This window comes from Telopea speciosissima, chromosome 4 (genome assembly GCF_018873765.1).
Source record: "Telopea speciosissima isolate NSW1024214 ecotype Mountain lineage chromosome 4, Tspe_v1, whole genome shotgun sequence".
In the NCBI taxonomy this organism is placed as follows: Eukaryota; Viridiplantae; Streptophyta; class Magnoliopsida; order Proteales; family Proteaceae; genus Telopea; species Telopea speciosissima.
The window spans coordinates 195627-267715 of NC_057919.1; the positions used below are offsets into that span (position 1 = coordinate 195627).

Here is a 72089-nt window from a genome sequence, read left to right on the forward strand (position 1 = left end):
CCTCTCTAAGGGGAAAGGTGTGAGTTCCTCTGGTGGTACTGCCACTGATCTTCCCGCGCTGGATGAGTCCCTGGTGATCACCTTGGGCATGCCGGAGGGCTCGACCTTGGCTGGAGCCGGCATGTCGCTGGAGTGGGTGGACAGGGTTAGGCTCCCTACCACGAGGGTGGCCTTGTAGAGGCTTAGCGATGCTTGTCTGGCCCAAACTCTCTACCATGATATGGCTTCGGTGAGTTATCCCTTTTTTGTCTCGTCCTGTTCGTTGCTTCATTTATTCTTAGAGTGTTTTATCGCTTGCCATGTTGATTGTAGGTCCATCACTGTGTTGCTGAGGCGATGCTTCGATTGGAGAGTCACGCTTCTCGTGAGGTACAGATATAGGGCACCCTGCGTGACATGGAGAGGGAGCTCCAGGGACAGATCGATGTCCGTGAGAGGGCCGAGGCCGACGTACAGAGGGCGTCAAGGGAGCTCGCGGTGGCGTCCAGGAAGCTCCTGGAGGTGTCTGAGGAGCTGCGTGTGACCTCTGCTGGTGCGGCCGAGAGCTCAGCTAGGGTTCTTGCCTTGGAGGAGGAGCTTCATTCGTTGAGGGGGAGACATGAGGCGGAGCTGGCATCTACAGGCGAGCGAGCTGTGGCTGAGTTCCAGGCATCCTCGGCGTTCTCGACGTTGTATCAAGCGCAGCTTCAGCCTGCCTATGAGGGAGGGGTCCGGGACTTAGCCGCTTGTGTCCTAGAGGTGACCCCCGATTATGACTTCTCTGTCTTGGGGTTCTCTGAGTTTGCTGCGGCGCTTCTGGGTGTAGCGGTGGTGGAGAGCGTTCCAGTGTCAGAGGTGGAGGCTGCCCTGCCTAAGGGGGGTGCTGCTGCACGTCTTCCTGAGGTGGACATGATGTCTCCTACTGGGTCGGAGGTGACCCACCCCTCTGTGGTCCCTTGACCCTACGGCCATACCGATCTTGTAGACGTCTCAACTTTTTTCCTTTTTGAACTTGAGTTGTAACTATTATGACTTTTCTATGTGATCGCTTTTGCTTTTCTTTGATTGCATTGTCTCTTGGTGATTGTTTGCACGTTGATGCTCTCTGACCCTTGATAGTCATAGGATTTTGGTAGTGGCGTTGCGCCTTGGTGATCATCGGACCTTGGTGGGTTAACGCCTTAGGCGTAGAGCCTCAATGGTGGCATGACGCCTTAGGCATAAAGCCTCGGTGGTGGCATGACGCCTTAGGCATAGAGCCTCAGTGGTGGCATGTTGCCTTAGGCATTAAGCCTCAGTGGTGGCATGACGCCTTAGGCATGAAGCCTCAGTGGTGGCATGACGCCTTAGGCATGAAGCCTCGGTGGTGGCATGACGCCTTAGGCATAGAGCCTCAGTGGTGACATGTTGCCTTAGGCATGAAGCCTCAGTGGTGGCATGACGCCTTAAGCATGAAGCCTCAGTGGTGGCATGTTGCCTTAGGCATGAAGCCTCAGTGGTGGCATGACGCCTTAGGCATAAAGCCTCAATGGTGGCATGTTGCCTTAGGCATAAAGCCTCAGTGGTGGCATGACGCCTTAGGCATAGAGCCTCAGTGGTGGCATGTTGCCTTAGGCATAAAGCCTCAGTGGTGGCATGACGCCTTAGGCATGAAGCCTCAGTGGTGGCATGTTGCCTTAGGCATAAAGCCTCAGTGGTGGCATGTTGCCTTAGGCATGAAGCCTCAGTGGTGGCATGTTGTCTTAGGCATAAAGCCTCCATGGTGGCGTGTTGCCTTAGGCCTAAAGCCTCCGGGGTGGCGTGACGCCTTGGTGTAGTGGCAGTGATTCGATTGAGTGGTAGAACAAGACAAGTATTCCTGAAACATCTCTTTATTTTGAATGAAAGATTTCAAATTGCCCTTGAAACAGTGATGTCGTCTACTGCTACTGCTACTGCTACTGCTACTGCTGCTGTTACCACTACCACTACTGCTACTACTTGACTGCTACTATTGATGGAGTTGTTTGCTTCTACTGGTAATACTTCTTCAGGTGTTCTGAGTTCCAGGTACAGTCTACCTTCTTGCCCCCCGGAGTCTTCAAGCGGTAGGTCCCTGGATGTATCTGCTTGCAGACTATGTAGGGTCCTTCCCAGTTGGCTGACAGCTTCCTTGCCTTCTGTGGCTGTGATACACTTGCCCTCCGTAGGACTAGATCTCCCTGGTGGAATAGCCTTTCCTTGACCCTAGCACTATAGTACCTGGCAGTACGTTGCTGGTAGGCGACGTTCCTTAATAGTGCTCTCTCACGGACCTCATCTATAAAGTCTAGGTTTGCCCGTAGTCTGCCGATATAGGTACGTTCGTTCAAGTGCAGAACCTTATGGGACATGGCGCAGACCTCTACTGGCGCCAATGCTTCAGTGTCATATGCTAGGTGGAATGGGCTCTCTCCTGTGGGTATCCGTACTGTAGTTCGGTATGCCCACAGGACGCTTGGTAGCTCTTCGACCCATTTTCCTTTGGCTCCCTCTAGCCTTTTCTTGACTCCTTCCAGTAGTGTTCTATTGGTGACCTCCACCTGACCATTGGCCTGTGGGTATGCTACCGATACAGACCGATAGTCGATGTTGTAGCTGTGACAGATTGCTTGGAATTTGGGGTTATTGAATTATTTGCCGTTGTCTGAGATGAGGATCTGTGGTACACCAAACCTATAGATGACGTCGTCGCGGATGAACTTCTCCATCTCTGTCTTTGTTATCTTGGCCAAGGGTTTAGCTTCGACCCACTTGGTGAAGTAGTCAATCGCGATGACCAGGTACTTTCTGTTTCCCGGTGCTGCGGTGAAGTTGCCTAAAATGTCCAGTCCCCACATGATAAAAGGTATGGGGTTGAGGATTGATGTCAGCTTGGTGGCGGGTAGATGGGGTACTGGGGCGAACAACTGACATTGCTCGCACTTCTTGGCATATTGGATGGCCTCCTCTTGCATTCGTGGCCAGTATAGTCCCTGGCGGAGGATTTTGTAGGCTTGGGCTCGTCCCCCCATGTGGCTTCCACATATCCCCTCATGGACTTCGGCTAGGGTGTACTCTGCCCCCTTAGGTCCTAGGCACCGGAGTAGTGGTGCTGTTGCCCCTCGCTTGTACAGTACTCCATCTAGGACGGTGTACTTTGCAGCTCTCATCCTGATCTTCCTTGCCTCGGCCTTGTCTTCTGGTAAAACGTCATTCTGGAGGTAGTTGAGTAGAGGGTCCATCCAGCTAGGTCCCTCCTCGATTTCTTTAACCTGCTTTTCCTTATACGTTGGCTCATGCAGGATCTCAACATAGATTGCGCTAGCCAAATTTCAGAGTTCCTCATTGGCTAGCCTGGATAGGGCGTCAACAGCGGCATTCTCATCCCTGGGAACTCAAACTTCATGAAACCCTCGATCAATGCTTGAGCACGTGCTAGGTATGATGCCATCCTATCATCTTTCGCCTCATACTCTCCATTCACCTGATTCACCACGAGCTGGGACTCACTCCGGGTGGATAGGTGTGTGACTTGGATGGCTCTGGCCACCCAGAGTCGAGCTAGTAGTGCCTCGTATTCTGCTTCATCATTGGATGCTTGGAAGGTGAATCGGAGAGCATATTGGATACGGAATCCTTTGAGGCTGGTTATTATGAGACCGGCGCCGCTTCCCGCAGCGTTACTCGACCCGTCCACGAACATGTCCCATGATCCGCGATCCTTCTCCTCGGGCTCCCCTATCACTGGTTCGATCTCAGACAGGGTACACTCTGCAATGAAATTTGCAAGGGTCTGGCCTTTGATGGCTATCCTTGGTTGGAACCTGATGTCGTGCTCACTTAACTCCACCGCCCATGCTATCAATCGTCCGGAGACGTCTGGCTTGTGGAGTATCTTCTTCAGAGGTAGGTCTATGAGGACCATGATGGTATGGGCTTGGAAGTAGGGTCGCAGCTTTCTAGCTGCGATTACCAATGCGTAGGTTACCTTCTCGATACTAGTGTACCTGGTCTCTACATCGATCAGAATATGGCTGACGTAGTACATAGGCCTCTGGACTTTGTCTTCTTCCTTCAGCAGTACCGCGCTAACCGCGACAGGGGTAGCGGCCAGGTAGAGCTGCAACTCTTCGTTAGGTTCTGGTCGCCCAAGCAGTGGTGGGCTCTCTAGGTACTCCTTCAATTCTTCGAACGCCTTCTGGCACTCTTCCGTCCATGTAAAATCTTTAGGGCTTCGGAGGTTCTTCAATGTTTTGAAGAATGGTAAGCACTTATCACCTGATCGTGACACGAACCTGGAAAGGGCGGCGACCCTTCCTTTCAACCTCTGCACTTCCCTGACTATCCGAGGAGGTGCCATCTCTTGGATGGCCTTGATCTTGGATGGGTTGGCTTCTATTCCACGTACTGAGACCATGAACCCCAGGAATTTTCCTGACGTTACACCGAAGGCGCACTTTGCAGGATTTAGCTTCATCTGGTTCCTCCTCAGTACTGTGAATGCTTCCTTTAATTCGATCAGGTGTTGGTTGGCATGGATGCTTTTCATGAGCATATCATCCACATATACCTCCATGTTGCGCCCGATCTGCTCCTCGAACATCTTGTTGACCATCCTCTGATAGGTGGCCCTTGCATTCTTCAACCCAAACGGCATGACGTTGTAGCAGTAGTTCTCTTTGTCCGTCTGGAATGCGGTGTAGGACTCATCTCCCTCATGCATGAGGATCTGGTTGTATCTGGAGTAGGCATCCATGAAACTTAGCATCTCATGGTCGACGGTGGCGTTGATCAGTAGGTCGATCCTGGGCAATGGGCACTCATCTTTTGGGCATGCCTTGTTCAGGTCGGTGTAGTTGACGCACATCCTCCACTTCCCACTTGGCTTTGGTACCATGACCACATTTGCGAGTCAGGTTGGGAACTTCTCCTTTCTGATGAACCCTGATTGGCTTAACTTCTCGACCTCTTCCTTGATTGCTGCTTGTCGATCGAGGGTGAAGTTACGCCACTTCTGTTGAATGGGCTTCCTGGTTGGGTCGACATGTAGTTGATGTTCCACTATGGAACGTGGTATTCCCGGCATGTCGGAGGTCGACCATGCGAAGACATCCATGTTCGCTTGGAGGAGGTGTCCAAGCCCTTCTTTCTGTTCCTTGCTTAGCAGCGAGCCGACCTGAACGACCTTGGAGGGGTCGTCCCGGCTGAGGGGCCATGGGATGAGGTCTTCCACTGGCCTTCCCCTTCTCTTTGTCAGTTCATCTCTTTGGTCACTGACCATGCTCTCTAGGCAGAGTGCCATTCCACGGGTGTTACCATTGTTCTTTTTCATGAAGGTAGCGTAGCACTCCCTTGCTTTCTTTTGATCTCCTCGGGCTTCGCCTACCCCATTCTCGGTGGGGAACTTCATCTTCAGGTGAAGTGGCGATATGACTCCTCTAAGGGCTATCAGTGAGGGTCGCCCTAAGAGGCCGTTGAAGGACACCACGGACTTGACTACCATGAAATTCACTATGATGGTTACTTGTTGAGGGTGTACCCCGAAGGTGACGGGTAGTTCTATGGTACCTCTGATGGAGGCGGTGGCACCTGAGAATCTATGGAGGTAAGTGGGCTCTGGTTTGAGCTGGTCGTCCCCAAACCCGAACTGTCGATAGGCGTCCAAGGAGAGTACGTCAACAGACGCCCCTATGTCTATCAGTACCCTGTGTACAGGCCGGTTAGCTACCTCCACTAGTACTACCAGGGCATCTTCGTGTGGGAAGTTTAGTCCTTCCAGGTCTTCATCCTAGAAGGAGATCACCGCCTCAGTCTTGGCTATCTTGCTTGGCTTCTCTGCCACTCCCATGAACCTGGCATGAGCTTTAGCTTTTCTGGTGGACTCTTGCCCCGGTCCTCCAAGTATGGTGAGGATAGGAGGTCCCTTGGTGCCACTAGGTTCTGTTGCATCTCTTCGCTCTTCTGGGCAGTCTTTCTCTTGATCTGTTCTTCTTTCTTCTCATCTCGGTTCCACTTTGTCTCCGTCGCGACCTCTATCTCCTTAGCCTGAGCAGTTGTCACGTCTCCCCTTCACATATTTGTTCAAGCTTCCTGCTCTTACCAGTTGTTCTATCTCTCTCTTTAATTGATAGCACTCCTCTGTGTCGTGCCCATTCTCTTTATGGAAGAGACAATATTTGTTAGGGTTTCGCTTCTCTGGTCCTGCTAGCATGGGTCGTGGCCAATGGAGTAGGTCACGGTCTTGGATCTGCATGAGTATCTGGGACCTGGTGGTGTTCAGTGGTGTGAACTCAGGGGTGCTTGCCCTCTCACTTCTCTCTGGGCGACGGTCTATCCTCCTAGATGGGCGGTCGCTCTTCTCTTGTCGACGCTTTGTCCTCGACCTCTTACCCTCTTTGCGGTCATCAGGTGCTGACCTCTTGTTGTCCTGTGGCTTGGCCTCGATTATTTTCGTTCTAGCTTATAGTACCTCGGCCATATTTACAAACTTGTTGCACCACTCCAAGAGCTCTTTCATAGTCCTGGTCTCATGATGTGCCAGGTCCTTGATCAGGTCCAGGTCCCTGAAGCCTCCTGCTAGGGCTGCATGTTGTGTCTGGTCATCCAAGTCTCAAACCTCCAGGGACTCCTTGGTGAACCTGGTAACGTATTCCCTAAGAGATTCCCCAAGGTTCTGTACCATGTTCAGTAGATTGACGGTGGTCTTCTTCTGCTTGACGCTGCTTTGGAAGCGGGTGACGAACTGTTCGTATAGCTCTACGAACGAGCATATAGATCTTGGTCATAGTCTGGAGAACCATGATGTGGCTGCTCCCTTGAGGGATGCAGGGAATGCCCGACAGGAGACCACATCCAACCCACCATATAGCGTCATCATGCCGTTAAAGTAGTTGATGTGGTCATTAGGGTCAGTGGTACCACTATAGAGTTCAAAGGTGGGTAGTCGAAACCTGGAAGGTAGCGTGGCTGACATGATCTCCGACCCTTCCAGCTTCTCATCTAGGTCACGGAGTCTTCGATCGAGCTCCTCGTCCCGTGTCTGTCCCTCACGCCTGGCCGGACGTTCGCTACCACCCCGTTCACGCTCTCTCCTGGATGTCCCCTCCAGCCTTGAGTGTTGGCGGGATGGTGAATGGTCACGCCGTGATGATCCCTGTCGTGAAGGTGAGGGGCTTTCCTCTCTGTAGGTCCGGCTTCGTCGTGGTATGTGACCTTCTTCGAGTCGTCCATCGAACACAGACCTCCGGACCGATCTCTGGGGGCTAGACACCCTCGCCCTGGGTGTTGGGGTCCTCCGACGTTCTGACCATGGCGAGAGGTCTCTTATTCTCCTGGGATGCTGGGAAGGCTCCCCCAGCTGCGGAGTGGGGGTTGCCCGTTGCGCTATTCTCTCTGATCTCACGCCCCTGGGAGATGATCTCCTAGGGTTCGGCTCTTGTCGAGGTACGGACTCCACCCTTGCTGATGGCGACATCCTTCGGTGGTGAGACGTCACACGCTGTGTCAAGTATTCTCGAAAGAGTCATTGTTCATCGAGGATTTGTCATTGCAGGTCATTGATCTGACCCACAGTGGGTGGAGCATTGGGGTCAGGTATCACCTCCACCACCACATCGTCTGCCTCATCATTTTTAGGCTCGTCGACCACAAACTGGTCATTAAGGGGGATCTCTTCCTCCAGAGGGACATGGTCCTAGTCATTGGCTCTATGGCGAGAGCACTCTGGGGGTGGTGATCCATTCCTTGCTCCGTTGTTGGTAGTGGTAGTCTTCCTTCGTGCCATTGAATGAATATGGAAGCGAGCTAGTAGCTATAATGGCTAGCGTCGTTCCCATAGACGGCGCCAATCTATTGCGTCAAGAAATCATCGAGTGGTCCTACGAGTGTCGTCACCTACAAGTGGACCAAGGGGTCAACAGAGAGAACCGGTGTGGTTCTGACCTAGGGCTCTCCGATGCCAAAGTTAGATCTCCTGAGCAAACAGATGGATAGTGATTATTCAATATGAGTTTAGATGTCCCTTGATGGGGTTGTGTACCTTGCCTTTTATAGTAGTGTATGGCGGTGTGGAGAGTCCCAGTTTGATGGCGATTGTGCCATTGAGTGGATAGAGGCCCTGGGTAACGGGGCTCTATCCCGATTGGCCATCTCCCCGCAGGAGGGAGTGTCCTGGTGGTATCAAGATCCTTGGTGGATAGATACCCGTGTGTGGTGATAACGTCATTGGTGCTTGAATCCGTTTGGGTGACGTGACTTCCAAGCGGTGGCCTAGAGTCCTGGCGGTGACATGAGTCTGTAGTGATACGATTGGGTCATAAATGAGTAGCCCCGATGTTAGTGCACATCACGTCTGCGTCCACGATGCCGTGCCTGGGTGCAGGCCGCGCCTGGGTGAGAGGTCGTGCCTGGGTGAGAGGCCGCCCCTGGGTGTGGCCGCGCCTAGGTGAGGCCTTGCCTGAGTGGTGGCCGCGCCTGGGTGAGGCCGCACTTGGGTGAGGCTGCGCCTGGGTGGGGCCGTGCCTGGGTGAGAGGCCGCTCCTGGGTGTGGCCGCGCCTAGGTGAGGCCGCGCCTGAGTGGTGGCCGCGCCTGGGTGAGGCCGCGCCTGGGTGGGACCCCCGGTTCGTTCCCCTTGGTTCTGGAGCGGGTTGCCCTGTGACATATGGCTGCCGCTGATTGGTCCGGTGAATCTTGGATGTATAAAAAACAGAGTCCTTTTTCTCTCCTCTGCTGTTTCTCAGCCTCAGACAATCTTCTTATTGGTTTTTTGAGAGGTTGGTTAGAAGGCTAAAGTGTAGGTTTGGGACCCAAAATTGAAGGTAAAGTATTGCTTGGTATTGATCTCTATTGCCAGGGTTTAGTATGAGTCGTGAAATCAAGAAATTTGTCTTCTTGTAATCTAGCAAGATCCAAGGCTTTCTGTAGAGAGTCAGGTTGTAAGGCTAGGACTTCTCTTCTGATCATTGGTTTTAAACCATAAATGAAACAACTCTTTAACATATCATCACTCAGGCCATAGATACGACTAGAAAGGGACTCAAACTTGACCTGATAATCCAAAACAGTGGTTTCTTGAACCAGCTTGGACAGGGCACCCTTAAGATCTTAATATCTTGAAGGGCCAAAACGGATTGGAATCCCATTCTCAAAATCAGTCCAAGTACGACACTATTATTGTGAAATTTCCATTGGAACCAACTACAAGCAGGACCATCTAAGTGAATGGATGCAAGCTTAACTCTCTGATTCTTAGGAATACTATTATAATCAAAATACTGATGGACTTTAAACAACCAGTGAACAAGATCACCATCAAGAAATCGAGGAAAATCAACTTTAATACCTTTGTGGGTACGCTGGAATTGCTGAAATTGGGGATGATGGTCATCTAGAATGAAGGCACTGGATGTACTATCCAACTTAGAAGCGAGCATCTCCATCAATTGTTCTTGAAAGGTTGAATTAATGGCTTCCATATCCTAACGAATCCAAGAACGAACCCGCTCTTCATCGATCATCTTTCTTTGATTCCAGAATTAGCTCTGAGCATTTAGTTACGATCATATCCATTGAGAGGTTTGAAGATCTATCTTTTGAACGAAGGCCCTCTGCCATGGTTATTGGAGAAGATGCAGGGTACAATGAAAGCACCAATGATACTGAGTTCTCAAGAACTGCAGAATCAGCAAATTGTTTCAGAGAAGAAGGATAGAGAAAGAGATGGGAGGAAGGGTGTTTCTCCTGTTTTGAGCACAGAAGGGAAGCTCCAGAATTAGAGTTAGGGAAAGAAATTGGAAAGTAATTTTCTATCTCCTTGTCTACACAAGCTGGGTCTTTATAAACCCTTACAACTGAATTCTGTTACAGATTCTCATTCTACTAAATAAATCCTTCCAGCCACTTAGGCTTACGTAATTCATTTCTGGGCTTGAGATATGTTGTGGTACTCCTTTGAATTTCCCCTTCATGCTGATTGGGTGCATGGTCTGTGGTCAAGATTGTATCACATTGCCCTCGCATTGCTCAGTCACTTTTATTTTAGTAGATACCTTAGAGAGAGAAAAAAAAGAGTTCTTTCCCCTTTGCTATATCGAGGTTTTAAATAGAGTGGGAATAGGCTGGTGCCCAGCATGTGTTATGCTCTCTCCTCTCCCTTTTGGATAGGCCCCCCTTGTCCTCTTGTGTCCAGCCCTATACTTAAAACTGGCGGGATACCCAACTTTGTCCCTAAAATAAGTGTCTTAGTAGTACTTTCTTATTCACTTGTTGCCTTTTGGCTCTTCTCCATGTTGCCTTTTGGCTCTTCTCCATGTTACCTTAATTTTATTTAATTAAGGGTAAATTACAGATCACCCTTTAGTTTTCAATCGAAACTCAGATCACCCCTCGATTTTTGAAAAAACTCAAATCACCCCTTGTATTAGACCCCAATATGACAAATTAGTCCCTACTGTTAGTTTTTTGCTGTTAAGTGATGATGTTAGGGATAAAAATTCTCTCCAATTCTTTAATCTGGCAATTCCCGGCAATGCCACCGTCACTGTGCGACATGTGGCGCAAACAGATCTAATGGCCAAGAATGATTTACATCATCTCATGAACCACAACGCGTTTTACTTACCTGATCCGAGAAACCGGATTAGCACTGCCGTCCCTCTCGAACTCAACCTCCCTATGCACCTCCGCCAAAGCAGGCGTCGCAGCCGCTAAACTCATAGCAGAAATCGGAATATCGATCTTAGTCGGTCTCTTCCCCTTCAAAATCCTGGACTCTGAACTCTGCTTCTTCGAAGCCCTGAAACAACTCCGTGGTTTCTGAAACTGCAGCCTGAAAGGAGGTGCTGACGGTGAAGAAGAAGCAGGAGACCCATAAGATGAAGCTAGAGATATGGCGTCAGAGGAAGAAGTTTTGTTGCAGAAGAGAGAAGATGGTGGTAATACTACAGGATAGCTTGCAATGGAATAAGATATCGTCCTTTTTCTTTTCTTCTTGTTGTTCTGGTTTGCTTCTCTCAATTCGGATATGATCGTCTATCTCAGTCAGGTTCGTTGCTTGGGTTTCTGGGTTCCACTGAAAAGAGAGTAAAAGGGTTCCTTTTTTAAAAGGGACTTGAAGGCTCAAAGAGGTTTCGTATCCGTGTTAATGGCGTGGGAGTAGTTTTGAGAAACGAGTATCCGTGTTAATGGCATAGAAGTAGTTTTCAGAATCCTCTGCTAAATCAAGAGAAACCCACCAAAGCAAACCCAACAGAGAAACCTCTCAACTCAAATAAAGTCTCTATCTCAGCCTTTCGCTTCTTCATCTTGATCTGTTTTTCTGTGGTCCATTTTGATTTCTCTCCTGAAGAACTCTTCCACAATACCAAATTTTGGTTCTTCCTTTCAACGCCCTCATCCTTATCACCGATTCCGGTACCTTCTCTTCTTCCAAACAAAAATATGATATCTATGAGGACTATTTGAAGAACAGCAGAGCAAGGAATGCTTCATCATTCGTCCCTGCTAAGACCCGACCCTTCTCTTCCATTAAAACAAAGCAAGTCATTTATGAGGAACCCATCAAAAATAGAAAGCCAGAAGATGTCATCAAAGGCATTCAGAAAGTTTGGAAGAAAACACAACAGTTGCAAGCAGAGAGGAGGAAGACCTTGAAGCTCTCCAATGGTGGGATTGGGAAGGAGGGAACGACATGAACACAGAGAGGGAGGGAGAGGGAAAGTCGCGGTTTGAAACTAATCTCCCTTGCGTTTTTTTTTTCCTTCTAATTTCCTCTGTTTTGGGTTTGGGTGCTACTCGGGTTACCGGTTGCCAAATCGGGTTGTGGTTCATGAAATGGCGTAATACATTCTTGGCCATTAGATCTGTTTGTGCCACGAGTCACGCAGTGAATGTGGTATTGCCGGGAATGGCCAGTTTAAAGATTTGGAGAGGATTTTTATCCTGATGTCAGTCAGCTATATAAATTTAAATGCCTAAATTACCCTTGATCAGTGATATTTTATGATTTTACCCTTTAACTAAAAACCCCAAAATCAGTCATCTTCCTCATATGACCTGCAATCCAAGTACTTTTAAAAAAAAAAATTAAAACAAGGAATCAAAGAGGGAATATTCCCTCTCCTTCCCCAAATTGCTAAACCGAATGGAGATAGGGTTTTAACAACCACCACCGTGATTTGTTCCTCACGCTGTATTTGTGTTTCTCTCTGCGATCATGCAAGCTCGTTGATCGATTCTCAACTTCACTGAGACTGTGACTTTCTCTGGCTACAGAGTCCAGAATCAGATCTCATTACAAATCAGCCTGAGTTGTCTCCGTTTTGAGGTTTTGAAATTTAGGATTTTTCGATTGGTTTGCTCTCTGTGGAGTTAGCGCTTTTCGTGTGTGCTTGTGCCTGATCGAATGGCACATGCATGGAAGCAGATCCACCGAAGTTGTGAAGTGGTAGATGCAACTATGTGAGTCCAACTTTTGAGTTGATCATTTATGTCGATTTCGTTACCGGAAGCAGGAAATTTCCAATTCATTAAGGGGTTCTCTTCAGTTCTTCGATTTTGAAGATCCCAAGCTTCAGAAAGATAAGGTCTTGGAATTGCAGATTCGTCAATGGCTGTCTCTTTTTCATCAGTTTTTTTCCCCAATCTCTGCAACCCAAGAATGATGGAAACCAAACTTGAATCTTTATCTTCTTTAGAGAAAACAAAACCAAGATCCATGAACCCTTTTACCTCTTCAAACCCAAGGGCTGATAAGCTTTTGCTGCTACCTCTCCTTCTCAAGTCCGTCTTTTTCTTAACAGGTCTCTCGATCTTTTCTGTTCTTATCTGATGTATTTTTTTTTAAGAGCAAATTACTTAGACCTCCCCTAGTCTTTTTGACAATTCAGGGAACCTCCCCTGCCCTTCTGACAACTACTCAAACCTCCTCTGCTTTTCAATCTTGGTTTCACTTGGCCCCAGTCCGTTAACGGTGTTAGTAAAACACCTGTTGTGACCAAAATGCCCTTACTTATAAAGACCAATGCACCCTTTCATTTTTTTCCCCTCTTCTTCTTCTTCCTCTTGCAAACCCTCCTCTCCCACCCCTCTGCAATCAAAAGTATTATCATGGAATGGCTGACGAACTACTTAATCGGAAACCACCAACGGAGGAGACTTTTTCTTGGAAATTCCGATGGCATCATGAACACTGATCTCCTTCAGAGAGAATACATCTTGTCCGGTTGGGGTTTCGATGCATAAAGCTTTAGAGGTAGCCTTCACCGATCAAATCTGCACCGAAGGCTTGCGAACAAAGAGGTTCCATACCTAAGGCGAGGCCAAAGACGACAGAGTAGCCAGTGATGTTAGCGAAGGCAATGGCTAGAGAGCCCGTGGCCAGCTCCATGTCGCCCAGGTGGATGTCGACAAAAAAATAGGATTTCCCTTCTTTTTTAAATCCGGTCTGCCTCTGTTGATCACATCCTAATTCTGATATCAATGATTTCTTTATTTCAGACCCTTGTAGGGATTGTTCCACACCTCCTTCTACACTGCCTGTTAGCTTAAGAGCTTTGCTTAATTCAAAAAAATTGCCAGGTTTGTTCGAGGTTTTGTAGTGCCAAAGAATTAGGATTAAGTTAATAGAGCAGAAAATTATGGGTTTGCTTTCCTGCAACCATTACATGGAGCCTGTGGCTCATGAGGATATTAAAACAATAGTTATGTGGAAACAACATGTAGATTGATTAAAAAAAATTAAGGGATTCGCAGCCTAGGCTTCTACTTGTAAAGAATTTATGTACAGTGCAGATATTTGTGCTAACTGGAGATGTGTTTTTGTTTACCCTTTAAATAGACAGTTTTGATGTATGGGAAGGCCAATAATTTGTAAAGAATTATATTAAGGGATTTGTTTTTTTGTATCTTCTTATTTTGTTTTTCTCAAGGAAAGAAAGAGTCTCTCGCGCAATCATGGAGCCTACGACCGGAACATCAAGCCCCTTGAAAAACATACTGGTTAGAATGCTTTTGTTTGCCGTTGCTATTCTCCTTCTTCGATTCGCTTATGTTGTCATGGCTACCAGTGGTTCTTGCAACTCCGGTGATTTTTGTTTCTTCTCCGTTCCTGAAAATCTCAATATCGCCAGTGGGATGTACTAATCTACACCTCCACAGCTGTTGTCAATGCCATCAGATCTTCTTCCAGCTCTACTCTTCGCGATCTCTAGACCAGTATAGAGTGGCGCAGGGGTGTCGATTACTATTCTTTTGTGGATGGGGTTGCACAGGGGTGGGAGCAGCGAGCAGGTGAGTTTGCTGGAGGAAGAAGAAGAAGGGGAAAGGGAAAGGGTACTAGGGTAATTTCCTAAATGGAAAATAGGTATAATTATCAGATTTCTTAGGTTTTTCAAATTTATCCGTTAGCTGACGTTAAAATACTAACGGACAGGGACTAAGTGAAACCAAGATTGAAAAGCAGGGGAGGTTTGAGTAGTTGTCAGAAGGGCAGGGGAGGTTCCCTGAATTGTCAGAAAGACTAGGGGAGGTCTAAGTAATTTGCTCTTTTTTTAATCAAGTTAGTAGTTTTTAGGGGGAGTGGAGATGGACATTGGGTAGAGAAGATGAATTTATAGAAACTTAGAGAGAAATAATAATCCCTTTAAATAAATCCGGAAAATCTTCTAAAGTAAACTGTAAATCCGGAAACGTTCAGAAAGAGAAGAACACAGATCGAGATGAAGAATAAGAGAAATTAAAAAAAAGGTTGTAAAGAACAGAGTGATATTCTCTGTGTTCCTCAAGGACTATTGGTCTTTCCTGAAAGTCTTGCCTTTTTGAGTCTTGCTCAACCAAATCAGTTGAAATCTTTCCTGAGAAACAAGGAAGTGCAGGTTCTATGTCATGATGTAGTAGAGCAGCAAGGGAAGAAGAAGGGGGTGACAGTAACAGAGCAGCAAGAGGAGAAGAAGGGGTTAGAAGGGAAGAAGAATGGGGTTACAGAAGCAGAGAAGCAAGAGAAGAAGAAGGGGGTTTCAGTAGGGGTTACCAAAAGAAGGGGTTTCAGTACCAGAGCAGCAACGGGAAAAAGAAGGGGGTAGAAGGGGTTACCAGAAGAAGGGGCTTACTTGAGAGTATCGCAGCAATAGTAGAGCAGCAAGAGGAGAAGAAAATGGAAGAGAAATGCCGTAGCAGAGGAGCAAACGGAGCACAAGACGGAGAAGAAAAAGATGGAAGAGACACTTACCGTAGCAGGAGAATGCCCTAGCAGAGGAATGGGTGCTCAAATGGTAAAATGAAAATTTTGTTTTATTTGTTTAAAGGGTGAATGGGTTAAGGGTAAATGTGACATTTCATTTTTAGGTTTGACTTAAGATAACACCGTTACTATAGAGGGGGACGAATGAGTTTTTTCAAAAATCAAGGGGCGGTCTGAGTTTCGATTGAAAACCAGGGGTGATCGGTAATTTACCTTTTAATTAAAGATTGAAAATTTGCAAATGGGATATATGTAGGTGTGCCGCAGGGCCACGCTCCTCCACAGAGAGCGCCGACCCTAATTCTAGTTAGTTTCAGTTGCTTAATCTTATTTCATTTCAGTTAATCTTATCCATTCTCGTGCAGATTATTACACTGATACCCCTAGATACATTTTCTCCACCGGGTGACTGTAATCACTCTCTGTCTACAATCTAAAAAATTCTAATCCATAAATAGCCAGCCAACACCTCACCGGCGTACTACCACACAGGTATTGAACAGTTGCAGTGGAACTGTGGAAGGAACAGGGTATACGGTTGAGTATTTAATTTTACTAGCTGTGAAGAGTGCAGAGGGAAGAGGGAAGAGGGAAGAGGGAAGAGTCTTTTGGGCTCAACTGCTCAAGCAACCATGGAGGCTTTGACTGGGGCCCCTACGCGAATTCCCACCTCATCGTTTGAACCAGACACAGAGAAGATCAAGCGGAAGCTCCTTCGGATGGGCGTTTTCCCTACTCCCAAGATCGTCCACACCTTGCGCAAGAAAGAAATCCAGAAATCTACCCGACAGTCCAAGAGCATCGCCGACAAGAATAAAGCCCTTGGAATCGAGAATCCCCTCTCTGAATCTCAGAGGCAGTTCATTGCCGAAGAAGCTCATTTCCAAGACATAGCTCGCGAATACAAAACCATCAACCACTACTTCAAAGTCAAGCCAAGAGCCGGAGATAAAACCGCAGTTCCGATGGTTGGGTTGCCTTGGGAGAGCTCGGCGAGGGCTGCTCTCAGAGAGCTTGTGAGTTCGAGCAAGGAGTACAGCGGAGAGAAGATTAAGGCGGAGCATTTGGAGGAACTCCGCCAAATTCTTTCCCACCGGAACCGTTCGAGTCTTCGCTGGCTTTTGGATGACGATATCGAGGAAGCATGTCGTTCCGAATTCGAGCAGGATAGGCGCTTACCCGCAAAACGTCGAGGGGGAGAAGCGGATGCGATTCGGTTCCTCGTGGACAGGTTGTTATTGTTTATCACTGGTTTCGATAACCTCTTCTTTATTTTATTTAAGCATGAATAGTTTTATTTTCTGCTACGCGATCAATGGTTGAGACTTGAGAGTATGTTCATTTTCCTTGTCGTTTGAGTCTCTGCTGAAAAGACGAATATTTCCCGCTTCACTTTTAACCAAACGAAAGAAAGGCAAATGTCTAGCCCCCCCCTCCCCCCCCTCTCTGTCTCTCTCTCTCCCTCTCTCTCCCTCTCTCCCAATCATGCATTATTGTTAGGTCTTCCTAGAAATTGCTTTTCTTTTTGTTGGTGATATTCCATGCTTTCCCTACCTTCATATTTTCTCTCTTAATAATTTTAAATAGTTTTTTTTTGGTTGATAGAGCGCGGCACAAGTAATACTTGTAGTCTACGTCGAATGTTTGATCTTGTCTGATAATGGGTTTATCATATAGGTTAAGTTCCACAGATCTTAGTATGCGGGACTGGAAATTTTCTAAGTTGATGAGCCAGTCGGGGTTGCAGTTTACTGAACGCCATCTGCTTCACATTGTTGAAGGACTTGGGGCTGTTGGCAGTTGGAAACATGCTTTATCTGTTGTGGAATGGGTGTATAACCGTAAGGATAACAAATATCGTAAGAGCAGGTAGTTTCTTTGCAAAGTTTCACTTACAAACTTTTCTCTGTTTCTTCTGAGATCTTTTTATACTCTTGCTCTGTATTATTTCTGAAATTTCAGCCAATAAGGAGGAAGAATTCTTCCTTTATTTTCTAACTATGAGGTTAAAATTTCTTTTAATAGAATACTTTGTTGCCATGTATACTTATCGCTTCTCATCCCTCTTTGTGCTGTTTAGCCTTGGATTATAAACATGATTAACGTTGTCCTTCTCTCACTGTATCCTTTTACTTTAGATATCTCTAAATATTATAGACCCTGTGCAGTTATTGAGATTCTTCTTGTTCTTGATGGATGGTAAGCTTTTCTTCCAGTGAGGCCATTGAGGTATATCATTGCACATTGAATTGTGTCCCATTCTTCTTTATGTAATATCTCCTAATTTGCAGTTTACACCATTGGTTTCAGCTACTACTGGTTCAGCTTTGGGTCATTTAGCCATTGGTTCACTTTCTATGTCAACTCTGTGCCAAGTGTTATAGTTTTTTGGCTCTAATGAGTTACTAACAGGATTATTGTGTGTGAGTACTCTGGTTTTGATTAGTGTTTCCTAACTGGTGTATCTTATCGAGGTACACCTAATATAATTTCCCTTCATTCATCTAACAAGCTTCATTTGTATTTTTCACGATTTGCTTTAGAGAATTTTAATAGTGTTGGAAGATGCTGTTAATGACCCTAATGCTCGTGTAGGTTTGTATTCACAAAACTCTTGGCAGTTCTTGGGAAGGCAAGGAGAACTAGTGAAGCTCTTCGTATTTTTAATCTGATGCGTGTAATAACTGAGAGCTTTTCTTATTTTATATTGATAGAGTTAAATTTCTCCTTTAGCTTATTTATTTATTTATTATATCTGTAATTTAAATTTTGTTGGTTCCAACTGGAACAATCATTCAGGAAGACAGCCAGATCTATCCTGATATGCCTGCATACCACAGCATTGCAGTTTCACTTGGTCAAGCTGGTCTTGTAAAAGAACTGCTGAGTGTTATCGAGTGCATGAGGCAGAAGCCTTCCAGGAAAACTAAAAATATGCGCCGTAAGAACTGGGATCCAAGCTTGAAGCCTGATTTGGTTGTATACAATGCTGTAAGCAAGCCTTGTTTCGCCAGTAGCCCTTCTCTATTCCAGTTTATTAGTTCTGCACAAGTAACTCCTTGAAATCTTCTAAATGGTTGTAGGTATTAAATGCTTGTGTCCCATCACATCAGTGGAAAGGAGTATTTTGGGTACTGGAGCAAATGAGGGGAAGTGGTTTAAAACCTAATGGAGCAACTTATGGGCTTGCAATGGAGGTAATCCTTGGATAGGTTCTCTAAGGTTTTCTGTTCTGTTGTAACAAGACGACTAGAATAAGCTTTGTTATTATGTATTTGACCCTTGATATAGTGAGTTCCATTGGTCTTGATTATTAGCATGCTTAATTATTTCTGTGGTACAATCAACAATTGTAACAAGATCAATGTTGCTGAAAAGAGGAATTAGGTACAAATGTTTCAGGTAACAATCATGCAGTGTATAGTTCAAGATTCAAAATTGAAGCTGTGCTTCTTTTTGTTTTTTTTTTTTTTTTTGTGTGTGTGTGTGTAGGGGTGGGGGGGGGGTTCTGTGGGACGCAATTGGGCCTACCTACTGCCCTTTGCAAGGTCTGGATACATGTTGATTGGAGGGATTATCCAAATTCTCACCCACATGGGATACAAAGCACAAATTAATCCAGTCCTTCAGATTTGTAATAACTGGGGAAGTGGTGTTACTCTAAAAATCTATTTCATCTCCTCAATAAGGAATTCTTCTCCCCCTCCGTTGCCAACCTGTGCCATTACCCTTGTGGTAAAATTCATGAATCGGAGAATATAGATGTATGGATAATCACCTTTGACATGCCAGCAAATGTTTCTGGTTGTCAGTTTGTCTTTGCTAACTCTGAAACCAAGTTAATAATTTTTGGGTGAATAATAATAAAAAAAATTTTTGCTTCTTGGAACATCTTCAGTTAGTCCTAGTGATGCTGATGTATGATTTGTTACTGATTTACTTTCATAGTTTGCCACCCAAATGAAGGTGGCATAAAGTGTGTCCCATATCATACATACCAAGTTCTGAACCCTTGATTTCTGCTCATAGTTATTGGTTCTGCCCTGGATATTACTTTATGAAAAACATGTATTATAGTGTATATAATGTTATATTATGTACCCATGTAAGTTGCTGTTGATCATCTTGTGGTGGATTTATCATTCCTTGAGTACATCATAAGCCACTGTCTCATCTTCACCTAGTTGTTCTAAATGACATAGCATATTCCTATAAGATGTGATCTATCCTCAAATTATATTGGTATTGAAGTCTTACAGGAGGTGCTTGTTGGAAGGTAATGCTGCAATCGGGGAAGTATGAGCATGTCCACAACTTCTTTGAGAAAATGAAAAGAAGTGGGGAAGCTCCAAAAGCCCTCACATATAGAGGTAGTAAATAGTATTCTCTTCCCCCGTCCCCCCTTCATGGCTGCCGATCTTTCATGGTAAGTTGGCAACTTAGTTGATCTTTGGTTGTCTACTTTTGTTTTGATTCATACCTTGCAGTTCTTGTGAGAACCTTTTGGGAAGAAGGTAAAGTTGGTGAAGCAATAGAAGCAGTAAAGGACATGGAGCAAAGAGGAGTCGTTGGAACAGCTAGTGTCTATTATGAACTGGCGTGCTGTCTTTGCAATTCTGGGAGGTGGCAGGATGCTATGGTGACAGTAGGTTTCTTATCTATAATCTTTGGATGGACCTTAAATGCACGGAGACCGGTGCATTTGATCTTACATTTGTGGATGGTTGCATTTTCTTTTAATATTTTTGGCTAATTAAATTTGAGCATGAGTTTCTCCTATATTGTCTAATAATGTATGTGAATAGGGCTATTCCTCTCTGTACCTGATCATCGGTGCATTTGACTCTTACATTTGTGGATAGTTGCATTTTCTTCTACTTTTTCTAGCTAACTAATATTTTAGCATGAATTTCTCTTATATTGTCTAATAATGTAGGTGGATAGGGGTATTCCTCTTTGTACCTGGTCCTTGGAATTTAAGTTAACTATTTTAAAAATTATATTTGTTTTAGGTAACGGGGTTCCTATAGGTACCCTTAATCGTCTAAATAGCACCTAGGCATGTGTTAAATTACAAAGTATTTAATTTCTTCATGTCAGCTTATAAGACTTTGAAAATAGTCTAGAAAGATGGATTATTTGAATGATTGCGATCATTAAAAGACAAGAGGAAAAACCTCATATAAATGGTTGAGATGGGCTAGCAAATTTGACATGTGCCGTATCCAAGGGATTCCATATCTATCAAACGGTCATTATGCCAAATCATCCTGTACACATGTCAAGAAATAGGAAGCATGTGAGAAAGTTTGGAATTAGAGTTGAGAGAATGATTTGACTTGTCATTAATGATAGGTTCTCTTTATTTATAATGAGATTACAACCCAAGAGGGTAAAAGGGGAAAAACGAAAAATAATATAAAACCCTAATGTAAAGTGATAATATGCTAATCCCATGGATCTCAACACTCCCCCTCAAGTTGGTGCAAATATATTATATATGCCCAACTTGGAGATCTGTGGATGAAACACTTTACAATTTGACCCTTTGTGAACATATCAGCCAGCTGATTAAAACTGACAAAAAGGAATACAGATAAGGCTTTGCTCAAGCTTTACTTTGATGAAGTGTCGATCGATCTCAATATGCTTTATCCTGTCATGCTGAACTGAGTTATGGGCAATGCTGATGGCAGCTTTGTTGGCTCAGTAGAGACGCATGGGAGCTTCAGAAGTAACACCTAAATCACTCAACAACCCTTTAAGCCACATCAGTTCACAAATGCCCTGGGTCATAGCATGATACTCCGCCTTTGCACTAGATCGTTATACAATGGACTGTTTCTTATTGCGCCATGTGACCAGATTGCCTCCAAGGAATGAACAATAGTCAGAGGTAGACCTCCTATCATCAATGGATCCAGCCCAATCGACATCAGTAAAAGCCTCCAGCCTCAGGTTCCGATTGTTGGAGAAGAGAATCCCTTTCCCAAGGGTAGACTTTAGGTACCTCAAAATTCGGTGCACTGCATCAAGGTGGGATTTCCTGGGGTCATGAAGAAACCGGCTAACAATGCCCACAACATAGGCGATGTCAGGTCTGGTATGGGACAGGTAGATCAACCGACCAACAAGTCTCTGGTACTGCTCTCCGTTAACTGGATCACCCTCGAAACTTCATAGGTGATGGTTAACCTCAATAGGGGAATCCGCAGGCTTACAACCAAGCATGCCTATTTCACTAAGGAGGTCTAGGACATATTTTCATTAGGAAATAAAAATCCCTTTGTCGGATCTTGCAACTTCAATCCCAAGAAAATACCGAAGAGGTCCTAGATCTTTGGTTTTAAACTCAGTGGCCAAAAGGTTTTTTAGGTGAGAGATCTCAGTATCATTGTTCGCAATGATCACGGTGTCATCTATATACACAATAAGATCTGTGCTTTGAGAACCACTCCGTTTCACAAACAGTGTAAGATCAGCTTGGCTTTGCTGATACCCAACTTTTTCATGGCTTTTAGAAACCGGCCTAACCAAGCCCTAGGGGTTTGTTTGAGTCCATAAAGGGACTTCTGTAACCTGCATACTCGGCCAACCCTGGAGGTGGAATCAAATCCAGGAGGCAAATCCTTATAGACTTCTTTAAACTCTCCATTTAAGAAGGCATTCTTTACATCTGGTTGTTGCAGGTTCCACCCCAGATTGGCAGCACAAGACAGTAAAGCTCTTACTTGAGTTCATTTTTGCCATAGGTGCAAAGGTTTCTTGGTAGTCTATCCTGTAGGTTTGGGTAAATCCCTTAGCAACCAGACGAGCCTTGTACCGCTCAATGGTACCATCTGCCTTTTGCTCTACTGTAAACACCCATTTGCATGCAACTAATTTTCCCCCCTTTTGGACGAGGGACAAGTTCCCATGTGCCATTCTTGTCTAATGCTTGCATTTCTTCTATCATGGTTTAATGGCTTCCTTCCAATCATGTGGAATAGACACAGAAGACAAGGAGGAAACAAAGGCAAGATGGGAAGGTGATAAAGACTCATAAGATACAAAATGAGAGATAGGGTGTTGTGTGTAAGAGTGAACACTTTTTCTAATGGCAATGGGACGATCATTAAGTAAGGAATTATCTGAATCAAGTATATTATCAGAAATAGGAGAGACATTACACCGATGGAGAGGGCGAATCGGAAGGAGGCACCATAGTGGGTAATGATTGGTCTTTCATGGTCTCCTTGTTCTTAGATTGATTCTGAATGTAAGTTAGTACTTCCAAGGGGGCAGGATCAGTCACTTTCTCATTGTCACTGTTAATTGTGGGCTCCCATGAACTGTAATATCACTAACATCAGTCATCGGAAAATTGTCAATAACCATAGAAGGAACAAGACACATAGGCTCTTCCTCAAGACTCTCCCCCTGAAGAGGTGTCGTGAAATAGGGTTCCGACTTATGGAAGGTGACATCCATGATTATGTAGAGACGGTGAGGAGGGTGATAACACTTATAACCATTTTGAGAAGCCGAGTAACCAAGGAAAATACACCGAATAACACGGGGATCCAACATAGACCGAGAAGGGGACGAGTTATGGGCAAAACAAACATACCCCAAATTTTTGGAGGAAGAGAAGTGGCAATAGTAGGGTTAGGAAGAAAGGATAGAGGTGTCTTAAAGTGAAGGACACTGGAGGGAAGTCGATTGATGAGGTAGGCGGCAGTAAGGACAGTATCTCCCCAGTATGTCTTTGGGACACCAGTGGTAAAACATCAACGCACGGGTTACATCCAGGAGATGCTGATTATTCCTTTTGGGATGCCGTTTTGTTCGGGTGTTTTAACACAGGAAGTTTGGGAGAGAATGTCATGGGAAGAAAGGTATTGTTGAAAGGCATGGTCAAGATATTCAGTGCCATTATCACTGCGTAGGACCCTGACAGTAGCATTAAATTGAGTACGAAGCATAGCATGAAAAGATTGAAAACAAGAAAATGCATCAGATTTATGGTGGAGAATATAAACCCATGTGAGGCGTGTGCAATGGTCAATAAAAGTAATGAACCACCGGAAACCATTACGATCAATGGTCCTAGAGGGCCTCAAATATCAGAATGAATAATGGAAAAGGAACATTACTATAACTATCACTAATAAAATAAGAGTTTCGAGTGTGCTTAGAAATTCGCATATCTCTCAATTAAGTTGTTTCAAACCACAATGTTTAACTATGGAAACATAGAACGTAAATTATGAAAAGAGGGATGTCCCAAGCAACGGTGCCAGTGAAGAAGTTGGGTCAGTGCACTATCAGAACGGAGGGTATGCGCAGATGAGGGAGTTGGAGCAGTTGGCGTAGAATCCAAGTAATAAAGACCATCACGCACCTGACCATACCCAATCGTTGCACCCTTCACCAGATCCTGAAACAAACAATGAGTGGAAAAAAAGTGAACAGAACAATTTAACTTACTAGTTAAATGATAAATAGATAGTAGATAAGCATGTAACTTGGGGACATGCAAAGCAGAGGAAAGAGAAAGATGAGAATTGCAAGCCACTGAACCTTTACCCGAGATGGAGGACATAGACCCATTGGCAACAGATACCTTATCCCATCCAAAGCACAGAGAGTAGGTACGCAATACCTTTGAGTTACTAGTCATGTGATCAGTAGCCCAAGACTCCCAAGAGTCAATTAACCACAAAGGACTCGGAGAGGAAACATGAAATGTACCTGACTGGGCAAGTAATGTAGTCCTAGGTAGGACAAGTCCCACTAGGAACCAGGGGAATAGGGTTATGTATAGGGTTGGCCGAATGGGACAGATTTGGCTAATTAGGGCAAAATTTAGGGTTAGGGTTGAGTAATGATAATGGGGTTTATAGGGTTTTAATATGCAGGTTTAGGAGGTCTTAATGATATAAAGATGTTAGGGTTTGGAGGGGTTTTAAAATTCTGCAGTTGGACAGAATCGGGTTGCAGGGTTTAGGGTTTAATGGAGTGAGGGGATGGAGGGGTTAGAGTGGATACTATAGGCTAGGGTTAAGGTCGAGTGTGGGGAGTGATGTGGGGAATGTGGGCTGGAAGTAGGGTTTGAGGGTGAGGGCTAAATCTGGAATTATAAGGGAGTCCTAGTTGAGGTAGGAGTTGCAGGTTTAATGAAGTTTAGGGTTTGATGGATGGAAGGGGATGTGGGTTAGGTCTAAGGGAAGGGTAATGGCTAGGTGGAAGAAGACTTTAAAATAACTTGCAGGTTTGAACTTACTGTAATGCAGGAATAATGGCAGCAGCTTGAAGACTTGATAAAACCTCCCGATCTTCACAATGCAAGGAGTCGCAGGAGTCCACCTACCCTTCACCACCTTGAGATCCACAAGGATGCAAAACTCACAGAGGAGCAGAGGCAGCAGCTCGATGGCAGCAAGCACAGCTTGAAACAGGAGATTTTTTAATGCAGAAAATAGTGGGAGAGCCTGCCCACGATAGGTGTATTTATAGTAATAAAAGGGGCCAAAGGGCCTCACAGATATTCAGATCTGGATTAGGAATCCCAGATCTGAGTCCTAGTTATAGTCCTAGTCACAATATAACTCAACCCTCTTAAAATCATGGAGGGGAGACTAAAAACAAAGTTTTAAAAAGAAATACAAAAGATGCTCTAAGAGCCAATAGAAATAAAACAAAAACAACCAATAAGAAAGAGTCACTTAAATTGGACCAGTGGTTGGACCGGTTCAATTTAAGAGCTAAAAAAAAACACTAAGTATAGAAAAAAAAGAAAGGCTCCAACGAAACAGCCAAGTCAAGGCTTCTTCTTCTTTCTCATGCTTGGACTTGCATCAGCTCTCCCCGGCTTAGAAACATTCATCTCCGATGAATGGGTGAATGCCATGTAGCGATCATATAACTCCGGATCAAGCTTCTTGAAGTCATCTACATGGATCCAAGTGCTGTCCTGGCGTGGGCGACCTTTCCATTTGACAAGGAAAGAGTGGTAACCGGCGCCTTGACGAGTTGTCTTGTGCATATCGTCCAGAACCTCTTCAATCACATCTTCCATAGGCGGCCTCAGTTGGGGCAGCCGCAACATGTGCTCTGAATCACCATCATCTGAATGATGCCCTGTGTACAAGTATAGATCAGCCACGTTAAAAACATTGTTGATGCCCATATCAGCAGGCAACTCTAGAACATAGGCATTGAGCCCAATACGTTTCAGCACCTTGTATGGACCCATCTTCTTTGGATGGAGTTTACTGTTGATACCCGGTTGGTCTCTCTAGATTCACCCGTACCATGACCATGTCTCCAGGCTTGAACTCTACGAACCGGCGATGCTTCAACAGTGGACTTGTAGTGATCAGTACTGAGTGCTATCTTGCGTCGAACATCCGCGTGCACTTCGGTGATATGGCGGAGGAATTCATCTGCTTCAACACTTACCCGAGCTTGAGGGGGTAAGGGGATGAGATCAATCGGACGGTGGGGTTGTATCCTAAGGAGAATCTCGAAAGGAGTACGACTGGTGGTCTTGTTCATGGAACTGTTGTATGCGAACTCAGCAATGTCAAGGATAGAGGGCCATGTCTTCTCATAATCTCGGACCAAACACCGCAGCAAGTTACCAAGGCTCCTGTTGACTACTTCTGTCTGCCCGTCAGTCTGGGGGTGGAATACGGTAGAGAACAAAAGCTTGGTGTTTGTCTGCAGCCATAGAGTCTTCCAGAAGTAACTCATAAATTTCACATCACGATCGGATACGATGGTACTGGGTAACCCATGGATGCGAACAATCTCCTTGAAGAACAGTTTGGCAATGTGGGAAGCATCAAGTGTTCTGCGACAAGAAATGAAGTGACATCTTGGTGAATCTGTCAACTACCACCATGATGGAGTCAAATCTTTCTTTGGTAGGGGGTAGCCCAAGTACGAAATCCATACTGAGATCAACCCAGGGCTGGTGAGGGATCAGCAGTGGTGAATAGAGGCCTGTGTTTTGCTTGGTGCCTTTAGCTAGCTGGCAAACTCGACACCTCCGGATTACATGCTCTACATCTTTGGCCAAGTGAGGCCAATAGTACCGATTAGTCACCTGCAAGATGGTTTTATCTTTCCCGAAGTGTCCTCCTAAGCCTCCTCCATGTAACTCCCTGATAATATGGTGCTGTAAGGACGAGTCGGGAATGCAAAGCCGGGTTCCTAACAACAGGTAACCATCATGTAATGAATACTTAGGGTGCTGTCCACCCTGCTTCAAATCAGCATATAGGACTTGAAAGTCCTTGTCACTAGCATACTCTTCTCTGATCTGCTCGATGCTAAGTGCATGGGCTGAAAAAGTGTTCAAAGTCCGGACTTTTCTACTCAGTGCATCAGCCACTGTATTCTCCTTTCTTGACTGATATTTGAGGGCAAAATTGAAATCCTGTGGATATGCAACCCATTTAGCATGTTTGTTGCTAATGGACTTCTGTGAGTGAAGGCGCTTGAGTGCCTCATGATCAGTGTACAGGACGAATTCTTTGCCAATAAGATAATGTCTCCAATGTCGCAAGACCTAAACAACAACATAAAGTTCTATGTCATAGGTAGAGTACCGAGTCTTGGCATCATTAAGTTTTTCACTGTAGAAGGCAATGGGATGCCCATTCTACATAAGAAATCTGCCTCGACCAACATGGGAAGCATCAGTAGCAACTTCGAAAATATGGTCAAAATTGGGCAGGCGCAGCACTGGAGCTTCAGTCATCTTCTTCTTAATCACCTGGAAGGCTTTGTGAGCTGCTGTTGTCCATTCGAACTGACCCTTGTTCTGCTTGGTGCATTCAGTTATGGGTGCCATGATGGCACTGAAATTGCAAATGAATTGCCTGTAAAAGGAAGCCAAACCGTGGAAGCTTCATACTTCAGTGAATGTTTTTGGAGTAGGCCATTCAACAATGCTTCGGACCTTTTCCGGATCAGCTTTAACACCCTTTGAAGAGATTATAAAACCAAGGAAAACAACCTTGGGCAGCATGAAGGAACACTTCTTTAAGTTGATAAACAGCTTCTCTTGCCGGAGTACTCTTAGAACTTGTTTGAGGTGGTCTATATGTTCATTTGGATGCTTGCTGTACACTAAAATATCATCAAAATAAACAACGAGAAATTTACCGATGAAAGGACGAAGTACCTGTGTCATGACTCTCATGAATGTGCTAGGTGCATTCTTCAGGCCAAAGGGCATGACCTTCCACTCGAACAATCCATCTTTGGTCTTGAAGGCTGTCTTCCATTCGTCTCCAGGCCGGATGCGAATCTGATGGTATCCACTTCGAAGATCGATCTTGGAAAAGATCTTAGAACCGGACAGCATATCTAGCATGTCATCAAGCCTAGGAATTGGGAACCTATACTTGATGGTAATCTTGTTGACAGCTCTGCTGTCCACACACATGCGCCACGAACCATCCTTCTTTGGTGTCAACAAGGCTGGAACAGCACAAGGGCTTATGCTTTCTTCAATAAACCCCTTCTTGAGAAGCTCTCCAACTTGTTTATTAAGTTCTCCATGCTCAGAGGGACTCATCCTGTAGGGGGGCAGATTTGGTAACATAGCACCAGGTACCAAATCGATGGCATGTTGAATGTCCCTCAGTGGGGGTACCTTGTTGGGCAGTTCTTTTGGCACTACATCCGAAAAATCCTGCAATAACTCCTTGATGGGCTGTGTAAACTTCACTTCGGATTGGGCAGCAACCTCTTGAGTCACCATGGCAAGAACCAAGCCTGTATCATGGCTGGTTTGTTCAAACTCTCTTTGTGGGACAGCTAACAAATAACTTCCAGATTCTGTCCCCTTCTGATTGGTGCGCATGACACGGCGGTTACGTTTTCAAGCAAATTAAGGGGGTACCGCTTGAGCTGCTCTCCCTTATGTTGAAACACACACAGGTTTTTTCTTCCTAGGAGGGCAACATCGTTGTCGTATAGCCATGGTCTCCTTAATAGCACATCAGTCATTCTCATCGGGATGATATCACACCAAATTTCCTCTGAATATTTGTGGGCTTGTAAGGGAACATAGCACCTCTTGTTCACATCAAGCTTATTCCCATTCAATAAGGAGACTTTGTATGGTATTGGATGCTTTTCAAATTTCAGATTTGCCTTCTTCACAAGGTCTTCAGAAACAACATTAACACAACTGCCACTATCAACAATTATCTTGGCAGTGCGCTCGCCTGCTCGCAATCGAGTATAGAAGATGCAACTACGTCGCCAATTTTCACCCTTAGTTTCAGCACTCAATATACGTGCTACTACATGTACACCTCGAGTATCTTCAAAGTCATCACCCAGGTCATCAAAGTAAGCAGCCCCATCATCATCATCATCAGGGGGTAATGCATAAATACCCTGTTCATCAAAATCATCAGGGTTCTCTTCTTTTTCAGCTACATGAATCGGTCTCTGTTTTTGTGGGCAGTCCTTAGCATAATGTCCCCTTTCATTGCAGCGATAACATGTGTTTGGTTCACTGGTGGTCATTGGGGCTTTGCCCTTGTCCACACGAGAAGAGCTGCCAGTATAGGGGGCTGTCCGTGTAGAACCAGCAGTGATGTTGTTACCTCTATTGTAGCCATTAGTTGGTTTGGATGCTGGAAAAGGTTTCCTGGTGTCGACAGCAGTGGAACCAAACCTTCTAGTGGTGTTCAATAGGTCTTCAGCCTTCAGGGCTTTCTCAAAACAATCCTTGATGTCCAGAACATCCGCAACTCCAATAGCTCTAATAATATCAGATCTCAATCCCAGCCCTAGTTGTTTAATTCGGTGAATAATTCGCGAATAATTCGGCTGAACCGAATTTTACGAATTATTCGTCTGAATCCGAACTGGGTCCAAAGAAGCGGTAAAATTCACGCCTTATTGGAATTTTTTGAAAAGTCGCGTTAAATTCGGCTGAATGCGAATTAAACCCGAATAATTCGAATTTTTATTATTGAGGGTAAAAAGGGTTTGGGAGATAGGGTTTCACTGTTTCACTCAAACCCTGTCACTCATATGATTTTCACCCTTCTTCTCCATTCTCCCAAAATCCCAAAGACCCAAACTCATTGTCGCCTCTGCCTCTCTCAAGAGTCAAGTCTCAATGCTCTATGTGGATTGTAGCGTAGCACTTGCAGACAAGAATCACAAGATTAGGAACTGCATCGTCTATGGTGACTTGGTGAGTGAAGAGTGAAGACTGAAGAGTGAAGAATGAAGAGCCAGAGCCACGGATTCACTGATTTTCAGACTTTTCTTCTGTGTTCTCCCAACTTCAAATATGATAGAGGTAAGGGGATTGAAGATTTAGAGGTGGCCTACAGTTGTAGACAGCAAGAGCATTGTGGAAATTGGAACTTGGAAGTGGTGCGACTTGGAACTTGAAACCCCAAATTTGGACTTTGGAGATCTGCGATCAGGTATTCAGGTTAGCGATTACTCTGTTTTTTTTATTTTATTTCTGTTACCACTTGCCTGTAGTCCAAGACTCCAAGCTTGCGTCAAGCTTTTTGTTCTTTTTGGAACACAATCGTCAAGTTTCTCCTTCAATTTTAACGTTCAGACTTCAAACTTCAAGAGTACTTCTACGGGGTTTTCTTGTAAATAAACCTCATAGAAGCACCACTTGCTCTGATCGTCTTGCACTTTCTCTTAAGACATGCTACAACATTCTCTCCTGCATTCGTGCATTCCTGTAAATGTGCAAAAACCATCAGTCCTTGTTTGTAACTTTCAAACACCTTGTTTGTTTTAACCTAAGACTAAAGCCACCAGAAAGTATTTTAAAAAAAAAAAATTATGATTGATTAAAGCAATGAAGCCATAATGAATGCAGGTGCCATTGGGGCAATGCAATTGAGAGCATGAGAGGGTGGCCCCCTCCCCACTATCCTTGCGGTGGATTAGACTTCTTAGCTTTGTTTGGGACATTCTATGAAGAGGGTCTACTCTCTAGTCACTTCTCATGAATTATAAAACAGAATAGTATAGTCTGAGAAATAATAGAATGTCAATGGCGTATTGTATGTTCTTTCTTACACTCTTTCTATTCACAATCTGTTTGTTAATTTGTCTCAATGTGGATGTTTCTAGCCTATTCAAAACAATATATGTGATTGACTCTTGATGTTTCAACTTTGGACCGGGCTAAGGTTGAACTTGGCTATGAATCAATTAGTGGGGATCTATGGAACTTATAGACTTTTGTCAAATTCATTTAAATGGTTAATATTCTGTCCAAATTGTATTCTAATTTTTATATTACTTACATTTTATGCACACATGATAATTGATTTAAAACAGTTAATACTTAATACAAATTATTAAAAATAATGTCCGAATTTTTTGTCCGAATTTTATTTTTGTAAACGAATAATTCCCAAATCCGAATCCGAACCTGAATTTTATTTAGTCTGTTTTTTTTACCGCTCTTTTGACCGAATCTTTAAAATTACGAACCGCATTATTCCGAATAATTCTTCTCCCGAATAATTCCCGAATCCGAATTTGCTAACTAGGATCCCAGCCAAAATTGAGATAACATCTGAGTAGCGCTCTCTCTGGTATCAGTACGAGAACAAAGAGCATCGAACTTCTGCATATACTCGGATATAGTCATAGTCCCTTGCCGAAGGGAGTTGAGTTGATCTTGCATCTGAGCTTTGTAATGTCTAGGCAAGTATTTCTCTTTCAAGTCATACTTCGTGTCCTCCCAGTTAGTAGGTGCATCACCTACGCGCTCCAAGTCTCTCTCTGTCTTTCGCCACCATTCTCGAGCAGGGTCAATCAGTTTGGTACATGCCAATCTCATCTTTCGATCTTCAAGCAAGTCATACTAGTCAAAATAATCATCTAGGGCAGCAAGCCAGTCATAGAACACCTGTGGATCACCATGCCCATTATACTCTTTTAGCTCTAGCTTGACCTTCTGTGTATCGTACCTCCTGTTAGTAGCTTCATCTCTAGTGAAGTAGGCTTTCATGTATTCCTCAAAGTTAGGTCTTCGAGGTGCTTCAGTAGTTCTGTCCCTATCTTCTCTGTAGTCATCTCTGTCAGATCTACGTCGGTCCCTGTAATCCCTGTCGTGTCTGGACTGATCTCTGTGGTCCTTGTGACGTCTGGGATGATCTCTACGATATTCATCCCTTCCCAGAGTTCCGTGTACTTCAGAATGCACTTGGAATCTATCTTCCTCTACATATAGAGGGTTGTTGACAAGAGGCACAACTTGCCTTTGTTCTACAATCTGTAACCGATCACTGATCTTATGGAGCATATCCATGATTGCAGCCATGGGATCAGGTGGGGGTGGTAGTGTTGGATCAACAACAGGGTTGCCATGTTCTTCCATGGCTTTGATACCAATTTAATGTAGTCCTAGGTAGGACAAGTCCCACTAGGAACCAGGGGAATAGGGTTGGCCGAATGGGACAGATTTGGCTAATTAGGGCAAAATTTAGGGTTAGGGTTGAGTAATGATAATGGGGTTTATAGGGTTTTAATATGCAGGTTTAGGAGGTCTTAATGATATAAAAATGTTAGGGTTTGGAGGGGTTTTAAAATTCTGCAGTTGGGCAGAATTGGGTTGCAGATTTTAGGGTTTAATGGAGTGAGGGGATGGAGGGGTTAGAGTGGATACTATAGGATAGGGTTAAGGTCGAGTGTGGGGAGTGATGTGGGGAATGTGGGCTGGAAGTAGGGTTTGAGGGTGAGGGCTAAATCTGGAATTATAAGGGAGTCCTAGTTGAGGTAGGAGTTGCAGGTTTAATGAAGTTTAGGGTTTGATGAATGGAAGGGGATGTGGGTTAGGTCTAAGGGAAGGGTAATGGCTAGGTGGAAGAAGACTTTAAAATAACTTGCAGGTTTGAACTTACTGTAATGCAGGAATAATGGCAGCAGCTTGAAGACTTGATAAAACCTCCCGATCTTCATAATGCAAGGAGTCGCAGGAGTCCACCTACCCTTCACCACCTTGAGATCCACAAGGATGCAAAACTCATAGAGGAGTAGAGGCAGCAGCTCGATGGCAGCAAGCACAGCTTGAAACGGGAGATTTTTTAATGCAGAAAATAGTGGGGGAGCCTGCCCATGATAGGTGTATTTATAGTAATAAAAGGGGCCAAAGGGCCTTACAGATATTCAGATCTGGATTAGGAATCCCAGATCTGAATCCTAGTTATAGTCCTAGTCACAATATAACTCAACCCTCTTAAAATCGTGGAGGGGAGACTAAAAACAAATACAAAAGATGCTCTAAGAGCCAATAGAAATAAAACAAAAACAACCAATAAGAAAGAGTCACTTAAATTGGACCAGTGGTTGGACCGGTTCAATTTAAGAGCTAAAAAAAAAACTAAGTATAGAAAAAAAAGAAAGGCTCCAACGAAACAGCCAAGTCAAGGCTTCTTCTTCTTTCTCATGCTTGGACCTGCATCAGCAAGGTTGGAGACGGGAGAATGAGAAGAGCTAGTAGTCAGTTGTGACACCAATTTTTGGATGGCAGCCATTTGATCCATAGAGAAAGGAGTCGGGGTAGCAGGAGCAGTGACAATGTCTGAAGCATCAAAGAGATTGGTCTGGGAACGAGAGTTGCTTGGTTTAGGGTTGCGCTTGCCCTTGGGATGCCCATGGAGCTTCCAACAAGTTTCATGTGTGTGATGGGAGTAATGCAGACCGAACAGGAACAATAGTAGGCATCATAACCGTCCAGCGATGTTCTTCAGATTGGACCAAATTTTAAGCCTAAAGGAGAGAAGGGAATGCGATGAAAAAATAAAAATCGTTTTCTGAGGGTGTGTAGGTTTGGCTCTGGTGGCACAGGTTTGGGCTTCTCCCTCGTGCGATTGCTATGACGGTCCTCCCTCCTAGGGAGGCACACCCCCCTGATCCCCCTCTCCCCCTTGGGATGCCTGCGAGTGGGACATCGTCATTCGCCTCAGTGGTGGCGAAGACTTTGGCGCTGCCATCTGTCAAGGTGGATATTAAACAACCTGCGTCGTTTTTTCGGCATGCTGCAATTTTCTTTTCAAAGGAAGAACTTGAAGCTTCAGAGAGGACTTTCGCGACTTCACTCGTGGCCAAGTGCAGCTATGGGAAGCCTAGTCTCTTCCAAATCAAGGAACCTCTTCAGAAGGCGCTGTTCCTGCAAGGAGATGTAATCGTTTCGACCTTGGATCCAAGGCACGTCTTGCATCGGTTTCCTGTACAGGCGGATTTTGTCAAGGTTTGGTTGAAGGCTCAGCTGTACATTCAGGGTTATCTCTTTCAATTTATGCGATGGTTCTGAGTTCGTCTCTGGTTGGGAGTCTCCGTTGGCGCCGCTATGGGTTTCTTTGCCGGGGCTTCCGGTTAATCTGTACCAAGGTAACTTCCTGATTTCGATTGCTGGAGCAATTGGAAAAGTCCTTAGAGTCGATGGAGCAACAACAAACTGCACGACGACTGTGGCTGCAAGGGTGTGGGTGGAGGTAGACTTGCGTGCCTCGCTGCCTTCAAAAATTTGGATTGGCTGTGGGGCTTCGGGGTTCTATCAGAAAGTAGTTTATGAAAGCAGACCTGACTATTGTGAAGGGTGTTCGAAGATTGGGCACAAGCACGAGACTTGCAGGAAAGCCTCTCGGAGGACGTCAACTTGGGGCCCTATGGAGGGTGCAGCCATCGATGGCACTGGCGCTGCACCAGTGGCGGAGCAGGGTGGGTCTGGAGTCAGAAACAGGGATGGCGTCTTCATCCCACGAGGCGCAGGGGTTACAGGTGATCCTCCTCCTCGCCGGAGGGAAGGGCGGTGGAGGCCAGTTGCTAATCAACCGGTGGTTGACGGCTTGGGCTTGTCCGGTGGAAGAGGCCTGCTCTCTTACCGTTCTGCTGAGGGTTTGGTTGCGAAGGAGTTTGGACAGATTTTGGTAAGCAAGGAAATGCCCGCAACAGTAGCAGATGGAATTTTCCTAACTGTGGAGGAGGGTGAGGTTACACGTGGTGAAGCTGTTGAGGCCAGGGAGGTTGATTGCAGGAGGGAAGAACAACCTCCCGTGACTGAGTTGAATGTAACTCAACGGCAAGTGGAGGTAGAGGTGGGCCCTGTCGCTGATACCGATGAGGCCACGGAGGACGACGGTGGTTTGAACGGCCTAATTTTGTCTGTGTTGGAGCTGAGGGCTGCCGACAACTGTCTGGACTCAGGCGGTGAGTTATTAGGGGTGTGATCGCAGCCGGATTGTGGTCGACATCAACCTTATTTTGTTATTGGAGCTCTGCCCTTAGGCTCTAAGGACGATGGTTTTGCCACGGGCTTGGCTGACCATCAGCTGGAGCGGCAGGAGGTAGTTGAAAGCTTGAGAGCCTTCAATGCTACATTGGAAGGGAGGGTCCGCAACACTTTAGAGAGGCTGGAGTTGCCCCCTGTACCTGCAGGGCGTCGTGCTAGAAGCCGTGTGCACCCAAAAACTGCTTTCATAGGTGCGGCACATATGTATAACAGGAAGAAAATTAAGAAAGTACGGCAAGGTCGACAGGCCAGGGAGGGAGTCCAAAGGCGAGTGATGAGATCGATGCGATCGACAGTTGCCCCACGCAATAGTTCCTCATGAGTTGTATTTATTGGAACGCCCGGGGAGTTGGTAATAAGCCCATGATCAGGCGGTTGAAAACTTTAGTGAGTTTGCACAAGGTTGACATTGTAGCTGTGGCTGAACCTAAAAGCTTAGGTGACGAAAGCACGTATGGTACTGCGAAGAATTGGGCTGGATTCTCTACATTTAACGGGCAGACTTTGGGTCTTTTGGAGGGCCTCGCTGAAGGTCAGAGTGGTGGAGGAACATGATCAGTATATCACTGTTGATTGTGAAGATTCCAACGGAGGGACTTTTCTTCTTACCTTTGTCCATGGTCGGTGTTTAGCCATGGAGCGAAGGGAGTTATGGGAGAGGCTTGAGCTGTTCTCTCGGAGCATCTCTCCCTTGGGCAGTGGGAGGAGACTTCAATGCAGTGGTGTCCCCGTTGGAAAAGATGGGTGGAAGACCGGCTTGTCCGCTTTCTGTGTAGGAGTTTGGGTCTTTTGTGAGTAGGGCTGGCCTAGTAGATGCGGGTTATGTTGGTAACATGTTCACCTGGTCTAATAACCAGTCAGGTGCGGGAAGAGTTATGGCCAGGCTGGATCGGTTCCTGGTTAGTACTGCTTGGATTACTGCTTTCCCCAGGTGCACAGTCTCCCACCTCAACAAGACTTGTTCAGATCATGTGCCCATTGGTCTAGCCTTTTTGGCTTCTGAACAGCACACTTTCTCTAGTTTCAAATTTCAGCAGATGTGGCTTAGGCACCTTGATTTTCATGTCTTTGTTGAGGAACAGTGGGCTTTGTCGGTGTCTGGCTTGCCCCTCTTTATTTTGTTCATGAAGCTCAAGTTACTCCGCAGTGCGCTGCGAAGGTGGAACAAGGAGGTCTATGGCAATATTCATCAGAAGGTTAGGGATGCGGAGGACGCGGTGGGTAGGACTGAAACTGATTTTGATCAGCAGGCCTCGGAGGAGTCCAGGGATACCTTGTTGACTGCCAGGGAAGGCTTGCAAGAGATGCTGTTGCAAGAGGAAATTTTCTGGAGGTAAAAATCCAGGGTGACTTGGCTAAAGGAGGGGGATCGAAACACCAAGTTTTTCTACTCTATGGTTAACATTAGAAGGAGACAGGCCAATATACAGAGAATTAGAGGGGGTGATGGTGTTTGGATTACGGACCCAGAGGGGGTTCAGGCAGAGGCGGTGCGGCATTTCTTTGATATTTTTTCCTCTCAGGGCTGCCTGGTGGACGAGGGCCTGCTATCTCTGATCCCCAGGGTCGTTTCGGATGCTGATAATACAGTTCTTCTCGTGCTACCTTCAATGGAAGAGGTCAAAGGGGCAGTCTTCTCGCTGTCTTGTGATAGTACACCAGGCCCTGATGGCTTTTCAGGGTATTTCTTCACGTCATGCTGGGACGTGGTGGGTAAGGATGTTTGGGCAGCAGTCCAAGATTTTTTTGATGGAGGGGAGCTACCCAGGAGCTTTACTTCCGCCAACTTGGTGCTCATTCCTAAAAAGGAGAACCCTGAGGTAATGTTTGATCTTCGGCCAATTAGTCTATGCAATTTTGCTTATAAAATTATTGCCAAGATCTTTGCATCCAGGCTGGCAGGTATCCTCCCTTCGTTAGTGGCGGAGGAGCAAGGGGCTTTTGTGCAGGGTAGAAGCATACATGACAATATCTCCTTGGTCCAAGAAGTGGCCCAAGACATCAACAGGAAAACTAGGGGTGGCAATGTGTTACTAAAGCTTGACATGGCAAAAGCCTATGATCGGCTGGAATGGGAGTTTCTTTGGCAGGTTCTCTCTAGCTTTGGTTTTAGCGATGGCTGGATCAGCTTAATCAAGAAGATGGTGATTAACTGTTGGTTCTCTACAGTACTGGGGGGCCAGATAGGCGGGCTTCTTCAAGTCTACTAGAGGTGTGAGGCAAGGGGATCCTCTATCCCCAGCTCTCTTTATCCTTGCAGAGGAGGTTCTCAGCAGGGGCATTAAAAATCTCTTTGCAGAAGGGCATGCGTCTTTTTTCAAGCTGCTGAGAGGGTGCCCAGGGGTTTCTCATAGCCTTTTTGCAGATGATACTATTATCTTCTCTAGGGCGCTGAAGGGCTTACTCAAGCAAATCATGGGGTTTCTCAGCAGATATGAAGGTTTCTCGGGGCAGCTTATCAATAGACAAAAGAGCTGTTTTGTGCTGAGCGACAGGGCGGTTCCAGCTAGGGTCCGCATGGTAAAGGAAATAACAGGGTTCCTGCGGAAGTCCCTGCCTATCACCTACTTGGGTGCTCCACTCCACTCGGGAAGGCTGAAGATTTGTTTGTTTGATGGGTTGGTGGAAATGATTAGATGCAAAGTTGCAGACTGGCAGGGTAGGTTACTATCCGCAGGCGGCAGGATCACCCTTTTAAAACATGTGCTCTCCTCCATCCCTATACATGTCCTGGCTACGTTGGTCCCGCCTAAAGCGGTCACTCGGAGAATCTATGGTGTCTTTGCTGATTTCCTGTGGGGCAGTTCTGAGTGGGGAAAATGGAAGCACTGGGTTGGTTAGCATAAGGTCTGCAGGCCGCTCGAGGAGGGTGGGTTGGGGATTAGGTTGCTGGAGGACATAGGCCTCTCCCTCAGGCTCAAGGGGCTGTGGAGAATTCTGGCGGAGAGATCCCTGTGGAGTGATTTCTTTAAAGCCAAATTTTTTAAGAATCAGCATGTCGCTTTATCAGAGTCGTCTGGGGCTGGTTTGAAGTCCCGGAGGGACACGCTGGCTTACAAGGACCTGCTGTTGAATAACTCCAGATGGTTACTGGGGGGCAGGTAACATTCTCTTCTGGCTGGATAACTGGACCAGTTTGGGCCCGTTGATAGACACTGTGGACAATGGGCTTCTGGTTGACTTGGGGTTGCGGGTTAGGGATGCCATTTGTGAAGATGGGTCCTGGAGGCAGGATGTCCTGGACAACATTGATTCAGGTGCAATTAGAGAACGTATTGCGTCAAGCGCCTTCTTCCTATCAGATAGTGAGGACTGCTTAGTTTGGACCCGATCAAGTAATGGCTTGTTCTATACCAAGGCTGTTTGGAATGAGGTACGATGTGGGATCCCAACGGTAACCTATGCAAAGTGGATCTGGAACAGTACTCTCCCGGTGAAAGTGGGTTTCTTCTCCTAGCAGCTCTTGAACGGAAAGATTCCTACTGATGACTCCTTGATGTCGCTGGGCATCCCGCTGGCTTCAAAGTGTTGTTGTTGTTGTGGTAGACCTCAGAGTGAGATGACGGACCATTGCCTTGTTGCTTGGGGCACAACGTCCAAAGTCTGGGGTTACTTCTCACGTATTTTTGACATGGTTCTCCTTGCCGGGTCTTAAATTGGCAGGGGTTAGCGGGCTGCCACTGCCTCAGTGCATTTATCACAGGGATTCTGCCATCCCTAATCATATGGGAACTCTGGAAGGAAAGAAACAACAGAAGGCACGAGGAAAAGAGACGGACAGCTAGCTGCATAATTGATCGTATCAAGTTGTGGGTGAAGGAATTACCCCCGCCTGCCAAGGTAGGTGCTCACGGTTCGGTGAGGGATGGTTTGCTTCTTCAGTGCTTTGGTTTGGCGGCTCCATCCCCTAGGGGGAAACGTCCTATTCCTGTTTATTGGTGCCCCCCCTTTGCCTCGGTGAAGCTAAATGTGGATGGAGCGTGTCGCGGTAACCCTAGTATGGGCGGCGGGGGAGGGATCATCAGGGATCGATATGGGGAAGTTCTGGCTGCTTTCTCTAACTTTTATGGCCCGTGCACTAACTCGTTGGCGGAATTGAGGGCGCTGAGGGATGGGTTGAAACTGTGCAAGACGATGGACCTAATGGATGTGGTGGTTAATTCGGATTCAGAGACTACGGTTAGGGTGGTTAACCTGAGGAGGTGCAGGATGTGGGAAGGATGGTACATTTTCAAGGAGACTGAAGATTTAGTTGCTTCCACGCGGGCTCATGTGTCCTTTGCCTTCCGCGAGAGCAACAGGGCAGCGGACTGGCTGGCCAATCTCTCTTGTGATACGGAAATTTCAGCAAGCTTTCAACCTGGGAGCCTGCCTTTGGGAGGCCTTCTCGGAATCCTTCGCGAGGACAAGGCAGGTTTGCCTGTCCTGAGAGGATAGTGGTTGTGGTTTCAAGCGTTTGTAAGGGTTGGTAAGGCTGTCTTGAGTGGTGTGTCCTCTTGGAGTCGTGGGTTCGGGTAAGGTGGAATGTCCCCCCCTGTATTCTTTATTATTTGTTCAGATTTCTAATAAAAGCTTAGAGGACAGCCCGGGTCCCAGGTAATATGATCTGCACTCAAACTTGATCGTACTCAGGATTGAGGCCCATCAAAAAATCATACACCCGTTCCATCTTCCTTTCCTTCTAGAAAGTACCAGCATCATCAAGAGGAACCATGGGAACAAGGTGATAGAAGTCCAGCTGCTGCCAAAGAGAAGTCAGGGCAGTGTAGTAGGCAGTGAGGGAGAGCTCCTTTTGAGTAGTAGCGCGAACTTGTTGGTGAATCTTATAAATCTGGGCGTAGAGGCGCGGCGATAGGGAGTCACGGTGGGTGGCAGTGCCGACAAAAGAGGAGGCCGGTGGAGAGGCGCAACAGGGAGTCATGGTGGATGGCAGCGCCAGCAGAAGAAGAGGCTAGTGGTGAGGTGCCGCAGTCGAAGGCAGCAGCTGCAGTGAGCGGCGAGGGGGAAGGTCGGCGGACGAAGGGCAGAGACAACAGTGGCGGTGATCGAGAGCACGGTGAGGAGGCGTGGCAAAAGGAAGAAATTAATGGTGCATGGTGCGGACATCGTCTACCATGCTAGACGAGGAGGCTTAGCCTCCAAGGGCGGCAGTGGTGGTGGAAAAAGAATGATGCAAAAACCAAAAAAGATTTCCTTGGGTGTGGGTTCTGATACCAAGTTCGGAATCAGAGTTGAGAAAATGATGTGACTTGTCAGTAATGACAGAGGTCCTCTTTATTTATAATGAGATTACAACCCAAGAGGGTAAAAAGGGAAAAGGAAAAGTAATATAAAATCCTAATGTAAAGTGATAAGATGCTAATCCCACGGATCTCAACAGAAAATTCCTATAATTGGTGTGGAGGAGCACTGTTTCCTTTTTACTACACCAAATTGAAAGGTTGTTTCAAAACTACCTTGATTTTATTGTGATGTTAAAACTTCTGTTCTTTATTCATAGCTATGAAGAGAAAATTGCTCTGCTTCAAAGAGTTGATGTTCATTTGTTTTTGTGACACCCGTATATAAAGATTAATGGTATTCACCACTCTTCATCCAAACATCCCTCCCCGCAAAAAATAAAAAATAAAAAATAATTGAAGAGACAATTATATGTAATACTAATTTTCACAATTTAAGCTCCGTAGTGTTCCATACTACATCAAACCAATGATATTTTTGTCCTTTTTGAAAAGCTTTCAAAGGTGTTTCAATTTTTCTTTGTGAACAAAACTGATTTGGGGAATAATGCTTGAATGGTCTAAGACAGACCCCAAGCTTTGTATTTATAATAAAAAGTCAAAATTACATGGACAGATTTGTCCCTAATATAGCCGTGATGGCTGTACATAAGATAGAAAGAGTGAAAAGTCCAGAATACCCCCCACGGTATTCTGGCCCATACACTCCAACACTCCCCCTCAAGGTGAGGCATATATGTCATGCATGCCCAAATTGACTAAAATAGGATGAAACATTTTGCCACTTAGTCCCTTAGTGAACACATCCACTAGCTGATCAGCAGACTTCACAAAGGGAACACAGATGAGTCCAGCTTCGAGCTTCTCCTTGATGAAATGTCGATCAACCTCCACATGCTTAGTACGATCATGCTGGACAGGGTTATGAGCAATGCTAATGGCCGCTTTATTATCACAATATAGCATCATGGGAAGATGGACAGCAACACCAATATCCTGCAACAATCCTCTAAGCTACAAAAGTTCACAGATTCCTTGTGCCATGGCACGGAACTCTGCTTCAGCACTAGACCTTGCCACAATATTCTGCTTCTTGCTACGCCATGTGACAAGGTTTCTACCCACAAAAGAATAATATCCAGAAATGGATTTTCTGTCAGTAGAGCCAGCCCAATCGGCATCAGTATAAGCTTCAACTTTTAGATGACCACTTGGAGATAAAAGTATCTGTTTTCCTGGAGCAGACTTCAAATATCGCAAGATGCGAAGAACTGCCTCCATATGAGAGGAATAAGGATCATGCATAAACTGGCTTACCAAACTCACGGCAGTGGCTATGTTTGGTCGTGTATGAGAGAGAGAGATCAGTTTGCCCACTAATCGTTGATAATTATCTTTGTCAATAGGTTCACCTTCTTTCTCCCTAAGTCTTGTAGTAGCTTCCATGGGAGTATCTGAAGGATGACACGCTAACAATCCAGTCTCAGATAATAGATCTAGGATATATTTTCTTTGAGAAAGAAAGATGCCCTTCAAAGATCGAGCAACCTCTACCCTAGAAAATATTTTAGGGTTCCCAGATCCTTTATTTCAAACTCGCGGCCAAGGAAGAGCTTCAATTTGTTGATCTCATCACCATTATTTCCGGTCACTACAATATCATCAACATAGACTATGAGGATAGTTACATTATCATCAACTCGTTTGATGAACAAGGTATGATCAACATTGCTTTGCTTGTATCCCACTGAAACCATAACCTTGTGAAATCTACCGAACCTGCGAACCAAGCTCTAGGTAACTGCTTCAACCCATAGAGAGCCTGCTTTAATTTACAAACCTTGCCCCTGGTAGTACCATCAGAGAAGCATGGTGGAATGTCCATATATACTTCTTCCTCTAGTTCTCCATGGAGGAAGGCATTCTTCACATCCAACTGCTGAAGATCCCATCCAAGATTCACAGCACAAGATAACAATATTCTTACAGTATTGAGTTCTGTTACAAATGCGAAGGTCTCCTGGTAGTCAACTCCATATGTCTGAGTAAAGCCCTTTGCAACCAGACGTGCCTTGTATCGATCCACTGTTCCATCTGTCTTCTATTTCACCACAAACACCCATTTACATCCCATTGGTTTTTTCCCTGGAGGAAGAGCCACAAGATCCCACGTATTTTTTTTTTCCATGCTCTCATTTCTTCCAACATTGCTGCCTTCCACTTTCCATCTATAGATGCTTCTTGCCAATTTTTAGGAATGGAAATAGAAGAAAGAGAAGATACAAATGCACGAAAGGAAGGAGAAAGAGAACTATAAGAAACAAAACGATATATGGGATGTTGAGTACAAGTCCTAGTACCTTTGCGATGAGCAATAGGTAGGTCGGAAGAAGAGGTCTTACCAAGAGAAGGATCTGGATCTTGAGTCGGCAACTGGATGGGTATTGGTGCTACAGTGGATTGAAGCTGCCCTTTTCTGAAACATCTTGTATAGGTGATAATATTGGAGTTGTCTATTCTCTTCTGAAATTCACCAATGGTTCTCTGGACTGGAATCGGCTCTCCCTGAATAGGAACATCACCACTACTATTTTCCATGGTTTCCCCTGCAAATGATTCCCCTCGGATGAAGGGGCAACAGTCAAAGGAGGCTGGATAGCAGCCAAAGTAGGCTGGACAACAGCCACAGGAGGCTGGGCAGCAGCCAAAGTAGGCTGGAGAGCAGATAAAAGAGGGGGAACCTCAAAGGACACCACATCTTCACTAGAACTCTCCCCCTGAAGCATAGTTGTCACGGCGTCACGGCGATCCAAGTTGGTGGAGGGGTGTCACATCGATATATCGACATGTCGCCCGCCATGGCGAGCATGTCGACCATGTTTTATTTTTTATTTTCTCTATTTTTAATGTGTTAATAGATGTATACTCAAGCCATGTTTTATTTTTTCTCTATTGTTTCTCAAGTTTTAAGAAGAAAATTCAGAAATCGAAGAAGAAATCGAAAGAAATCGAAGAGGGAAAGAAGACAGGAAGAAGAAATTGAAGAAGAAATCGAAAAGGGAAGAAGAAATCGAAGACAGGAAGAAGAAATCGAAGAGGGGAAGAGAGACAGGAAGAAGAAATCAAAGAGGGATGCCATGGCGTAGGTCGCCATGCAACCCTCTCCAGCGCCAGGACGCCATGGCGTCGTCATGACAACTATGCCCTGAAGAGGTGGTGAAGAATAATTTAAAAGATTTTCATGAAAAACAACATCCATATTGACAAGAGTACGACGGGAAGGGGGATTGTAACACTTATAACCTTTTTGGGTTGGAGAATAACCCAAAAAAATACACCGTAACCCATGAGGTTCAAGTTTGCCTAGAGATTTTGTATCTCTAGCATAACACACACAGCCAAACACTTTGGGAGAAACCGCAAAGGAGGAATTCCCAAGTAAAATTTCAGCCGGAGTACGGGAGTTAAGAATTCGAGAAGGTAACCTATTAATGAGATAGGCGGCAGTGAGAATAGCATCCCCCCAATATTGGGAGGGAACATGTCGAGCAAACATCAACACCTGACAACTTCTAATAAGTGGCGGTTCTTCCTTTCAGCTACACCATTCTGGGCTGGGGTATTGACATAACTAATCTGGTGAATAATGTCATGATCAGCCAAGTATTTTTGAAATTGAGATTCTTTATACTCGGTTCCATTATCACTTCTCAAAATTTTGAGAGTAGCCTGGAACTGAGTTTGGACCATCTTATGAAAATGCTGAAAACATGAAAAAACCTGATTTTTTGTGTGCATAAGATATACCCAAGTGTTCCTAGAGTGACAGTCAATAAAAGACACAAACCAACAATGACCAAAAAGAGAAGTTTTCGACTAGGGCCCCAAACATCAGAATGCACCAAATGAAAACAAGAAGAACTCCTTTTATTTGATATAGAATAAGTTGAACGTGTCTATTTGGCCAGAACATAAGCCTCACAAAAGAAATCAGATTTATCACAACTTTTGACTAAAGCAGGAAATAAATAAGATAACGTTCCTAATGGGGGGTGACCTAATCTAGAGTGCCATTGGTAAAGTTCTAAAGAGACGAAGGAGTTCTGGTGGAGTGGTGGAGGTGCCGTTGGTGGATAAAGACGACCATCATCAAGCAGGTACAATCCACCTTACAATTTACCACATCCAATCGTCTTCCCTGTCACCAAATCCTGAAAAACACAGTGAGAAGGGAAAAAAGTTACTTTGCAATTAAGATCATGAGTAAGACTACTAATAAAAAGGAGGTTAGTAGCAAAATTAGGAATGTGCAAAACAGAAGACAAAGTAAGAGAGGACGTGCAGTTGATGATTCCCTTGCCAGAGATGGAGCAAAGGGAACCATCTGCTACCTTGACCTTGTCTTTCCCAGAAGTGAGAAAATAGCGATGGAAAAGGCTAGAGGAACCAGTCATGTGATCCATAGCTCCAGAATCTATGATCCAAGGATGGGAAGCTACGGAAGCACAATGACCACTAAATGAAATACTTGATCGGGGCAAAGTTTGAACTTGAAGGAACAGAAGAATTAGTAGTAGTGGATGTAGTAGAGGCAGCAGCAGCGGAAGACTTTGGCACACGTAGGAATGCCTGTAGATCATCCTGGGATAGACCAATGTTAGTAGCCGGGGCTGTAGTAACAGATTCAGAGTGATTGGCCTTGTTTTTTGTCTTCTTCTTGGCAGCCCGTTTAGCTTCAAAGTCAACTGGTTTCCCATGAAGTTTCAAACATTTTTCTTTGGTGTGGTAAGGTTTGTGACAGTGCTCTTAAGTAGCAGTTCCTGTAGTAGAATTACCAAGAGATAGATTTCCAACAGGGGCAGTAGGAGCCTGGGTAGCAGTCTGTAGGGCTGATCTCTCAGTAATAGGAGGGTGTAACATAGCAGCCCGATGGTTTTCTTCAGAGGAGACCAAGGCATAGGATTGCTCAAGTGTGGGAAAAGGAGAATGGCCCAACACTTGAACACAAATCTGGTCATACTCAACATTCAACCCTGCCAAGAAGTCATAGACCCTGATCTTGTCCACATGTTTCTTATAGGCAGCAATGTCAGCAGCTATAGTAGGGTGAAAATCAGAAAAGTGGTCCAATTTTTGCCAGAGAATGCACAGAGTAGTATAGTATTTAGAGATTGACAATTCTCCCTGAGTAGTATGAAGGACCTTCTTTCTGAGTTCATAAACTTGGGCATCATTGCCAAGCTTCCCGTATGTTTCCTTCCAAGCCGACCAAATCTGAGAAGCTGTATCAAGGAGAAGAAACCCATGTGCAAGGTCGAGTGGTCCTCTTGGATGGGGAAAACGCCTCCAAAAAAAATCAGCCGCAATGAAGAACCCTATCCCAAATATCGATGGTGTCAGGGAACAAACCCTGAAAGGTGAGATCGATGTTGGGGATGTGCTCCAAAAAAAAAACTGCAATAGAGCTGGATATTTGCTGGCCAGGAACCTGTAGATGACTCCCTTGGTGGTAGAAACTCCTCCAAAAAAGTATAGCAGCAACAAGCAGCCCTAAACCCAAAAGCGATAGATGTCAGGGTTTTGGAAAACCCTGAAGAAGGAAATCGATTGGGATTAGGGGTCTTCAAACAACTGGTAGAGGCTGGATAGATGCTGGTCAAGGTTGCAGATGAAGCTCCAACAATGGAAAATCAACCTTCAATGGTGGTAGGGGCCTGATCTTCAAAAAATTCTGGAAAACTCCAATACCGCAGAGAGGTAGTTCCAGCAGCTATCGAGCAGAATTTAGGACATGAAAAAAAGGAAAAGAGGTAGGGAGGAGGGCAGCAACTAGATCATATGATCACCTTATTAGTGCTGCCCTTGGGGAGGGATGAGAACCAAAGAGAAAGAGGAGAGAAAAAAATCGAGAGAAAGAGAGAGGGAAGAAAAATCAATGGGAGGGTGGTGGGTTTTGAAAACCTGGATCAGAGCAAGTTTTGGCTTTGATACCATGTTAACAAAACTGTTTTGGGGAATAATGCTTGAATGGTCTAAGACAAACCCCAATCTTTGTATTTATAATAAAAAGTCAAAATTACATGGACAGAATTGTCCCTAATATAGCCGAGATGGCTGTACATAAGATAGAAAGAGTAAAAAGTCCAGAATACCCCCACGGTATTCTGGCCCATAGACTCCAACATTCTTAATGCTTAATATTTAGGTATATCAGATTTGATTTTGAGTGTAATGCATAGTTATCAAGGCGACCCAAGGTGGTAACAGCTTCATTTTTACATTTTGGATCTTTTGGTTTTATGTAGGGCTGTAAATGGATCCGATTCGGCTCGGATAGTGCTATATTCGCATCCGCATCCGCATCCACATCCGATTAGCTATCGGACGGATTCGGATAGTGCTAAACGGATATGGACACGAATACGGATCGGATATTTTATCCGTTTACATGTAAATATAGCTTTTCGGATAGCTATAGCCTATCCGTATCCGCATCCGTTTAGCTTTCGAACCGATTCGGATAGTGCTAAACGGATACGGAAACGGATTTCGGCTATCCATTTACAACCACCACCATAGCCTTATCCCAACTAAATGGGGTCGGCTACATGGATCCAATAGATGCTAAGCCAATAAAGGATGCAAGAGAGATAAAAAGTAAAAAAGGAAAATAAGTAAAGGTAGGAGTCGAAGCAATAGTCAAAGCAGCATCCTAGGAACATCCCCCTACAAAGAGTCGGTTATACGGATCCTTGTCCTCCAAACAACTCTATCCGCAGTCATACCAGGGTCGAGCCCTACCACATGCATATCCTTTCTTACCACTTCACCAATAGTCGTCTTAGACCTACCCCTTTTAGCTCCATTAAGCTGAATCTGGTCACTTTTCCTTACTGGTGCATTCATGGGTCTTCGTTGGACATGACCATACCACCGTAGGCGGCTCTCCCGGAGCTTGTCTTGGATTGGTGCAACTCCCAAACCAGTTCTAATACAATCGTTCCTTACTCTATCTCTCCTGGTCTTGCCGCACATCCACCTCAACATCCTCATCTCCGCTACACTCATCTTATTTATATTATTCTTTTTAACTGTCCAACATTCCGCCCCATAAGTCATAGCTGGTCTTATTACTGTCTTGTAGAATTTTCCTTTAAGTTTAACAGGCATGCGTTTGTCACATAACACTCCCGATGCGCCTTTCCACCTCATCCATCCTACTTTAATTCTGTGGGAAACATCATCCTCTACATCACCCTCTTTGTTAATGATTGACCCCAGGTATCTAAAGCGTTCACTTTGTGGTAGCTCTTGCTCCTCAAGTTTCACCACTTCATCCCCCCTCCTGGTCTGACTAAAGTTACACATCATATATTCTGTCTTTGTTCTGCTTAATTTAAACCCTCTTGATTCCAAGCTTGATCTCCATAATTCCAATTTTGCATTAATCCCTTCCACTGTCTCGTCTATCAAAACAATATCATCAGTGAAAAGCATACACCAAGGAACCTCATCTTGAATGTGTCTGGTTAAGTCATCCATGATGAGTGCAAACAGATAAGGGCTTAGAGCTGATCCTTGGTGTAGCCCAATTGTAATTGGGAATTCACTACTTTGGCCCTCTGCAGTTCTGACACTCGTCATCACGCCCTCATACATGTCCTTAATTAAACTTACATAGTTACTTGAGCTCATTCTCTTGTTTAGGACATGCCAAATAAGCTCTCTAGGGACTCTGTCATAGGCCTTTTCTAGGTCTATAAAGATCATATGGAGGTTCCTTTTGTTAACTCTAAAAATTTCCATAAGCCTTCTTAACAAGTAAATAGCTTCTGTCATGGATCTCCCTGGCATAAAACCAAATTGATTCTTTGAAATATCAGTCTCTCTTCTTATGTAGGTTTCAATGATTTTTTCCCATAGCTTCATGGTATGACTCATTAGTTTTATGCCTCTATAGTTATTGCAGTTCTAAATATCACCTTTATTCTTATAAAACGGGACTACAGTGCTTCTCGTCCACTCATCTGGCATTTTCTTTGTACTCAAAATTTTGTTGAACAGCTTGGTTAGCCAAGATACACCCTGTACTCCTAAGCTCCTCCACACTTCAATTGGGATCTCATCCGGTCCCAGTGTTTTACCTACCTTCATTTTTCGTAGGGCCTCTTTAACTTCGGCATCACCAACTCTTTGTAGATGCCCATGACATGAGTTGGCTTCAAGACTATTCCTCTCTACTTCCGAATCCATCCTATCTATCAAGGTAGTTCCATTTAGTAGGTCGTAAAAATATTCACCCCATCTCTCCAAAATTTACACCCCTAGTTTTATGTAGCATGGGGTTTGAGTCTGAATATTTCTGTATGATTTTAGGTTTGGGTTTGTCAAGTCATATCCCTGTTGGTCTTTATCTCATTTCTAGGATTCAATGGAATTTCAAAACTATATCCAGAAGTATCATACAAGAACAGGAGTATCATTAAATAATTTCACTTTATTCACTCCCCCACCAAAATAAAAGAGGGGGAAAAAACTACTGCCCGAGTGCCCGACAGAGCAAAGAAAAAGGGTGGGGGGGGGGGGAGGAACAAAAGAGGAAGAGGAAGAACCCTAGAAGAAGAGGAAGAGTATGAACAGGAGAAGAAGAGAAGAAGAGAGAGTAAGAACTGGAGAAGAAGAGGAAGAGGAGTAAGAACTGGAGAAGAAGTGGAAGAACTGGAGAAAAGAAGAGGTAAGTACCAATGAAGAGAAAAAAAAAAAAAGGAAGGAAAAAAAATTGCCTAACAGGGAAGAGAAGGGGGAAAAGGAACAAAAAGGGGAGGAGAGGAGAGGAGAGGAACAGGAAGAACTGGAGTAGAATAGAGGAGAAGGGAGGGGGGAGCCCAATACATACCTAGGAATGGGTTGCCGGGATCCCTCTGCCGCTGGAATCCCTCGCTGCAGCCACCGCCTGCTGGAACCTCTTGCTAGGGTTTGGTTCCAGTGATAGTAAGGTTGCTCCACTGTGACCTAGTGGTCATGGGTATGAGTCGGGAAACAGCCTCTCCGCTAAGCCGGGGTAAGGCTGCGTACATTATAACCCTCCCTAGACCTCACAGTGGTGGAAGCCTTGTCCACTGAGTACGCCCTTTTTAAGGTTTGGTACTTTCAAGCTCAAGTGCTCAATGAAGTTTGGTTCCTGAAATGTTTTGTTGTTTATTTGTTTTGAATTTTTTTTCTAAACCAGGTGATTCAATGCTTCTCACATGTAGTATGGTACCTACACCCGCAAATAGAACTGTTAGAAATAACATCTGTCATTTGTTTAAAACATACAACACACACATAATGTGGCCTCCAGCCTTCAAGGCGTCCCAAGGTGCTCAAGGCGATGCCCAGAGGGCCAAGGTGACTGACTGGCTTTTGATGACTACACTAAGGCAGTACGTGACCCAGCACTTAAAAGTACCTGGACGCCATGGCAACACCTTGACAACTAATGTCATAACGTTTCTTCTACTGGAAGACTATCTATTGTCCTGTGTACAGTAGTTTATGTTATGGTGCTTTAGCATCATACATGCTGCACTGCTTTTTTTTCATTTGTTGGTTGTGTTAAACTTGGGAACTCACTCTTCTAACCATGGCTGCAGGTTGAAAAGCTGAAGAAGCTTCCTCTTACTAAACCTTTGGAGGTGGCATTTACAGGCATGATAATGTCCTGTATGGATGGCGGGCACGTGAATGATTGCATATCGATTTTTGAACACATGAAAGAGCACTGTGCCCCCAACATTGGAACAATAAACGCCATGTTGAAAGTTTATGGCCGCAATGATATGTTTGCGAAAGCCAAAGAGTTGTTTGAACAAGCAAAAACAACCCAATCTTGTTTTACAACCGACCAGGAAAGTGTTAGCACTACTTTTACCCCAGATGCTCACACATATAGTTCAATGCTTGAGGCATCAGGTTGTGCACATCAATGGGAATACTTTGAGAATGTGTACAAGGAGATGACTCTTAGTGGATACCAGTTAGATCAAAGCAAGCAAGCATCATTGCTAGTAGAGGCATCCAGAGCTGGAAAGGTAAATTACATCTTCATTACCTTCATATTTATTATAAATGTGGTTGGCTCTGTTTCTAATTGCTTTGACGTCTTGATTGAAACTTGGAAAGTGAAGCTGGTGGCGGTTGATTGATCAATAGTTACAGTATCCTGACTAGTGTCTTCTAAATGCACAGTGATACCAGTTGTATTCTTTTTAATCCGTTTCTGCATACTTTATCTTAGAGTATCTGAATTTCATCAGCTCAGTAATGATTTATAACCAAAAATCATGGCAAGAAATATCTAGTTTCTTCAAGTACTAGTCCAGTGACAATTGTTGATAAATAATTGACTTCCATGTGGCCTGATCTTAATTTCTGTTAACTATGGTCTCTTCTGCGCTGATTCTATGATTATGCAATCATCATTTCCTGCAATAGCTTTGGGTCCTCCACACACATTAAACCTTGTGAATTTTGGATATTGCATCGCTTTAGAGTGGTAAAAGGAGGACAACTGTGGTTCAGACAAGTAGTTAAAAATAGGCTAAAATCGGGCCTAAATATAGGTTTGATACTTTGATGTAGGGTTTTTTTTGGAGGGGGGGGGGGATTGAGAGGTTACAAAGGGTGTAATGCAATGTACTACAATCCCTAAGGATCTGTTCATTTGGCAAGAAATGGTGAGGAAAGTAAGAAAAAAATGAACGACAAAAACTTTGACCTCATCTTTCTTTCTTTTTTCCTTTCTCTCCATTTCTTGCCAAACAAACATAGCGTAAATGGAAGATGCTTGTCTAAGAGAAATTAGCTCTCTTTGATATGTTTTTGGGGATAATTTTGCATATTTTTTATGCCAATGCTGTCTTAGATTTAATTGGACTTTGATTTTAAGGATTTGATAAGATAACAAATGTACTACTATTGCTACTACTACTACTATTTTCCCAAAAAAAAAAAAAAAAAAAAAAACCTACTACTACTACTACAAGTAAAAAAAATAAAATAATAATTTGTAAAAGGAAGTACATGATGTCAGTGTGTACTTCACTCTCATAGCCCCCCTCTCCCTTCTCTCTCATTAAATATGTGATCCCCCTTATCTCTCATCAAATATACTATTTCACTGGCCGCTATTGGCTTCTCGTGCAAGATGCCAATATAAGCTGGCAGCTTGTAGATCCCTATCCCTAATAATAATAATGATAGAAAAATTCATTATTGATGGTCAAGTCATTCTTAACATTTTAGTATTTTTCATCATTTTAATGCTGTCTTGATTTTTGCTGTTTTTTGGGCTTTACTTTTCCTCTGCCCCTCTCCTCTTTTACTCAAAGATCAAGGTTTCGAAGCCGAGATATCCCAGTTTTTTACCAAAACCTGGTCGAAACTTGGGATTTTCTGGGTTATATTTGAAACCTAGGTTTCAAGTCCTGAAAATGTTTTTTTGACCTTTTTTTGTGCTGCCTATTTTTACCAATTTACAACTATTTCATGAATTAGTTTCATAGAAAAACCACCCAAAATGGTAGTTGTGGCTTGGACCCAAGTTTGTTATTGTATGATGAATGCTGTTGTATTGTACACTAGCCATATTATAAGCACTGACTATATATAATTTAGCTATTGGAAATGTAAATATGCAATTAAAACAATCAAAACATACATTAAGTTAGGGAAATACAAATATACAATACTCAGCACTCAATACTTGGGAGTTTCTTTGTGGGTCTAATCCATGAGTTGCATACCACTGAAGATGTTGAAGCTTTTCTGAATGCAACACATATTATCCCCCGACTTATTTCTGCCCAACACTATGTCTATGTACTAATTCTTCAAAAATTAGATTTGGGGGAAGAAAAAAAAACCATTACCTTCATGCTCCTATCATGCAAATCCAAGTTGAAGAAGGGTTGACTAAGTAGAAGAATGCCAAAAATTAGGAGGAAATCAAGTGTTTTGGCTGGCAAAATCCCCATTGGCAGTGTCAATAATATCATCCCCTTCCCCTCAAGTTTCCATAATATCAAACTCCACCCCCAAATTTTGAATAATGATAATGCCCTCCCCTACTTTTGAAAGATTCTATCAACCGTACCCTAAGTGGCTAACGGTGTTAAAATAGCAGTTCAAAAGACGATATTACCCTTTAATTGGAGTTAAAAAAGATGATATTACCCTTGATGGGGTAAATGACACTAATGCCCTCTGCTTCTTCTCTTACAAATCTAGATACCCAATACTACCGCCAGCACCACCGCCCTCTGTTCCTATTTTACTACACCACCACCTCACCCATGTTCTTGTTTGCGCAGCCCAAGAAATTGCTTGAGAAACCTCAGAGAAACAGCTCAGGAAATCAACACAAACTACTCAAGAAATTGCTTGATTCTGGCTCTATGAGCTCCTCCAAGTACAACACAAACTACTCTTTTTGTGATTTGGGTTTAACGAATTTTTGGGTTTTGGGGAAATGGGTTTCAGCTTAACAACCCAATTTAGGATGATTTGTAGGTCAGGGTTCTAGCCCCAATCTATAAAAAACCTAACCTTAAGAGAAACCTATCCCAAATCAGGATTCAATTTCTGGAAATTCAGTTACAGGGATTGGCAGTCGATATTCTTCTCTTCATTCTATTTCTGTAATTGAAGTGGAAATTTTGAAAAACCCCTCTAAAAGATATTAAAATCTGATTTCGCCTTGGTTTCTACAACTCTAAGGGGGATTCTTTTGACAAAAATGGAAAGGAAGGACAGGTTGATTCTATTTATTACAAGATAACCAGCTTCACCGGCCTCCAAGCCGGCACCATTTTTATCAGAATTAATTCAGAAAGCTTTAGTGAAGTCATGGTACTCTGTTTTGAAGCTATTTTCCAGATTTGAAGATTCTACAATTGCTAGTGATCTGACCAACAAATCACAGGGATATTTTGGGAACTTGATCGGCTGTTGTAAAGTCCTATTCGACCCAACTTTGAAGTCCATCTGCCCGCCTGAAGTGGAGTATTTGATTTTCTCCATATCCATCTATGGTAATCCTGTTTTGTCTCTTACTTCTTTTTGAGATCTGATTTTCGACCCATATGTTGTTTGGGTATGATGCAAAACCACAATCAAGCAGAGAACGCCTCTGAAACCCACATAGCTAGTCATGGACTTGGGTGCTTCTTTCAACTGGGTCAACTGCGAGAAGAACTACCAGTCCTCTACTTACAAACCCATCTTCTGCAACTCGTCCTCTACTTACAAATCCATCTTTACCCATTTGAAATACTCCCTCATACCCTTGATGGGGATGATGTTCACTGTAATTAGCTCTTCTGATAAGAAGCGAGAGGAAGCATTGGAGCATCTCGTCAATCATTTCTTCGATTATCACCATTCACATTCCTGCCATTATCATTCCGAAACCCAGAAGAGAAGAAGAAATGCAGAGGGGTTTTGGGGGGAAGAAGAAGCAAAAGGGGTTTTGGGGTTGAAGAGGGCAAAATTGGAATAAAATTACATTAACGGTATTATGGGGTTTCAGAAAATTTGTAAATGCCACGTCAAAAAAATTACATTAAGGGTATTATGGGGTTATAGAAAATTTGTAAATGCCCACGTCATCACTTAATGGCGTTTTTTAACGATTAGGGTACGGTTGATAGAGTCTTTCAAAAGTAGGGGAGGGCATTATCATTATTCAAAACTTGGGGGTGGGGTTTGATATTATGGATACTTACGAGGGGGGGTGATATTTCCCCAATTATGAAACTCCCAGCTCTCGGTCGAAACAGGATTGAAACCTTGTACAAATCAGTTTCGACTCTTGGTTTCGTCTCGGACAAGGTTGAAACCAAGTTGTCCCAGTCGAATGTTTTGACCGAGATTTAGAGCATTGCTTTTACTCCCTCATTGTGCTGGTGATGGTTGGGGTTCTTAGACCCCCTGTTTCTTGTAATTCCTGATGCTTTGGTGCTCTGCTTTGACAATGCTGTTGCACTGTCATTTGGTGGTGGAAATCTGGTTCTCTTCAGTGACTACTTTGAAAACTGAACTGAACTGAACCAAAATGGTGGGATCGCTCTAACCTTTGACCATTCTGCTTTTATATTATGTTGTTACCAACCTTATGAAGTCAACAGCAGTTTAGACTTGTCAGGTCAAAATGCCAAAGCAGACAATTGGACTGGATGATTGGACCTAAGTACACAATTGGAGAATAGAATCAAAAATTAAAACATTTAGAAGACAACTGCTTACACAAATAGCAACAACATTACCTAATGCATAGGCCTCTTTTTTTGAGCAGACAGACCCATTTCTTTTAAACCTTATGAAGTCAACAGCAGTTTAGACTTGTCAGGTCATAATGCCAAAGCAGACAATTGGACTGGATGATTGGAGCTAAGTACACAATTGGAGAATAGAATAAAAAATTAAAACATTTAGAAAGACAACTGCTTAAACAAATAGCAACAACATTACCTAATGCATAGAGCTCTGTTTTTTGAGCAGACATACCCGTTTTCTTTATGCATGACATATATGTTAGGTACTTTCCAATTCCTTTTTGTTACAGTACGAGTATTGAACTGTGCCAAGCAAAATGGTCTGACCTCCATTTTAGGTTTGCAAACACTGATTGTTACCCTACATCCAGTTATTTCTGTTAACTTCACTAATTGGGCTCAGAGTAGGAAAATGAAATTAAAAGAAATGATTTTTTTGATGGCTCATGGTTTTTGGTTTATTTGCAGTGGCATTTGTTAGAGCATGCATTTGAAAGAATTTTGGATGTGGGAGAAGTTCCTCATCCATCACTGTTCACTGAAATGGTTTGCCAAGCTATAGCTTGCCATAATTATGAAAAAGCTGTTGGTCTAGTTAATAGTATGACTTATGCCTCGTTTCAAATCAGTGAGCAGCAATGGATAGATGTTTTAAGGAGAAACGGAGACAGGATCAGCAAATATGGATTGCAGAAAATGTTAGACACCATGCGAAAAGCCAATGTAGTAGCAAAAGCCACTGTTTCAAATTTATCAAAATCATTAGACTCCCTCTGTGAGTCTAGTGCATCAAAAGACACTTTAGGTGTGATGGCTTTTAGTGATGCAGCAAATGACGAATTACCATCTCAAAGTGGTGAAGTGAAATTGGATGTTAGTGAAAATTGGAACATGCAAAATTGTTCTGTAGACAAGGTGGGTGGCGGCACTACACTTTACAAGTACCTCCCAGATACAAACACTGGTGATGAATCTGATATCTCTGTTCATCAGACTGATAGGGACTCGGAAGATGATGCTGATACTTACTTTCTTCTTGGCTCGAAAAATTGCGTTGAGAAAAATGGCAGCATATGTGACAAATTGGAGGAGTCAACAGCTGGCATGTCCAGTGAAGTTGGTTCTTTCAGAAACAGAAACTCAATATACATCTTTCATTGCAACTCCAAAGATTCTGCCACTGAGATGGCACTTGATTTACAGGCAAACCAGAATGAGGTTGATGATTCTCATGGGACTGACTTGCCCTCTGCATCTGAGATACTGGAAGGTTGGAAGGAAAGCAGGAAGAACGATGGTATTTGCTTACCACTCAAAACCTGGCTGTAACCTGTAAGTGAGCCCAAGCATTCTTGAATTGCCAGATCACTAGGTGATGTCAGGTGACCATGTTGTTTATAGTCTGCTTTGATGGTATCAAGTGAATTGTCTTTGGTATACATTTTGGGTTTTCTCCCGTCAGCCCTTTGGGGTCGCCACGATTGTATAATTGCCATTGTCTTCTAGATAGGTCAGTTGAGGGTCAGAATGAAATTCCGTGTCATTGTAGGTCATAGTTTCAGTTAATTGGTGCATTTTTTGGGTTGGGGGGTATTTTTTTTGGATTGAGCTCCTCTCCAAGGAGCCCAGCATGCCCAGGGGGCATCCAGCCGTTGGGCTGTGCTGCACACATCCCTAGGCGTGCACCGATGCACCGAGATGTGTGCGGCACAGTCCAACCCTTGGATGCCCCCTTGGGTGCTGAGCTCCCTGGAGAGGAGCCGGATCCCTTTTTTTGGGGGGTTTGGGGGGGGGGGGTGGGGGGTTGTGGTTTGTGTTGGTGTTGGAGCATTTAATCTATTAAATTAATAATTTCTCAACCCATAAATGTCTTGTTTGGTACCTTTCCTAAGGAAACAAATGGACGGTAATAGAGATGTAAATGGATAATCGAAATCCGTATCCGTTTAGGGACATCCGTATTCGTTTAAAGATATCCGAAAAAAAATTCAAATATTCCAATAAAAAAAAAATTCGATTACTTAATAATAAATAATGATTTTGAGGGTTTTTGAAGATTCAATAGGTTTTAAAATATGAGGAAAATGGAATCATGATCCAAGAGATATGGATTGGGAGTTAATTGTATCCGCTAGAGGGAGGAAGGTTTGGGTTACACAAGGTAGAGGTGTAAACGGATGGTCGAAAATTCAAATTTGATCTGCATCCAAATCCGTTTAGAGGTATTTGTATTCAGTCAGGGAATATGTGGATCCAATCACATCCGATCTGTATCCAAGTTGATCCATTTACATCCCTAGTAATAGCTACCTTCTTAACAATTGAATAAAGTAATTAAGCAAACAAAAAATTAGTGATGTCCATATATATATATATATATAAATGTGCCGGCAATAAGAGTGTGTACAGGAGCATTTTATTGAATGGGATTTTTAAGTTCAGTGGGGCTGAGTGATATTCATACACACACACACGGGAGATTTTCCCATCGAGCTCATCTTTATAAGGGGGTAGGGGTTTTGGTCATTTTGGATGGGCATTTGTACTCCATACAAGTCGTGCATGAAAACTATTGCCATATATATTGGGTGTGGGTGTGGGTGTGGGTGTGGGTGGAGAGGGGGGGAGAACGATACCTGGCCATGTGGCATGTATGTCTCTTGTGCCTAGACACATAAATGTGTGAAAATGCTGCATTGCCTCCATGGAAAGTTGAAAATCCTGCCAAGGGTGATGCATGTGCACATGCTCCCATTGGCTAGAGCGCGCGTGTAGGCTTTAGAGACCAAGTTCTGATGGTTACCCTTGTTTTTTCATAAGTTCTAGGATTTAGTGCATTTGGACCTCTGTCTTTGTTGGTAGTGTTTTTTCTACAGGTTCTTTACCCTCCCTTATAATGAAACGATTATTTGCCTCATTCCAAAAGTGGGTACCCTTGAGTGTAGATCACTATAGGTCTATTAGTTTATACGGGGTGGCAATCAAGTATTAACAAAGATCTTAATTTCTAGGCTGAAGGTTGTTCTCCCCCAAACCATATCTCCCACAGTCGATATTTGTTGTAGGCCGCTCAATTTTGGATAACGTCTTTGCAGCTCATGAAGCATTTCATTATATCAAGAGGAAGGAAAAAAAAAAGGAAAGAAGAGATTTGTCATCATCAAACTAAACATGAAAGGGACTTACAATATGATGGAATGGAGTTTCCTCCAACAAATACTCGTTTTGGCTTCAATTCAAAGTTTGTGAATCTTATTATGACGATTGTCACTTCGGTCCATTCCTTTCTTATCAATGGAGTGATAAGGTGTTCTATCAAGTCCTCAAGAAGTATTAGGCAAGGGGACCCCCTTTCGCCCACAATCTATTTCCCCAGTATGAAAATGGAGGTCTGATTTGTGGGATCAAAATATGCAACAAAGGTCATCCCCTTACCCACCCCCTATTTGGAGATGATTGTTTAGTATTTTCTTAGGTTAAACTCTAAGAGCTTCACAACCTCAAGGAATGAGTTGATGTCTATTGTTGTGCTAGTGGTCACGCTATAAATAATAGGAAATCCATCTTGTGCTTCAGTCCCAACATTACTCCATGCCTTAAGAGATGGTTCTCTTACATTTTTAAAATGCCCTAGGGGAAGGGTCGTCCAAATACCTAGGCCTTTCGTTGGTTATTGGAGCTAGCAAATCTAACCTATTCCATGACATAAGTGATCGATTTATTCATCCCAAAAAAAAAAAAAATTATCGATCTAGTAGAAGACTTCATGGTTGAACTCACCGCTCTCTCTCCCATGGTGGTAGAGAAATTTTGTTCAAAGCCTCCATCCTCCCTATTTCGAATTATGCAGTGACGTACTTCAAATTCCCCATGTCACACCACTCGTGCCTGAAAAGAAGCTTCTAATTTCTATTGGAGCGGTAACGGGGAGGTTTCTAAAACCCACTGTCTATCCTGGTCGAAGCTATGACATTCTAAAGATTTTGGAAGGCTTGGATTTAGAGACCCTGAAATCCATAACGAAGCTTTATTGGCTAAATGTCACGGTCTAAGGCCTTTTCTAAGCAATCGCGCCGGCACTTAGCACTCACACTAGCACTAAGTCAACCTTTCCAAAATTCTAGTAAGGGACTTGGGAAGAGAACTTAGAGAACACAAGAGAATTTGAATAAATGGAACTTGTATTGCTCAAAAGCTTAGATTATAAGGCTTGATAGCTCACTTGCTTGGTGTCTTGGCCAAATGAGGCCACCTCTATTTATAGGAAACCAAGAACCCAAAGAATGCCTAAGATATTTGCAAGTGTCCTCCATCCAATGGTGGAGAACTTTCTAGCCGAAGAGACTAGAACCTTCCCACCTCCTTTGTGGAGAATTCTAGTTACTTAGAGATCTCTAGAAGTCTCCTCCTTTATCTATTTTCAAGACTTCTCTAGAACATTCCTTAACCATCCTTGTTTTTAGAGGTTCTAGAACATATCTAGACTCTCTTCAAGTGTAGAGAGTTCTAGGTCATTGACTTGGTCTTAGCCCAATGTCCAAGTCCATGGGCTTGCAAGTTAGGCCCGTGGGCCTTTGTTGGGCGGACGGTGACATAAAGCTGCCTAAAGACTATTTTCAGAGCCCGACTCAAATTGGGCCATTCTTATGAAAGCATTGAATTTCTCTAGCTGCGGTTTTGTGCAAGCTAGATTGAGGCATAACCCATCATGGGCATGGAGGAGCTTTTTGGAAGGTCATTGAAGAGGCATTGCTTTGATAATTTGGGAGGGGAGATTTTATCCACATATGGAGGGTCAAGTGGATCCCATCATACATTCATAGGGGTTAATCTGGTCTGAAGTTGTCGGAACGAATCGTTTCCTTTATCGAACAAAGCTTTATTAGGGGGTCTTGGTTGGCCCCCTATTTTCAACCATTACAGCTGGCGTCGACCAGCTTTGCGGATGGAGGTAGCATGCAGCCTCTTGAAGGCTACCAATGGGTCTCTCAATTGATTTTGCAAGATTCTAAATAGTGGAACTTGCAACTACTTAAATTTCTATTTAGCTTAGATGTTGTTGAGGCTATCAGTCGTATTCAATTACCACTCTTTCCTACTGAAGATGAATTGATTTAGGGAGGCTCTAAAGATGGTAGATTTTCTATGAAATCTGCCTATCATCTCTTATGTAACAAGAAAGATCAACAGGCTTCTCGGAATCCTTCCTCATCTAATAGAGGGAAATGAGCCTCTACTCCTTCAACAGTTTGGAATTCGATCAGCTAGTTCTGTTGTACTATGCCAAAGGTCCACTCTTTCCTCTGGAGGAGGTGTGCGTGCAGATGGGCTTGCTTCGAATGAAGGCCTCCCTTAAACGACACTTTAATTTGGATCCCCAATGTTTGAGACGTGGTCTTACTATCGAGTCAATAGACCATATTCTTCTTTATTGTCCGTTTGTTCAAGCAATGTGGTTTGGCTCCCCCGTTGGTCTAAAACCCCCTTCCAACCCTTCTTACTGATCCTTAGCAGATTGTATTAGCGACTAGAAGAACTTTCAATTTCTAGATAAGAAGGATGGCGAAGGTATTGAAGGTTTGGTGGGTTTCATAGCTTTGTATCTTTGACGAGCTCGTAACGACCTCAGCTTTGGTAAAAGTAATTTGTCTCTGTTAGAAATTTCTTCTACAGCCTTTCAAGCTCACTCTAAGTTTGTGAATGTTTAGAGGCCTCTCAAAGCTGTCAAGCCTGATTCAACTCCTGTGAAGTCCAATGTGATCCCTTGTTCTCCTTCGCTAAGACACTTTTTGAAGCTGAACTATGATGCATCTAAGAACCCTTGCTCCAAGAAATGCAGGATAGGATTGATTATCAAAGATCATGACAGAAAACCAATGATAGCCAAAATCCTTGGTTGTTAACTTTGATAACATTAATGAAGGAGAAGCAATAGTTATCCGTAGTGGGCTTCTTGAAGTAATTACTCTGGGAGCTGATCACATCATGGTAGAATCGGATAGTAAAGAAACCATCTAGTATCTTCAGGACCCTAAGAGATCGGTCCCTCTATTGATCCTCCCAAATGTCTCAGGCATTCGCTTTCTAGCCTCTCATTTACTTACATATACTTTCTCCTTTTTTCCTAGGGAATCCAATGTTTTGGATGACTTTCTAGCCAAAAAGGCCTTGTCTGTGCAGTGTATGATAGAATGTCCAAAATCCACTTTGTGGCTAGCGAAATCATGTATTTCCCAATCCACGTATTCCACTACTAGTCATGAATACAATCCTTTTCATCAGAAAAAACAAAAAAAACAAAAAAAAGAATTGAATGAAAGGCTTGTTGAAAATTACAAAGATACCGCTTATAACTTCTACCCCTTAATAATGGAGGCTGGGGTATATTTCTGCTTGTTATCTGATTAGTTAAAAAAATAAAAACCTGTGAGAACCCAAAATCTGTAGGAAGACCTAAATATTTGTGAGGACCATCCGCATAAGGCACAATCAAAATCTACAAGAACCACCTTTGAAAATATGCCGTTGTATTCGGGGTGTGCGTGTCAATCAAGATTTCGATCGTGAGGTTCACCACTTGCCCATTAGCTTTGCAATAGATATCTAGTCACTCTTTCAGATATGAAATTTCTTACAACTTAAAATGAGATGATCAAAGTAAGAGATTAGTTTTTTTTGTTTTTTTTTGTTTTTTTTTTGGGGGTTTTTTTTTGTTTTTTTTTTGGGGGGGGGGGTGTTGGGTGGGGAGAAGAATTAATAATTTTTGCGTTCGATGAGATCATGAAAGAGAGATTTACATATGTAATTGGAAAATCAGCTTTTAATAACTGATCAACTGATCAAGATCATCACAATCAAACTTCACTCAGAACTAGTTAATATTCATTCATTCTGCAGTGCTCTATGGTCATGGACTGATTGATAGATATGCATGAACAATTAATTACATTGATACAACCAAAGCGAACCCAAATACTAATTGGTGTTTTACAATTCTTTTTTGTCATTTTAATTTTGCTGCATGCAAAGAAACGAAATTTTCACATATATATGAACACGTCGTCATCAGATAGTCTGATCACTTAAAGGGAGGCAGGGGAAGCAGCGGAGAGGCCTGGAGGGGATGAGCTAGGTAGGAAGATCAATCTTGAAGAAGAAGAAGAAGAAGAAAGCAATAATTTTTATAGAGGAGTTGATGATCTCACCAGCTTCGACCATTTCTATGTCTTGTAGATGAGGAATCATTGGGCATAATATTGTTCTCATGATGACTCAACCTGCTTCTGGCATATTCCTTCTTCTTACCAACAAAGCTGGATGATGATAAAGATGATTCATCGGGATTGCTGATTGGAATACTACTACTACTACTACTACTACTACTACTACTACTACCACCACCACCACCACCAGTGGCTGCTGCAGGTTGATTAATATGACTATTATGAGGCGGCCGAGTAGGCGTCTTGATGATGATGGTGGTGGCAGGGACCAAGTACCAGCAGGCAGAGGTGAGGAGTATAGCAACGGATCTTCCAAACATCAACAAGCATACTAGACTTAGCACCACAACTACTGCCAAATACTCACAACCTCTCCTCCTCCTCCTCCATCTCTCCTCCTCCAACCTATTCTGATCAGTACAGATCTTCTTTTTGTAATCGGAGGAGGCCGTCCTTCCATCATCATCATCTTCATCCGCAGAAGAGGAAGTAAAGGCAGAGGCGTCCGGCGTTGCTTGTTTCCTATGTTCTTGTTGCTGCTGATGCTGATGTTGTTGTTGTTGTAATTGGACGAAATTTTTGGGGGCAACAGGCTTATTCGCCACCACTACTGCCTTATCGTGCTTGAGCTTGTGTTTGTGTTCATGACTGTGATCAGTACTAGTACTATGGTTGTGATCTCCCAATCGGACGACGATGGGGACCCAATCGCCGGATTTGGCGGAGTAGATGAATTGAACGTAAGGGAGGTCGTGGTTGTTGTTGTCGTCGTCGTCGTCGTCGTCGTCTTGGCGGTGGGAGCCCAACTGCTCATAAATCTTGCGTTTCCTCTCCTCGAGATCGGCCAAGAGAATGGAGAACCTGTCAAGGCCACGAGTGGAGTAAGGGTTCTTCTTCTTATTGTTGAGTCGGCAATTGCTGGAGCTGCCCTTTTTCCCTTTCCCTGAAGTAGTAGTTGTTGTTGTTGTTCTTGTTGTTGTTCTTCTTGTTGGACTAGAACTCCTCCTCCTCCTCCTCGGTGTCGATGATGCGGTGGAGCAGCTGGGAGAAGCTTCTACTCGTCCTCTTCGTTCTAATTCTAATTCTTCTTCTTCTTCTTCTTCGTCTTCTTCACCTCGTTGCTGATGAAGACGAGGACTGACACAAGCCAAGGGATTACACATCTGATTTCAAGCCAAGAGGAATTGAATATGGCCGACGGGAAGGGTAACTCTGATGATATTGATGATATTGATGATAATGATGAATGAGATAGATTCACAACCACAATCGGTGTCTTCAACCGTACCGGTCAGCCAACCTCTAGTCGAATTTGTAGCTAGATAGATAGATAGATAGATAGACAGCTACAAATTAAAACAAACAAACAATAATTTAGTGGTGGTATTAGTAATTTAAAGGGTGCCCGCCAATTGGGTAGAAGAAGACCAGATCCCAATTTGAGAAAAAGAAGGTTTGATTGATTCAAGAAGATGATCATGGCGGAGAATTAGTCAATGGCCGGAATGGTTGGAGAGACGACTAAATTAAGATGTTTTTGTTCTTGGGTCAATCAGTTGCTATATATCATAATAATAATAATAATAATAATAATAATAATAATAATAAAAAAAAAACAATGGAATGGAAGCTTCTAAATATTATAATGTAGTACTACTACAAATTATTCATTCATTCATTTATTTATACATATATACTTAATTTTTTTTATTTTTTTTTTTTGGGGGAAGGACATATATACTTACTTACGCACAATTTATTATTTACTACTGATCAGATCTTTAGTATTCACTACGTCCCCCCCACCCACCCCCCTAAAAAAAATAAAAAAAATTAAAAATTAAAAAATTAATAAATAAGTTTTAGTCTGAGGAATTTGTGGGCAGGCATGATGCGTGCACACTCTGATGGGTGGTGAGATCTAATTAAGTGTAAATACACCTAATAAATAGTAATACATACATTAAATAGAGACCATATATGACCGGATCTAATACTAACCATGAATTAGGTTCGGATCAGACGGTTGAAAGGCTTCATATATAAAATGATCTTTAATCCTTACACTCAATCCTTAATCATCAATGGTCAATGGCCATGGACTAATGATAAGCCTCTAATTAATTATTTGAGAGGGGTTAGATATATAGATAGATAGTTGGCATGCCAGTTAGTTAATTCAGTTGTGGTTCCATTGCAGATAGGAACCGATCGATCCAGAATTCGAGATGCAGGAGGAGGACCAGTGGTGGTGGGGATTAGATATAAATAGAGAGAGAGAGAGAGAGAGAGAGTGAGACTAATACGTATACGTAAATTATCCTTCAATTCTAGAAGGATGATCGATGGAGTGGATTATATTCATTGAGTGATGGATGAATGGACTCTGGATAGAAAGAAGTAGAACGCACGTCCTCCTCACAAATGGAGATAGAGAAGAGAGAGAGGAAAGAGGTTGCGGCGAAGGTTGGGCTTGCCTTAATTTCTTCCCGATTCTAGAAACTTTATTTGCCTTTCGATCCAAGGCGGCCACAACTCAGGATAGACTAATAATTAGATAACAGCAAAGGCAGGCACAGTAGAGGCCACCTGTGCCATGTGACCTCAGATGTGTGTATCGCATCTCTAACGGTATTGCAGAGGATCTTGATTCGGCAGGCATACGGCTACAATTAACATTCCATACCCATTCATTCTCTTTTATTTATTTCACCATAAAATATCCCGATTAATTAAAGTCCATTCGAATCACTCATTTGCTTGAGGGCTACGCTACGCACCATGCAAGCATTGAGAAAGCATCTTAATTATTATTATCCCTATCTCAAAAAGTCTAAAGTCAAAATTATACTTTTATTATTATTATTAATTCATCTTCAAATTAAACGAGTCGTACTCACTACATGGTGGCGGGATCATGGATTAATTGAGCTATCGGTATCGGGTCATCATGGTATATATCCATGCACACACTGACCTGATCGACCTACCTGGGTCCATCGTATCTCTACAATATTCTCTAACACTCCAAATTTTCTCTTTCAAATAAAGTCCGTTGGCCCCTTGAGGATTATAGAAATCTTGACATTTTTTTCATTTATTTTGTTTTTGATATATGTAAGACTAGTTCAATATTGAACGGATGTCACGTGGCAGGAAATCAAACGTAAAGCCACGCACGCGAGCCCAGCATATGATCGGTCTAAAATCATAAGGAAGCTTTATCCGAGTGGGGGTAAGGTGGTCATTGCACATCTCGTCGTGTCTATGCAGTACGATCTTGTCAGGCAGCTCGGCAATAGAGGATCCAAATTGCATAAGGAAACCCTTGAGATCTGATTTTCCATGCCAAGATCATGATCAAGACTTTCCACGTGGCTAACAAACTTTCCATAATACCAGCTGCAAATAAAGACAAACTATTTTGTTCAGCAGCAGTTCCTGCTCAAACTTCCGCCTAAACTCAAGATTACGTGAAGTCGTGAACCCAAGGATTATGTGAACTCAAGACATTTCTTCCATGTCTTATAAATAGAGGAACAATACTCAAAGTGCAGAAGTTGAAATCATACAATCTTTCTTTCGCTCTACTTTAACTGTTGTTTTTCAGAAGTCTGACTTAGACATCAGAGAGTCTTCCCCCCCCCCCTCCCCTCCCCTCCCCTTCCCAACAGAACTAGAACTAGAAATAGAGCCCACCCTGGTCATCTCTTCAATCTTGTTTTCTTGGCTCCTGTGTAGGTTCACATCACTCGGATTTGCATGGCAACAGTTTCTATACTTGGTCATATGAAACACGATTAACACCCATCAATCTGAAATAAGCCCACAAAGATTTAAGTATCTATATCCAACAACTTAAATATAGAGATCTTGGGGCCTATCCCATCCCCTAATCCCCCCCCCCTATTATAGAAGCTCTTAATCCAACAAAAAAAAATAGAGATCTTCTTTTTTTGGTAATAGCATTTTATTATTAACATGAAAACTCATGGCTGAAGATTAAATATAGAGATCGTATATGAAATACCTTTCACCTCTTTATTATATTTCCAAAGAAAGCTTATCATCCAACCCCTTTTCTATCATCCACAAGGCTTAAACGGAACTATTATTATTAATAATACATAGAAGAATGATCAAAGTGAGACGTACTCTTCTAAATTCTGATTAATGTCATGTTAGAGAACTTGGAATTCTCATTTGTTGGCTTCAATTATCAATTGAAGGGGGGGATGTCAGACGTGTGGATGTATTGGACCGGGTCCGTACCCACTTTCGTGTGGGGGACCCGATAGGGGGGATGTGCATATTCCTTGAGTCTTTCCTGTAGTTAGGGTTTTCATTTAAATTTTGAGAACGGTAAACTACTTTGAGAAAGTGAAGAGAATAGTTTGTCCTCTACCATGGATGTGGACTTCTACAGAAAAACCACGTAATTGATGTCATTCGCTCTTCTGTTCTCTACCTCCTTTCCTCCAATCTTCTTCTTCTTCTTCACCATGTTTTAAATTTTAAAATTCATATTTCATTTTATCAAAAATAAATAATTTATATTTCATTTATTTGGTTTATGAACTTTGGACTTTTGGATTGGCAATATCTCCATATGAAATGGGTCTTTTCATTCTTTTCAATCAACACATTACTTAACAACGTATGCTTGGAGTATTGAGGGAGACAGCTCAGCAGCCCACCTCATCGCACCACACAGCTCAGAGCCTACATCAGCATCTATGTCAGAGCTTACACTAAAGCAGTTTCAGACTCCAGAACTTTCGGTTGAGGGTCATTCACATGTTTTAGCTGAAGACACTCTCCATTCTTGATCCACGGAGAGCCTTCCATTTGTAACTAACTCATTCTTTTAGAATAGATCTAACCATACATCTGTAACTAAGGTTTCTGTACAGTTCATTATATAAAGCAATACACAGAGGTCTTCTCTTTGAGAAAGCCTTATCAAACTTCTTCGTCTCTGTTATTTCTTTATGGTATCAGAGCATACCAAGGGAGTTAAATCTCACGCAATGGCTTTCCCCTACCCTTCAACCCTAACCGTCACCAATTTTGTCTCGATCAAGCTTACTGCTACTAATTTCCTTCTCTGGGAAACCCAAATGATGTCATTCTTGGAGAGTCAAGATCTCCATGGTTTTGTCACCTGCAAGACCAGATCTCCACCACCGAAAATCACCTCTGATGGTAAACAGGTTTCAAATCCAGACTATATGTCCTGGATTCGCACCGACAGGCTTGTCAAAGCTTGGCTTATGGCGACGCTGTCCGATGATGTTCTTGGTTATGCTGTCGGAGTTAAATCCTCGAAGGATCTGTGGAAAGCTCTTGTTGAAGCTTTCTCTCAAACCTCCGAAGCCCATGGGTTTGAACTTCTATCTCAACTCCATTTTCTCAAGAGGGAGAACCATTCTTTACTCTCAGAGTACCTTGTTCAGTTCAAATCAATCTGTGACTAGTTGAATGCAATTGGTAAGCCTATTCCAGATCAGCGGAAGGTATTTTCTCTCCTTACTAATTTGGGACCTGGGTATGAGGCTTTTGCTACAACTATGCTCAGGCCTCCTGTTCCCTGTTATTCTGAAGTCATTCCTCTGTTACAAAGTCATGAATTACGTAACAAGAGCAATCGGACTTCCCGGGAAGTCTCTGATCCAAATCTTGCCTTCTTCGGTGCTAAGACCTCTACTAATCTTAGTTTTAAGCCCAAGAGTGATGGATCCTTCACCTCTAAAGACAGAGGTTTCACTCAGACCTCAAATGGGTCACAGCTTCAGTCTCGATCTGATGACAAATCTGGAGTTAAACCTGGAGGAACCAATCCTTTGTCTAGTGGTGAGCTCACCACAGGTGGACCAGTACCTAAATAGTACCCAAATCGTGGTAGTTCTCCAAATGGGTTTTCTGAACAAAATCAGGGTCGTTACTATGGAGGATGCCTGTTCTATCAAATCTGTAAAAGACCTGGTCATGGTGCCTTGAAATGTTGGGATCGGTTCAATCACAGTGTCCAGGCTGATGATGTTCCAAATGCACTTGCTGCTGTTCATCTCTCAGACAATTAGGACTCGGCATGGTTCCCTGACTCTGGTGCGAATGCCCACATTACCAATTCGACAGGTAATCTTCATGATTTAGTTCCTTATAAAGGAAATGACAAAGTCATGGTTGGAAATGGTAGTTTGCTTCCCATTACTTACTGTGGTAGAGGTAATATTGGTGAAGGTTCATATACTCTTCCATTGAAGAATGTTCTTGTTGTTCCTTCTATTAAGAAGAATTTGCTCTCTATTTCCAAATTAACTACTAATTACCCTTGTTTAGTGGAATTTACTAAGACAGACTTTGTGGTTAAGGATCAAATGACCAAGACAATTCTGGCATCGGGGAGTAGACAAGATGGTGGGCTATATGTTCTTGATGGATCTTCATACTCAGCAAACTTCTCCAACAGATTTCGAGTTACCACTACAGAAGTGTGGCATCAACGTTTGGGGCATCCACAAGACCGTATTACAGAGTACCTTACATCTACAGGAGCTATTATATTTTCAAATAAGAAATCTCAGCTGTGTTCTAGTTGTCAGTTGAGCAAGAGCTCAAAATTACCGTTTATTTCTTCTTTTACTCGAAGTACAGCACCTCTACAGAGGATACACTGTGATCTCTGGGGACCAGCCCCTATTACTTCAGTACAAAAATATAGATACTATGCTCTGTTTGTTGATGACTTTTCTCGATATAGTTGGATCTACCCACTTAAGAAGAAATCAGATTTCTTTTCACAGTTTGTTATTTTTCACAATATGGTTGAAAAACAACTTAACTGTTCTATAAGAGTTTTTCAGTCTGATGGAGGTGGTGAATTTATTGACAAGGCTTTTCAACACCATCTCCAAAAATATGGCATACTTCACCATTTTTCCTGTCCTGACACTCTAGAGCAGAATAGCGTAGCTGAGCGAAAACATCGACATATCGTCGAGTTAGGGTTAGCTATGTTATATCATGCAAACCTTCCCTGTCGTTATTGGGTCGAGGCATTTACCACGGTTGTCTTCTTGATCAATCGGCAACCAACCAAGTTACTTGAAATGGACACACCATTACATGCCCTTTTTGGTAAAAAGCCAGACTACACTATTCTGCCAAGTTTTGGATCTCAATGCTTTCCTTATATTAGGCATACTACCAACAATAAATTTGAGCCACGGTCTTTGCCATGCATTTTCGTAGGCTACAGTGGACAGCATAAGGGCTATCAGTGTCTCCACATGCCATCTGGCCGTGTCTACATATCTCATCACGTGGTATTCAATGAATCATGTTTGCCCTTGAAACAGCCTGGTCCCACTGATACTTCTATTGCTCTTGTTACAGGTGACATCAGCAGCTTCAGTGAATGGGAGAATCCTACTGGACCCGCATCCGACTCCGTGGCGCCTCTCAACTCATTACGGTGAATGCTCTTGATGAGATCATGAGTTCTGGCCCAGTTACAACTGCTGCACGGCCCATTTCAACCAGTTCAGTTCAATCTACTATTGGTCAGCCCACTTTGATGGAGGTTCATGATGAGCCCATTAGCTCAAGCCCAGTTGCAGCTGCTCATACTCATGCTGAGCCCATTCGATCAAGCCCAATTGTTGTCTCCTCTCAGCCCACTACGGCTCAATCTCCCATTGTTCCTTTTGGGCCACGGCCTTTGTCTCCTGCTCAGGCCGTAGGTACAACTTCAGTGAACTCTCCTATATTGGATCAGGATGATGATTTGATGGAGCCTTTACACAGCAGCAGCCCATCTTCATCTTCGCCTCACTCTGATGCCTCTCCTGCTTCCTCTGTTACAGAACCTATGGGTATTATTACTCGCAGCAAGCATGGAATATTTAAGCCAAACCCAAAATATGCTTTAGTTGCTTTGTCTATTCCAACCGAACCAAAGTCAATTAAATCTGCCCTTCTCCATAAGGGATGGAAGTCAGGTATGGAAGATGAAATTCAGGCCTTAAGTCACAATGAAACGTGGGATCTGGTTCCACCTTCTCAGTCTCAGAACATTGTTGGTTGCCGGTAGGTTTTTAAAACCAAACTTTGAGCTGATCGCACTCTTGAACGCCTCAAAGCAAGACTTGTTGCAAAGGGGTTCCTTCAACAGCCTGGCATTGATTTTGTAGAGACCTTCAGTCCGGTCATCAAGCCTAGTTCCATTCGATTGGTTCTCACCATCGCTACTGTGAAGGGCTAGCCTTTACGTCAACTTGACGTTAACAATGCCTTTCTCCACGGACATCTTACCACTCCAGTCTATATGTCTCAGGCCCCTGGGTTCGTTGATGCTGCTCACCCAACCCATGTTTGTCGTCTCAAGAGAACCCTCTATGGCCTCAAGCAAGCTCCACGCGCTTGGTATGATCGTTTCAGTCATTTTCTTCTTACATTTGGGTTTATCTGCAGCACCTATGACTCTTCCCTCTTTGTTTATCATCAACATGGCCACACTCTTATTTTACTCCTATATGTAGATGACATTGTTCTCACAGGGAGTAATCCGGAGTTATTTTCTCACCTTATTTCTCAGTTAAATTCTGTCTTCTCCATGACCGATCTGGGTACCTTGCACTATTTTCTTGGGATAGAGGTCTCCCAGACTTCTGATGGTCAGAGCAAGTATGCTCAAGACCTTTTGGAACGGTGCCATATGACGCATATTAAGCCAATTTCTACTCCTTTAGCCACTAAGTCCTCCCCTGCTGCTGATGCTAATGATCCATTTCCTGATCCTTCTCTGTTTCGCAGTATAGTTGGGACATTGCAGTATCTTACCCTTTCTCGTCCTGATCTTTCCTACTCTGTTAACACTGTCTGCCAGCATATGCATAATCCCACTCAATCCCATTTTCGTATGGTCAAAAGAATTTTAAAATATATTCGTGGGACCCTTGATTATGGGCTTTGCATTCTTCGCCAAAGCTCCCTTTCTTTGTATGCTTTTGCTGATTCAGATTGGGCTGGTTGCCCCATTACCAGGCGCTCAACTTTTGGCTTTTGTACTTTCTTGGGCTCTAATTGTCTCTCATGGAGCGCCAAGAAACAACCCACCGTGGCGCGGTCCAGTGTCGAGGCTGAGTACCGGGCTATGGCCTCTGCCACGGCTGAGCTCACTTGGTTCTCTTTTCTCCTCCGAGATGTTGGCCTTTTTCAGCCCCATCCTCCTACTCTGTTCTGTGACAATGTCAGCACCCTACACCTCACTATCAATCCTGTTTTTCACGCTCGAACTAAACATATTGAATTAGATTACCATTTTGTGCGTGAGAAAGTAGCCCTTGGAGCATTGATCACTAGATTTGCTCCCTCCCATCTTCAACTTGCTGACCTGTTCACTAAACCCCTCCCACGCTCTATCTTTCGGTCTCTTTGTTCCAAATCGGCTTGTCCTCCAAGTCCCAGCTCGCTTATGGGGAGTATTGAGGAGACAACTCAGCAGCCCACTTCATCACACCACACACTCGAGCCTACATCAGCATCTATGTCGAGCTTACACTAAAGCGGCTTCTGGACTCGAACTTTCGGTTGGAGGGTCATTCACATGTTTTAGCTGAAGACACTCTCCATTCTTGATCCACGGAGAGCCTTCTATTTGTAACTAACTCATTCTTTTAGAATAGATCTAACCATACATCTGTAACTAAGGTTTCTGTATAGTTCATTATATAAAGCAATACACAGAGGTCTTCTCTTTGAGAAAGCCTTATCAAACTTCTTCGTCTCTGTTATTTCTTTATGGAGTTGGAGGTATTCATTTAAGAATCGGAAAAGGCTTCAAAGGGTAGTAGTTATCCATGTAATTAAGGTAGCTCTCTCTCAGCCCTTCTATGTTGGAAACCGTTTTATCGCATCTCATTGGTGTGATCCTCTATGCTGCTTGCTCAGAGAAACATCGATCTTCCTATTTTTATTATGGGAAGTAGTTCTCTGTCCAGGGGGTGCACAGCTCCCTTTGTCAATTTCTCTCCTTTCCCAAAACAAGGGCAGAGATGTCTTTTCACATAAGGAAGAGGTTCTCTATCTTAGAGAGCACTGGTGTAGACCGGACAGCGTTCTTTTTCCCTTTTATTATAGACCGCTAAATCTTTTACAATCGAATTGTAGAATGTGGCCCTATACGAGAGTTTCATTACATAATCTAGTGGAAGGCTCCTTACATTAAAGGCTTTCCACAAATAGTCAGTGAAGGTCCATGCCTCTTAACAATATCCTACGTCTGCTGTTTTCTTCCTCGTTTCCATCCAGTAAATAAATTTTTTGAAACTTTTTTTTTTCTCTGTTTATGGCTAACCAGCGATGGAGTGAATTAATTATTGAGAATTTTTTTTTTCTATCAGAGAAAAATTATGCAACAATCAAACATCTTCATTAGTTCATGTTACCATCCGCAACATATTGGTAAAAAATTATTTATTGGTGGGAATTCTGCAATTGTATTTTGCCTAATCAAGGCCCAATAGTTGAAACAAGTCAACTCAACCAATCAGCCCAGTCAAGCCCAACCCAAAAGGTCACATTCAAGATTGAGCTTGCATGCTTGGTTGATAATAATTTATATTTTGGGATTTTTGAGAATTAGATTGACCATTTACCAGGCTCAAGCTCAACCCTCCTTGTGAGCGGCCGAAGCCCCAACGTAGGGAGGCTCAAGTGCTCAAGTGCTCAAGTGTTTTTTTTTAACCTTTTCTTTTTTGGTTTAAAGCTCAAGCTCTCACCTCTATGATATGCCATTA

General features: G+C 43.5%; 1 protein-coding gene across 2 annotated transcripts; it reads left to right on the forward strand.

The window, feature by feature from the left end:
* Positions 1 to 15807: 15807 nt before the first annotated feature.
* Positions 15808 to 55541, forward strand: LOC122658534 (pentatricopeptide repeat-containing protein At5g67570, chloroplastic). 2 transcript variants are annotated; one of them, XM_043853541.1, is made up of 10 exons: positions 15808 to 16446; positions 16893 to 17084; positions 17811 to 17892; positions 18015 to 18206; positions 18299 to 18412; positions 19492 to 19585; positions 19703 to 19860; positions 49385 to 49630; positions 49661 to 49822; positions 54533 to 55541. In XM_043853541.1, exons 1-10 carry the CDS (start codon positions 15848 to 15850, stop codon positions 55391 to 55393), a joined length of 2700 nt encoding a protein of 899 aa, XP_043709476.1. In that variant the 5' UTR covers positions 15808 to 15847; the 3' UTR covers positions 55394 to 55541. The 2 variants fall into 2 exon arrangements, with proteins under 2 accessions (XP_043709476.1, XP_043709475.1); XM_043853540.1 differs by having other exon boundaries at positions 49385 to 49822.
* The last annotated feature ends 16548 nt before the right edge of the window (positions 55542 to 72089 follow it).

Excerpts from the sequence above, each read along its gene's own strand:
- LOC122658534 (XM_043853540.1), top strand. The coding sequence starts at position 15,848 with ATGGAGGCTTTGACTGGGGCCCCTACGCGAATTCCCACCTCATCGTTT. Across the intron at positions 16,447-16,892 it reads ATTCGGTTCCTCGTGGACAG|GTTAAGTTCCACAGATCTTA; the intron begins GTTGTTATTGTT and ends TTTATCATATAG. Across the intron at positions 19,586-19,702 it reads AAAAGCCCTCACATATAGAG|TTCTTGTGAGAACCTTTTGG; the intron begins GTAGTAAATAGT and ends CATACCTTGCAG.